The 72,089-nt window shown below is 40.0% G+C and overlaps 1 protein-coding gene across 1 annotated transcript; it reads left to right on the plus strand.

Moving 5' to 3' along the window:
• The first annotated feature begins 22,908 nt into the window (after nt 1–22,908).
• Nucleotides 22,909–47,982, plus strand: ITM2B (integral membrane protein 2B). The gene is made up of 6 exons (XM_019971268.2): nt 22,909–23,209; nt 42,944–43,072; nt 44,563–44,769; nt 45,633–45,743; nt 46,465–46,615; nt 47,726–47,982. The coding sequence occupies exons 1-6, from the start codon at nt 23,093–23,095 to the stop codon at nt 47,809–47,811; spliced, it is 801 nt and encodes a 266-aa protein (XP_019826827.2). The 5' UTR covers nt 22,909–23,092; the 3' UTR covers nt 47,812–47,982.
• The last annotated feature ends 24,107 nt before the right edge of the window (nt 47,983–72,089 follow it).

The raw sequence follows: 72,089 nt of genomic DNA on the forward strand, positions 1-72,089 counted from the left end.
CAAGAAAGCTTCATTCAATCTAATGTGTCGATGTTTTCCTTCATCATTTCAGGGTATTGTTTACACTTAGAGTTCCTCCTTCACTTCAATATTATTATTTAAATTCACCAATTTTTTTTCCACTTATTTTATGGGCTCATTTTTACATTTGAGTCTCTGATCCAAGTTAAAAGTTTTTGTTCTACACAAATCTGAACTCTTTGATTTTTTTTTTTTTACGATGAGTATATATAAGTATCACAGTTTTTAAAAATATAGTCACCAGTTAGTACAGTACAGCTATATCTTTCTATGAAAATCTTGACAAAAACAAAACCAATAACAGATGTAATTTTAAAAACAATATGGCAAATGAATGAAGCTAGGCTTCCCATATTTTGCTTTGAAAGATCACCATATGTGAGCCTCCCTCTGCTTCCCCGTGTGTACACACTGTTCTGCACATGAGGACGGCTGGCTTCGTATCAGTGGCCACCCGTCCTGAAGCTTGATATGAATCCACAGGAGAAAAGGAAGAAAAGATGTCAAGGGAAAGAGTAATCGAGTAAGATAAAAGCCTGTTGGAAGCAGAATCAGCATTTACTGCCAGGCATCAATAGCTCTGCTGAATAGTACGCTTCATTTCTCAACTCCCACCTCATTAAAACTCTTCAAAGCCCTCCACCCTTTCGGTCCACAGCCCCAAAGCGTCTCCCCAAAGCATAAAGTCAAGAGCGTGGGCTCTGGAGCCAAACTGCCCAGTTCACACTGGACTCTACTACCTAACTAGCTGTGAGTCCTTAGCAAGTTGCTCAAACATCTTTGGATGTCAGTTTTTTCTCTTAAAAAGTGGGAGTAATTGTAGTAATACTTACCTCATATAGATGTCCAGTGGATGGATTTGGTGAGGTAATACACAACAAACACTTATCATAGTATCTGGAATATAATAGTTCTCAGTAGGTATTAGCTCTTTTCATTATCTAAGTCTAATTAAGTCTATCTGAGCCTCAAGTCCCTTGTAGAAGTCTAAGGGAATATCAGAAAGTTAGGAATTATGAGATATTCCAATTGTATTGCTGTTTCACAGGTTTTGGAAAGTCATGCAAGTTCTGCCTTTCTACTTTGCTAAGCTGTAATATGTGGGCAATTAGTTTCTTATTACAATTAACTGCTCATTGTAAATTACTGTAAATATGCAGTTTGAAGGCTACTATTATTAAAGTGGTTCTTATTCACCTGACTTAAAATATGCTGTTTTTTTTTTCCCAACTGACTCAGGGTTCTACTCACTACCATTATCCAATAAAATTAGAGAAAGTTGTTGAATCATTTCAAACCTGCTTATTGATGCTAAGATCCCATTGTGAAATGGGGCAAAAAAAATCTTAGTCATGGTTAGGCAATAGCACCATATCAGAAGGGAAAGGAAAGGAAGCGTGTGGTAATTGATAAACTGTGCAACTGCGGTCTATTTTGTAATAATTCTTCTCCCACCAATCTTATGAAGTTAGCACTTTATAATGTTGGCCTATCAAGTTCCCTTCTTATAGAAAAGTAGATTAAAACTTTACAAGATCACATTACTGGCAGGGATCATTAAGATTCATTTTAGAAAACTGCTTACCACATTTATATGTAGATACAAGTTGCTTTCTTTTTTTCCCCCAGAAAAATACAGTAACGTGATTAAAATGCACTAATTTATTTTCTTTAAATTCCCTTTTATGTGTATTACACTTCATTTTTGGTACACTCTATTGTGGCTGAATTTTTTGGTTCATTTCTTAAAATTCACTAGTTTATATACTTTGATGTGTTTATGTTGCTATTTGGTTTATCTATTGTTGTTGTTTAGTCGCTGAGTTGTGTCTGACTCTTTTAGGACCCCATGGACTGTAGCCTGCCAGGCTCCTCTGTCCATGGGATACTCACTCCAGGCAAGAATCCTGGAGCGGGTTACCATTTCCTTTTCCAGGGCATCTTCCAACCCAAGGATCAAACCTGCATTGACAGGTGGATTCTTTACCACTGATCTACCTGGGAAGCCCTTATTTGGTTTACTTACTAGGACTTTTATTTCAATGATCATATTTTTGTTTGTTTGTTTGTTTTCAAGAGCAACAGGTGATTCTTTAATTAAAACTGCCTGCTCTTACAGGTGTAGTATCCTGTCATATCTCTGCAGTTATTGATCACAGTTAACTTGAAATATTGTTTGTTCTAGAAACTGTTTCCTTGGGCATTCACGCTTATACTTATTGCCTTTGGTGCCTGTCTTCCACGGTGTTGGTTTTCCTTAAAAGCCTGCTGATTCTTGGTGTACTGCTTGTCTTCGTGTTTGAGCAGCCCTGTCTGTAGGAGCTGCTTCTGCTCCTGGGAGCTGTCACGGTCACTGTGGATCTCTCCAGCCCTCTTCTTCTCCTTCCTCCTCCTAGACACTCCCCTCCCAATTTCACTACCCTCTGGAACATGCTTCTCAACCCCTTTTTCATTGTTGTTCTTCTCAGAAGCTGTTTTAGGACACTTTCCCCCAGTCACTGCCTAAGCTCAATGAATTTTAGTACCGCAGATGTGCTGTACATCTGTTTATTTATTGTTGTCCTTTGCTGTCGTTCAGTCTCTAAGCTGTGTCCAACTCTTGGCAGCCTCATGGACTGCAGCACACCAGGCTTCCTGTCCTTCACCATCTCCCAGAATTTGCTCAAACTCATGGCAACTGAGTCAGTGATGCCATCCAACTATCTCATCCTCTGTCGTCCCCTCCTCCTCCTGCCCTCAATTTTCCCCAGCATCAGGGTCTTTTCCAATGAGTCGGCTCCTCACATCAGGTGTTCTTTGGAGGGCCGCAAATTATTGCAATATTTAAGGTGTTTTTTGTTTTTCTTCTCTCCCCACCCCCAAATCGATTTTTGCCACACCAGGAGCAATAGTGTACACACCCCCAGCTGATGCCGTGTGCTCTGAAGAACATTCCTGCCTTTCTGCACCAAGTGTCCTGGAGGTAAATGCTCTTACTGCCTTCTGCTTAGAAAGTGAACATGAAACTGTTAGTTGCTCAGTCGTGTCCGACTCTTTGCGACCCCATGGACTGGGGCTTCCCAGGCCCCTATGTCATGGGATTCTCCAGGCAAGAATACTGGAGTGGGTTGCCATGCCCTTCTCCAAGAGATCTTCCCGACCCAGGGATCAAACCTGGGTCTCTCACATTGCAGGCAGATACTTTACCATCTGAGCCACCAGGGAAGCCTCTCTGCTTGGAAAATTGTAGCCCAAAAAACTCTCCATTCATTCAGTGCCTCTGAGCTTAGAACATCCCAACATTCCCCGAGTCATTCCTACCTCTAGAGTCTCTGATGTACTAGGATGTCTAGTTGCTGTTGTTCTTTTAAAAAACTTTATTCTTTAGAGCAGTTTTAGGTTCACAGCAAAATCAAGCAGGAAGTACAGGCTGTTCTCATACACTCCCTCCCCACCCCACACACAGCCTCCCCCACCATCAACATCCGCCTCAGTGTGGTGCATTGGTTACAACTGGCATTTGGTTTTCAGCTGATGTTTGCTCTGTTAATCCAATGATACAAGCTTTCAATATTTCTAGAATTCTTCAAACACAAGGACCTAATCATAGCATATTTTGTTATTTTCAAGCAATAGTATGAATTCTGCTTTGTCTTTATAATTTTTGTAATTTTGAGGGACTAGAGCAGGTGGGTAGGGACAGCTTTCCTTATAGTCCTCCATCTGAAATCAATCTTCTAGACGGACAGTTCTACCATAATTTTTAAAAAAGGAGGTTGAGGTGGTAATTAACTTCCATAGACTGTTATTTTAACTTGTATCAGCAATCCTCCAATTTACCAGGAATCTTCTAAATTCTAAAAGACTAAGTTATTCTTCACTAAATATTCTACATTCGTAACAAATCTTATGTGTTAGCTTACATATGATGAAGTAGTAGGGCTCTATTTTCATGGGTTCTTTCTTTAATGTTCTATACTTATCATTGTTGGAGTTTATGATATATTTAATTTATATAGTATATTAAAATGATATATCAATGCTATATGTTTAAGTAGATTTACAGAAGACCACAAAAGCCATTAAATTCTATTTCTATTGCTCCAGTTCACTTTTAATCTGTCAGTATATATGTACACATATTTCATGCTGCTGCTGCTGAGTCACTTCAGTCGTGTCCGACTCTGTGCGACCCCACAGACGGCAGCCCACCAGGCTCCCCCGTCCCTGGGATTCTCCAGGCAAGAACACTGGAGTGGGTTGCCATTTCCTTCTCCAATGCATGAAAGTGAAAAGTGAAAGTGAAGTCGCTCAGTCCTGTCCAACCCCCAGCGACCCCATGGAGTGCAGCCCACCAGGCTCCTCCATCCATGGGATTCCTCAGGCAAGGGTATAGTCCAAGGCAATGGCACCCCACTCCAGTACTCTTGCCTGAAAAATCCCATGGACAGAAGAGCCTGGTGGGCTGCAGTCCATGGGGTCTCGAAGAGTTGGACACGACTGAGTGACTTCACTTTCACTTTTCACTTTCATGCACTGGAGAAGGAAATGGCAACCCACTCCAGTGTCCTTGCCTGGAGAATCCCAGGGACGCGGGAGCCTGGTGGGCTGTTGTCTATGGGGTCACACAGAGTCGGACACGACTGAAGCAACTTAGCAGCAGCAGCAGCAGCAATACTTTATACATACTATTTTTGTGCTGTTATGTTAGTGTATGTGTTTACTTATACTTAGAGTTCTACAAAGTTGCCATTTTTACTACCCACCTAATTACTTTTAAAATAACTGTATTTAGGGCTGTGCTGGCTCTTCATTGAGGTGCTCAGGCTTTCTCCAGTTGCAGGGAGCAGGGGCTGTTCTCTAGCTGCAGTGCATGGGCTGCTCATTGCAGCGGCTTCTCCTTTTGTGGAGCACAGGCTCTAGGGCGCGTGGGCTCAGTAGTTGTGGTGCACAGGCTTGGCTGTCTCTCAGCATGTAAATTCTTAACCTCTGCACCACTAGAGAAGCCTTACTTATACAATTATCATACAGAATGTATGATGTACTGAGAAGATGTCCGTAAATATGGGCGATTTACATTCTGTATGATAATTGTGTAAGTAAGGGGACACGAGTTCAATCCAATATTTTTATATTGTGTCAAAGAGTATGAATACTGTCAGGTGGCTTTCCAAAAAACATGCCCCCATTTACAATTCACCTTCAGCCTTGCCAAACACAAAATCTTTTATTCTTTGGGAAGTTTGTAAATTGGCTTTTTTTTTTTTTTACATTTGTGACTATGTTTTCCCATTCAGTGACTTCCTATCTCTATTGTCCCAGGCATAAACGTGTTTGTGGCAGATTATGTTTCCCTAATCTGTCTATATCAACCTAATCATCCAATACATTTTTCTTCGACACTCTTCCCACTGAGAGATAAGCTCTATGCTCTTCGCCTTGATTTTGGGTGGGCTTGTGACTCTGGCAGAAGTGATACTATGTGACCTCCAAGGCTAAGTTAAAAAAAAAAAAATGCAATACAGTGTCTGCTTCAGTTCAAAATAAGTGCATCGCATTCTACGCTTGCTTTTAGGACTCAGCCACTCTGCTGTGAGAAAGCCCAAGTCACTGTGAGGAGGTCCAGGTGGAGCAGCAGTGCAGAGGGCTGCAACACGTGGCCCTGGCTGAGCTCAGGACAAAGCCAGCACCCACTTGCTAACCGCAGGCATGAGTCATCTTGACTCACTAGTGCTCAAACTAGTCGCTCCTGCTGATGCTGTGGGGTGAGGACAGAGGTAAGGGATCCTGCTGAGTTCTGCTTGAATTAAAGATTTAGGAGCAAAATACATAATTGTTTTTGTTTTAAAGCACAGAATTTGGGGCTGATTTGTAACCCAACAGTTGATAACGGATACAGTGTGCATATCTCCTTTAACCACTTTTCAAGTGCAGTTAGGAATATTGATACGTGGTTGTTTAACTCTTTATTTGGAAGAGCCACTTTAAAAGAGAGAGAGAAATATAGAGATATGAGAGATAATACAGCATAACATATGAGTATTCTAGAATTTGACTGCCTGGGGTCAAATTCTGGCTCTGCCAAGCACTTACAAATTGTCAAAGATAGCTTGTTATCGGTTAAGTGGGATGATAATGGTAATCACCTCATTAGAAGTATTATGAGGATAAAATGAGTTAACGTATATAAAGCACCTAGCCCAGTGCCCAGCCAACAGCAAACCTTATTTAAATGCTGGCCATTCCCAGCAGTTACATATTTTCACATATTCTCTATCCTGTTTTCTTTCTTTCTTTTTCAAAAAAGTTGCACTGATACACATTTACTTTACTTTTATACTTGGTATCAGTCAGGATTCTTTCCAGTACAGCTACAGAAAACACGGTAAAAACAAAGCAAAATAAAAACTGACTAAAGAAGGAAATAGCTTAACGAACCTAATCAGAGGTAAGGTGAGATCTGCAGTGGGTCAGTATACTATCTCGATCTTGACATCCGAGGACTTCCGTGGTGGTCCAGTGGTTGAGAATCAGCCTTCCATTGCAGGGGACATGGGTTCGATCCCTGGTTGGGGAGCTAAGATCTCACATGCCTCCAGGCAACTAAACCTGAGCACAGCAACTAGAGAAAACCCAAATGCTGCAATACAGACCCACTGCAGCCAAACTAAAAAAAATAAGAATAAACTAGTTCACTACCATATTTTTTTGTAACGCCATCAAAGACCCAGGTTCTATTTAGCTCTTAGATTTTCTATTCGTAACATAGTGGGGGGAATTCTGTGGTGGTTCAGTGGCTAGGACTCTGTTTTTACTGCAAGGGTCTAGGTTCAGTCTCTGGTCAGGAAATGAAGATCCCACAAGCTGTGTAGCAAGGCCAAAAAGGAAAAAAAAAAAAAAGTAACATAGTGTGTAAATAATTCTAACTCATGTCCAGATACAGCAAAATATAGAGGAACAAGAAAACTCATCTCTCTCTTGGTGCTCTCATAAAAGGAAAAAAGCTTTTCTTTGAAGACTTACATCCATTGGTAAAAATTGGGTATGTCCTCAATCTATAGCCAAATCTCTTAAATGTGATTAGAATGGAATAGGTGTTGGACTGTCAACTACAATGTTCATTGAACACTTTGAAGAGTATACAACTTGATTCTGATAATATACGCTGTTTCATCAATGTGTGTGTGCTAAGTTGCTTTAGTCATGGCCATCCTGTGCAACCCCATGGACTGTAGCCCACCAGGCTCCTCTGTCCATGGGATTCTCCAGGCAAGAATACTGGGTGGGTTGCCATGCCCTCCTTCAGGGGATCTTTCTGACCTGGGGATCAAATATGTATCTCTTACATCTGCCTTGGCAAGTGGGTTCTTTGCCACTAGCACCCCCTGGAAAGCCCCTGTTTAATCAATCAGCTCAGTTCAGTTCATTTGCTCAGTCATGGCCGACTCTTTGCCACCCCATGGACTGCAACACACCAGGCCTCCCTGTCCATCATCCACTTCTGGTGTTAACTCAAACTCATGTCCATTGAGTCAGTGATGCCATCCAACCACCCCATCCTCTGTCATCCCCTTCTCCTCCCACCTTCAATATTTCCCAGCACCAGGGTCTTTTCAAATGAGTCAGGTCTTCACATCAGGTGGCCAAGGTATTGGAGTTTCAGCTTCAGCATCAGTCCTTCCAATGAACACCCAGGACTGATCTCCTTTAGGATGGACTGGTTGGATCTCCTTGCAGTCCAAGGGACTCTCAAGAGTCTTCTCCAACACCACAGTTCAAAAGCATCAATTCTTCAGTGCTCAGCTTTATGGCCCAACTCTCACATCCATATGTGACCATAGCTTTGACAAGACAGACCTTTGTTGGCAAAGTAATGTCTCTGCTTTTCAATATGCTGTCCATGTTGGTCATAACTTTTCTTCCAAGGAGCAAGAGTCTTTTAATTTCATGGCTGCAGTCACCATCTGCAGTGATTTTGGAGCCCAAGAAAATAAAGTCGGACACTGTTTCCACTGTTTCCCCATCTATTTCCCATGAAGTGATGGGACCAGATGCCATGATCTTCGTTTTCTGAATATTGAGCTTTAAGCCAACTTTTTCACTCTCCTCTTTCACTTTCATCAAGAGACTCTTTGATTCCTCTTTGCTTTCTGCAATAAGAGTGGTGTCATCTGCACATCTGAGGTTATTGATATTTCTCCCTGCAATCTTGATTCCAGCTTGTGCTGGATGTGCTCTGCATATAAGTTAAATAAGTGGGGTGACAATATGCAGCCTTGACGTACTCCTTTCCCGATTTGGAACCAGTTTGTGGTTCCATGTCCAGTTCTAACTGTTGCTTCCTTACCTGCATACAGATTTCTCTGGAGGCAAGTCAGGTGGTCTGGTATTCCCGTCTCTTTCAGAATTTTCCACAGTTTATTGTGATCCACACAGTCAAAGGCTTTGGCATAGTCAATAAAGCAGAAGTAGATGTTTCTCTGGAACTCTCTTGTTTTTTTTTTGATGATTCAGCAGATGTTGGCAAGTTGATCTCTGGTTCCTCTGCCTTTTCTAAATCCAGCTTGAACATCTGAAAGTTCACGGTTCATGTACTGGCTTGGAGAATTTTGAGCATTACTTTCCTAGCATGTGAGATACGTGCAATTGTCCAGGTGGTTCATTACTTTTAAATTCTAGCTTTGTAGAGGATGGGCTTCCCAGGATGACTCAGTGGTTAAGAATCTGACTGCCAATGCAGGAGATGAAGGAGTCCCGGGTTCGATTCCTGGGTTGGGAAGATCCCTTGGAGAAGGAAATGGTTACCCACTCCAGTATTCTTGCCTGGGAAATCCCAGAGGTGCCAGAGCCTGGTGGACTACAGTCCATGGGGTCACAAAAGAACCCAGACAAAACTTAGTGACTAAACAAAGAGGAGAAAGCAGAGACGGATTTAAAGATGCTGTACTTGAAGATTTGATGATGAAGCCACAGGCCAAGGAATGTCAAGAACCAGCAAAAGCAAGAAGAGTCAATGGATGGATTCTCCCTTTGGAGGACATGTGGCTCCATCAACACCTTGATTTCAGTCTGGTGATATGAGTTCAGGACTTCTGACCTCCGGATCTGTGAGGGAATAAATTTCTATTGTTTGAAGCCATCACTTGTGAGATAATTTGTTAGAGCCGCCATAAGAAGTGAATATGATTCCCATCCAATAATACTTTTTCAGTTATGGGGAGATTTAAGAATCATACATCTGCGGGATCCTGAAACCCTTTTTATCTTCCAGTTCTGACCTAATGGCACCATGCAAGTCAATCACACTGTAGACTGTGCGAAAGAAGCCGCTTTATAGCACCCTTCCACGCTTACGTTATCAGCCAGCTTGAGTCATTTTTCAAGGCAGCTCAATAGTATGTAGATCAGCACTGCCTCTACCCACGGCCCCCACCAGTTCTGTGCAGGTTGATCTCCAAGGATCTGTCGCCTTTCAAATTCTCCCATCTCTCGGGAGACTCTAGCCTTTAGGACAGTGTTTGTAATGACAGCAGGATTCCTGGATTTAGAAGTAAGAACTACCTTTGATGTCTAATATGAAAACAAAAGATTGTATGGAACTGACACACTGGTAAAGCAGGTTCCTTCACATCTAGAAAAAAATTCTGCCAGTTTCCTGAATACAGTTGGCTATAATTATCTGGCTGAGAAGAATATGGAAACATTCTAGTTTCCATTAGACCAGAGTTGAGCAAAATGTCCCGCCTTATAAAATGCCAGTTGAATGAAACCTGAAAATGGAATGCAGCCGTTCAGGTACAGCGTGCCATTTCTCCGCTCACAGAAATTCCCACTTGACAGAGTGTCTTTGTGTTTAGGCTCCTTGAGAACCAGCCTGGGGCCCCATGGGCACTGGAGATAGATACAAGGTCTTCACTCTTTTTCAGCCACTTTATGTTTTGGGGTTTTTTTTGTTTGTTTGTTTTTTAAAGGTTTCTTTGTTTTATTTTGTTTTTAAAACCAGGAAAGCAGCTTGCATTTCCAAGGTCACCAGCTCCCTCTCAAATCTCTTCTTTTCACGACCATATTGTTTTGTTTTTCTTGACCCTAGGGAAAAATTCAACCACAAATGTAATGTTTATCCTTCAAAATAGCAGCTGAAAAAAGCACAGGATGTGTGAGACTAAAAACACTCTTTTCGCTTCCTTTTCTGTGTGTGTGTGTGTGAGTGTGTGTGTGTGTGTGAGTGTGTGTGTGTGTGTGAGTGTGTGTGTGTGTGTGAGTGTGTGTGTGTGTGGATGTGTGTGTTCTATCTTCCTCAAGTTTCTTCCAAAGGGAGCCTGCTCCAAGTAAGAATTCTCAGTTTGGCTGGGAAGGAGAAGCTCCCCAAATGAGAGTAGCATCGCCTTGGGAACAGAGCTTCGTGTGCTCTGCACCTTCGGGTTCGGGGTTAACTTCAGTTTAGCAATGATTCTCCTCCCTTGTCTTCTTTGTTAAGTCATGACTTCAAGCATGTTAGTCCTGCCTCCCTCCTCAGTTGTTTGAAAATACCGTTTAGATCATGGGTGCTAGAGATTCCAAAAGACTGGCTTTTCTTGGGAACTCTGTAAGAAAGTCTTCTGGAAACCTGACGAAAGCAGCCACTCAGCCATTTACTTTCCTTTTGGATGCACTGCATTTGACAATAAGATACTTTAGCTTAAATTCTTGCCTCGCAGAACCTGCTTGTCCTTAATGATACGTGTCCTCTCTTCCACTTCTCATACACCGCACCCTCTTTACTCACGTCTTCCTTTATCTTTGTGTCGTTGCACACTGTTCTGCAACCAACTTGCTATTAACAAGGAATCTACTTGTTTTTTAGCAAGGGCCTTTCCTCACCCTCATTATTTCAGTTATGTTTTTTTATAAAGTGTCTATAGGTCAAGGCTATGGTTTTTCCAGTGGTCATGTATGGATGTGAGAGTTGGACTGTGAAGAAGGCTGAGTGCCAAAGAATTGATGCTTTTGAACTGTGGTGTTGGAGTAGACTCTTGAGAGTCCCTTGGACTGCAAGGAAATCCAAGCAGTCCATTCTCAAGGAGATCAGTCCTCGGTGTTCTTTGGAAGGAATGATGCTAAAGCTGAAACTCCAGTACTTTGGCCATCTCATGAGAAGAGTTGACTCATTGGAAAAGACTCTGATGCTGGGAGGGATTGGGGGCAGGAGGAGAAGGGGACGACAGAGGATGAGATGGCTGGATGGCATCACCGACTCAATGGACATGAGTTTTGAGTGAACTCCAGGAGTTGGTGATGGACAGGGAGGCCTGGTGTGCTGCAATTCATGGGGTTGCAAAGAGTCGGACACGACTGAGCGACTGAACTGAACTGAACTGATAGGTACTGTGGCAAATGGTTTCTTAAAAAATTGAATTGAATTGCTTTGGTTAAATGTCATTAAGATTCCTCATCTGCAGCATACACATGTTTGTGTCTGTTATAAGCACTCTCATTTTCATTCAGTTAACTCTGGTGTCTTAGAATGATGGCCATGCTATTTCTTGGGATTGTCTATAACGCAATATACTTTATTATGCCTCCAAAGTATCATCTTTCTTTTTGCAAAAATGTAACTAGTTCACTTTCATAAAGAAATGAATTTTTTGAAAACTGAATAACCCAAAGGAAAGAAAAATTTGGTATGGTGTATCTAGAGCAGCAAGCTCCATAGGTGATGTTTTGACCCACAGCGCTGAGAGGCACTGAAAGAGTTAAGAACAAAAGGTCCTCGGACTTCCCTGGAGACCCAGTGGTTAAGACTTGGCCTCCTAGTGCAGAGGGTGCAGGTTCAGGGAGCCTCATGGCCAGAAAAACCAAAACATAAAACAGAATCAATACTGTAACAAATTCAATGAAGACTTTAAAAATGGTCCACATCAAAAAAAAAAAAATCTTAAAAAAAAGAACAAATAGTCCTCTTCTGAATAGTGCAAGCCACAGTGAAGTATTGCCCCCATGTCTCCCTTCTTTTAGTAACTTAAAGGATGATCATTGAGACTAGGCTACTTTAAATATGTGCCTAAGTGTATGGACATTTCTGAAACTACAAGGAATTTTTTTTTGTATGACTGGAAGTTTATTTGCAGTTCTGCACGATTTTGTTCTTTCAGGGAATGTCTTACTGTGTTTATTCCTTCAATTCTTCTACATCTAAAAAAAAAAAAAAATGGCCCAGAGTGAGCACTTTGAAAGAGGAAGAAGATACTATTCTTTATTCCTTTGCTGTTGTCTCTGATGAAACCAAAGGTGGGTCACTTCCTCAGTCTATCTTTTAGCATCTTATCTGATTTTCTTTTATAATATTTCTTTTCCTTTCATGTAATCTCTTAAAGCAAATGGCAGCTAAATGAGCAGTTTCTGGCTTAGGTCAGGTGATTTCTCAAGATGGATTTTTTAGGCCTATTATGTAGTGTAATCAACCAGCTCCAAGAACATCCTAAGGAGAAACGTGTGTGTTTAGTATACTTAACATGTCTGAATTTCCCTTGGCCTTCAAAATGTATATTCCAGCTCTGCTCCTATTTTATCTGCCTGAAACATCTTTTAAAGGAAATTATAAACATAAAAAAGAAGTTTCTAAATAAATACTTGGGTCTTGATTCTCTAGAGTTTTCATAAATCAAACTCCCCCCACCCCCTGCCTTTTCTTAAATTTAGCCAGAGGAAAACTAAATGAAAGATTATACAGAAATGATCCCTTTAGATGCTTTCTGACTCAAAGTATAATTTTTCTCTTGGGTATATGCCTTCCCTCTTATGCAATGATTCAAAGTAGAAGGAAGTTGATGATACCACATTCAAAGTAAAAATCCAAGTACATTTCTCCTGCTCTGGTGGACTTATTTGCATTTCTCATGTTCTTTTGCAGTTGGTTAAAGTGATTTGGGACCCATATTCCTTAGGTGGGGAATAAAATAATTCCTTTTGTATCCAAGTGTTTTTTAAGGTGCAATCTGTGATGGGGGTGCTCTTAAACATACTTCCCAAGACCTTTTTTTGTCCCTGGCATGGGTCACACAGCACAGTTCATTGTTATAAATCTTATCTTGAGCTCCTTTAGTTGTAGTCTGCTAATTTGTTTTACAGATAAGATATATATTTTTAATAGTCTCCTCTTGGGCATGGAACAACCTTAAAGTATTTTTAGAGAGTACTGGGGCAGAACTGAAGAGAAGAAAACAATTCAGTCACCATCCCAAAGATCTTACAATTATTACCAAGTTTAAGAAACACAGCTCTGAATATATGCCCCACCTCTGTTTGCCCTGGGAGTGTAGTAGCAAGGAGTCAGAACCGGGCAACACAGATTAACTGTGCCAGTAGGTGCTAAGGGTTTGTTAGTAACTCATTGTAAGGTCTTTCCCAGGTCTTTGTGTCTACTAAGGGTTAGAAATACAGGGAAAGTTTTAGTTAGGCATAGAGTGTCATGGTGATCTAAGAAATGATCTCTGAATAAACAGGAAATAGCCTCCTCATTGGGCTTCCCGGGTGGCTCAGCGGTACTGGATTCTTTTTACCGCTGGAAAAAGCAGATGCAGGAAACATGGGTTTGTTCCGTGGGTCAGGAAGATTCCTTGAAGAATGGCATGGGAACCCACTCTAGTATTCTTGCCTGGAGAATCCCATGGACAGAGGAGCCCGGCGGGCTACAGTCCATAGGGTTGCACAGAGTCAGACACGACCGAAGCAACTTAGCAGGAACACACACATAGCCTCCTTACCAGTATCTATGGCTGGGTTTGGGTTGTACTACCACCTAGAAGTCATGAAGATTCAATGTGGAATAAAGCCCTTACTCTTATTACCCCATTAATTATGCTGCTTTATGAATGTTTTCCTTGCTTAATAACCATTGCTGGATGCAATGTATCTTGAGGTCCCAAGTTGGAAATGTCATTTTAGTGGTCATAGCTCAGTTGACAACAGTTGTGCAGGAGACCAAACAAATTCAAGTTTTTTGTTGATTTTTGAATTTTTTTTTTTTTTAACGATCGGAAGGAAAGTTATTTTGCGTTGTGTCTGAGGAAGCATGGCCTTCGCATTAGATTATACTGCAGTCTGTTCTTGGACAAAGCAGTAAAAGAACTATCAGAAGACTTCTTGAAGGCTTTTCTAGGACTATGATTGTAGTAGATAGAACACTGAACACAAGGCAAAATCTTCCGGCTATTTAGTTTGAGAACATGAGATTTTACATTTACGGTTTTCAGAAATTTGACTACTCCCAAACAGCCAAGTTAACTCTTAAATTCCCTGCCCAACCTTAATTTTTCTATTTTTGACCTAGATTTAACATTGTATATATACCTTAGATGTAATTAATGAGTATATATTAAATACAAGATATAATATACAAAAATATTTAGAGATGTGGTATCTCAAACCATGATTAGACTATCTTAGCCATTCTCATAAAGCTTCTAGGCAAATTAATTTTACAAGTTATTTGGCAATTAAATTTATGAAAATATTTCCAGGAGAGAATATATGTTGCCATATGTTCCAATAATGAATGCACCTACACTTCAAATAATATTTTTGGAGTTAGGTTTAAGTGATAGTCTTTCCTTCATGTCACTAAAGTGTCGGAATGGTAAATAACTCAGCAGAATTCATGTAGTGGGCATTGTTTTTGTTTCAGCTGTAAAGAAAAAGTCAAAAAGTAAGGAAGAGAAAAGTATTTAGGAATCACATGGGGACTGTTAATCCTAGGGTAATGAATACATCAAAAAAAAAAAAAAAAAAAATCAGTGTTAGATGAAGTCTGCCTTCAGGAGTTTGTATGGGCTTCCCTGGTGGCTCAGAGGTTAAAGCGTCTGCCCGCAATGCGGGAGACCTGGGTTTGATCCCTGGGTTGGGAAGATCCCCTGGAGAAGGAAATGGCAACCCACTCCAGTATTCTTGCCTGGAGAATCCCATGGACAGAGGAGTCTGGTGGGCTACAGTCCACCGGGTCCCAAAAAGTTGGACACGACTGAGTGACTTCACTTTCACTTTACTCTATCATTGACCAAGCCTGTTAATAATTCCTGGGAAACCAAAATAGAAAATAAAATCCAACCTTTTTTCTTCTTCTGTGCTTGGTCTAGTTTCACGTGCTCATAGAGGGCCATGTGCAGAGGGCTTGAACTTGGCACTTCACACCAGAGTTCCTGGTTCAAAATGGCTCCCTCCACACCTCAGCTGGGAGGGCCATCTGCAGATCTCGCGCACGCGCGCGCGCGCGCGCACACACACACACACACACACACACACACACACACACACACGGGATACCTCAATTCAAAATGGCAGCGGCGGGCTGTGTGCGGACAGGCCGTTTTGCTCAGGGGCAGCTTCCTGGGAGAACCCTGCCCCCTCCCTGCTGAACAGGTCCCTGTAAAGCAGCTTCGCCCACAGCCTGTGGAGTTAGGTGCTCGGGAGCCCAAGCTCACAGCTGGCTCTCCATTCTTTGATAAAAGAAATGTTTCCAGGACTTCCCAGGTGGTCCAGTGGCTAAGACTTCACCCTCCCACTGCAGGAGGCCTAGTTTCAAGCCCTGCTTAGGGAACTAGATCCCATATCCTCTAACTAGAGATCCTGCATGCTGCAACTAAAACCTGGTGAAGCCAAATAAAACTGTAAATAAAAAAATTTTTTTAATTTCCTTTGCTTCTGAACTGAACTTGGTCTTGTTCTATTGGTTCAAGCAACATCGGGCATGAGAACCTTTGTTGGGGCTCAAAAGTGTCAGTAACACTACATACAGTGTCTAATTTTTTAAAAAGTGAACAAAAAAAAAATGGAACTATCTGGAAATTTCATCAAACATCTAAGAAACTCATGAAAATAAATGTATGAGTACTGATTTCATATTCATTCCTCTTTTGTTGTAACAAAATGGCAAACTACCTGCTTTCTCTGTATTAATGAGAAAAAAGATTCTGATAAAGGTACAAGTCAGACAAACTCCTGCACTGAAGACTGCCCAGAATAGACTGAAGAGAGTTCACTGGGGACATTAGATTGATTCGATGATAGAGGACCTTACAAAGTTTAGGCTACACACATGCACATGCACTCTCACAAACACACACTGCCTGTGTGTGGGGGCTCTGTACGCATGCACTCACAATAGAGAAATATTAGCGCCTTCCCCCACAATCTGTGTTGCCAAAATAATAGTTACGACAACAGCAGCACCTCTGCACCATTTGCCTGAAAGTTCTTAGGCTTCCTGGATGAAGGAAGGCCTATGATGCTTGGTAAAATTTAACTAGAGCAGGGCAGAGTTTCTATAGTCTTCGGCTAGTCTTTGCGCGCCTGACTTTTATAATAACTTATTTGACCTAGAAACACACACACTCTCTCTCTCTATCATATGTTATTATTAGCTATGCTGGTTTATATGGTATCCTTTATTCTAACATAAATAAAAGCATTAAGGAACACATTTATCCTCATGTTTTTTTTTTAAAGAGGGAAGTTGATTCAATGGTCTGGAAAGCTGTTTTAATGGTTTCTGGTGTTTCCTTCTTTCTTATTTGCTCAGAATGCCAGATTAATCTTTATAGAGAAAACTTTTTTTTTTTTTTTTTTCAAACAGGTTATTTGCAGAAATGTTCAGCAATCCCCTCAGGAAAAATTCCACACTAGTTATTCTAAAAGGACATGCAGATTTGCAGCTCCATCCACCTTCTGCAGCTGTTGATGCCCGCCTTGCTGAGCATACACCCTCTCCCAGAGGCTGCTCTTTGCCTGGTTCAGTCCTTTCTAGTGGTCTTGGTGTTTTTCTCACTGTTTCCTCCACTCAGGTGCTCTTCCCTTTGGTTTCCCTGTATCCGAATCCTTCCCATTCCTCCAACTAAAATCTTGTCTTGGTGAAAACTTACCAGGCCCCTCCAGGCATTGCAGCTTCCAACCTCTTACTCTGAACAGATGGTTTATTTGTTGAGTATTGCTGATAAGATCTGAGGCAAGATGAAGTTTAAGCCAGAGTAGGGTTCAGGTCTGAGTGGATTCTGTCCGTTGGACTATCTTTGTGCCTTCTTGCCATATCTCTCAGTTCCTCTCTGTCATTTATTTTTTTTAACTTGATTTCTTATGGTTTCTCCCCCAGCCCTCTCTTTTAAATGTGAAGACTCGTAGCGTATCCTTAGCATGAATGGACTTGATAGCCAGGCTTTGGAGAAGGACAACAGACAGATGGCAACTAGAAAACTAAAGCACTCAGAGTGGAACATACCTACTCTTCCCACAATCAAACTGAAATACTGTAAAAATGTCAATGCCACAGTCAATCGAATCAAAAGAGAACTGCATTTATAAATAAGACAATTCCCAAAGGGTTGGCATATTACAGGTTGACTTCCCTAGTGGCTCAGATGGTAAAGAATCCGCCTGCAATGCAGGAGACCAAGGTTCCATCCCTGGGTGGGGAAGATCCCCTGGAGAAGGAAACGGCAACCCACTCCAGTATTCTTTCCTGGAGAATTCCTTGGGCAGAGCAGCCTGACAGGCTACAGTTCATGGGGTTGCAAAGAGTCAGATATGACTGAGTGACTAATACTGGCATATTACAACACCCTTAAAAACTAATTTAGTTCATCAGGGAAAGCAGTTACATGGTATAAAATAAAATAATTGGAAAACATATATAGGACTGAGGACAGGAGGAGAAGGAGGCAACAGAGAATGAGATGGTTGGATGGCATTGGACATGAGTTTGAGCCAACTCTGGGAGACAGTGAAAGACAGGGAAGCCTGGCATGCTGCAGTCCATGGGGTCACCGGGTCAGGTACAACTTAGTGCGTCTGAACAACAAACAACAATTGAGGTGGGGAGGCAATAAAATATATTAACTTGGGAGGTAAGAAATTTAGAAACAATAAAGGCTATCTGAAGTACTGCTGGGGGAAATAGCAATAACCTCAGATATGCAGATGACACCACCCTTATGGCAGAAAGCAAACAGGAACTAAACAGCCTCTTGATGAAAGTGAAAGAGGAGAGTGAAAAAGCAGGCTTAAAACTCAACATTCAAAAAAACTAAGATCATGACATCCGGTCCCATCACTTCATGGCAAACAGATGGTAAAACAATGGAAACAGTGACAGACTTTATTTTCTTGGGCTCCAAAATCACTGCAGATGGTGACTGCAGCCATGAAATTAAAGGATGATTGCTCCTTGGAATAAAAGCTATGACCAACCTAGACAGCATATTAAAAAGCAGAGACATTACCAACAAAGGTCCATTTAGTCAAAGCTATAGTTTTTCCAGTAGCTGTACAGACGTGTCAGTTAGACCATAAAGATGGCTGAGCGACAAAAACTGATGCTTTTGAACTATGGTGTTGGAAAAGACTCTCGAGAATCCCTTGGACTGCAAGGAGATCCAACCAGTCCATCCTAAAGGAAATCAACCCTGAATATTCATTGGAAGGACTGATGCTGAAGCTGAAACTCCAATACTTTGGCCACCTGATGCAAAGAACCAACTCATTAGAAAAGACCCTAATGCTGGGACAGATTGAAGGCAGGAGAGGAAGGGGACCACAGAGAATGAGATGTTGCATGGCATCACTCACTCAATGGACATGAGTTTGAGCAAGGTCCAGGAGATGGTGAAGGACAAGAAAGCCTGGTACGCTGCAGTCCATGGGGTCACAAAGAATTGGATATGACTGAGTAACTGAACAACAACAACAATTTTGAAATTAGGAAGGAGTGAGGAAAACAGTGCTTGCTTAAGTCTCAGTTCATTTCAGTTCAGTTGCTCAGTTTGCAACCCCATGAACCACAGCACGTCAGGCCTCCCTGTCCATCACCAACTCCCCGAGTCCACCCAAACCCATGTCCATCGAGTTGGTGATGCCATCCAGCCATCTCATCCTCTGTTGTCCCCTTCTCCTCCTGCCCTCAATCTTGCCCAGCATCAGGGTCTTTTCCAATGAGTCAGGTCTTCGCATGAGGTTGCCAAAGTATTGGAGTTTCAGCTTCAACATCAGTCCTTCCAATGAACACCCAGGACTGATCTCCTTTAGGATGGACTGGTTGGATCTCCTTGCAGTCCAAGGGACTCTCAAGAGTCTTCTTCAACACCACAGTTCAAAAGCATCAATTCTTCAGCACTCAGCTTTCTTCACAGTCCAACTCTCACATCCATACATGACCACTGGAAAAACCATAGCCTTGACTAGACAGACCTTTGTTGACAAAGTAATGTCTCTGCTTTTGAATATGCTATCTAGGTTGGTCATAACTTTCCTTCCAAGGAGTAAGCGTCTTTTAATTTCATGGCTGCAATCACCATCTGCAGTGATTTTGGAGCCCCCAAAAATAAAGTCTGACACTGTTTCTACTGGTTCCCCATCTATTTGCCATGAAATGATGGGACCAGATGCCATGATCTTTGTTTTCTGAATGTTGAGCTTTAAGCCAACTTTTTCACTCTCCTCTTTCACTTTCATCAAGAGGCTCTTTAGTTCCTCTTCGCTTTCTGCCATAAGGGTGGTGTCATCTGCATATCTGAAGTTATTCATATTTCTCCCAGCAATCTTGATTCCAGCTTGTGCTTCTTCCAGCCCAGCATTTCTCATGATGTACTCTGCATATAAATTAAATAAGCAGGGTAACCATATAATGCCTTGACATACTCCTTTCCCAGTTTGGAACCAGTCTGTTGTTCTATGTCCAGTTCTAACTGTTGCTTCCTGACCTGCAGACAGATTTCTCAAGAGGCAGGTCAGGTGGTCTGGTATGCCCATCTCTTTCAGAATTTTCCACAGTTTATTGTGATCCACACAGTCAAAGGCTTTGGCATAGTCAATAAAGCAGAAGTAGATGTTTTTCTGGATCTCTCTTGCTTTTTCGATGATACATTGGATCTTGGCAATTTGATCTCTGGTTCCTCTGCCTTTTCTAAAACCAGCTTGAACATCTGGAAGTTCATGGTTCATGTATTGCTGAAACCTTGCTTGGAGAATTTTAAGCATTACTTTACTAACGTGTGAGATGAGTGCAATTGTGCGGTAATTTGAACATTCTTTGGCATTGCCTTTCTCTGGGATTGGAATGAAAACTGACCTTTTCCAGTCCTGGTGGCCACTGCTGAGTTTTCCAAATTTGCCTGCATATTGAGTGCAGCACTTTCACAGAGTCATCTTTCAGGATTTGAAATAGCTCAGCTGGAATTCCATCATCTCCACTAGCTTTGTTTGTAGTGATGCTTCCTAAGTCTAGAGAGAAGCAAGTAGATGCCTTCACCTTTTGCCTAGAAGAAACACCTTTAAATAAATAAATAAATAAAAGCTAAGACAAAGCCACAAGTTGTTCAGCTATAGTCACACATTGGGTTAAGAGGGACATTGTCAAGAAGACATTTTAAAGGACATATTCAGGGATGTTATTTCACTAAGGGTCCTATATTTGCAAAAATGTTTTCCTAATCAAACTGCTAAATCTGAAGGAGAGTGCACAGAAAGTATGAAGATGTAAAAGAACCCTGGGGCAGGCAGGGACAGGGGGTGGGGCAGGGAGGGTGTTGGCCCCTCAGATTCCCTTTCCAGCACATCACACAAATCTAAATGATCTAAGATCCTTGAATTTATTTTGCTGACTCGTTTGTCCTCCCATCACTCTCTCAAAATCAACATGAAAAGGGAAAACAGAGGTCTTCCAAGACTCTCTTTACATTCAGTAGTTAGTGGTAACTTATGACTATGTTTTCAACTTTGTTCTGTGGAGTCATTGACTCCTCCTCCCCTCTCAGTTTCCAGGGTCATTGGGCAACCCTTTATAAATCATGGGACTGGATTTGCTTTGTTTGGTCTTGTTCCAGCTTCTTCATTATCTCTTCTGTTGTGTACAACACAGTTTTATAGACACACCAGATAAAGTGGAGAAACAAAACCAGATTATTCCCAGACTGCTTGCCAGCTGATTTTAAATTAGTGCTTGCTGCTGGTACACAAAACAAGGAACAGTGTTTTATTCCTGAGTTTTTAGACTAGAAATGGGAGGGGCTAGTTAATTTTCGGTTCCGTCAAACATCTTTGTTCTTTCTTTGCCTCAGTTTCTTAATTTGTTTAACAGTGCTGTTTATAATTTTGTTTTCTTCCCCAATTCTCTATAGTGCAAAATGCCTTGGGTATTTTCCCACCATTCTAGTATCATTAAAAGGGAAGCAGGAAGGATGTATGTACAACCATTTATAATTATCTAGATCTTGCTTCCAGAATTTATTGGTCTTCAATTGTAGAGTTTCAAGAAATCTCTGAAACTATGTCAGTTCACAGAGTCAACCCCACAGACTTGATCCCTGGGCCAGGGAAACCCAGTGAGTTTAAATAAGTCACTGCAAGTCATATGGCTAGCTAGGTCATATGTGCCAGGACTTGAACCTATCTCTTAGTATTTTCAACTGAACACATAACTCATTTGTACTCGAATTTCAGAATGCTTAAGCAGACTCAAGTTTTGAGCTGGATTTCTACCTCAGTCCAGGATGACTCTTGGAAATATATGATCTGGAAGATTCTGAGATCTTGGTATGATTGCAGGGAATTATGGTCTGATTATGGGCTTCCCAGGTGGCCCTAGTGGTAAAGAACCCACCTGCCAATGCAGAGATGTAAGAGACCACAACTCCCATCCCTGGATGGGGAAGATCCCCTGGAGGAGAACATGGCAACCCACTCCAGTATTCTTGCCTGAAGAATCTCATGGACAGAGGAGCCTGGTGGGCTACAGTCCATAGCGTTGCAAAGAGATACGTCTGAAGGGACTTAGCACTCAGGCATGGTCTGATTCTGTGGAGAGTCTAAGAGACCTAACCCCCTCCTTGAACAGAACCAAATTCCCCAGAACCTCACACTCAACCCACTTTCTTCACGGTTGACTCAGAGCAGAGTTGACACAACTGAAACATTCTAGAGTACACCCACATCTCTGGCTTAATGCGGACAGAGTGGAGTGGAACAAGGATTCAAGATCAACCATTAGTCCAAAGGGTCATCTGTTGACCGTCATTAACTCGGTTATCACTGCAGGCCCTTATCCTCTCTTGAATTAGTTGTAAGTGAAATCTCTTCAAAACAACATTTGCTTTATCCATATTTTTTTTTTACTTTTGCAGAAAGCCGCTAAAGACTCATCAGAGAATATGAATCACAAATCAGCCCCGTGTGCATGTGGGTTCTGTCCAAGTCTACACAAGAGGGGAACATTTTGTTTTAGAAATGTGAGACGTATGAAATGCAAATCTGCCAAGAACCTTCCTCCGTATTGCTCTGGGACTAGGCAGGGCAGCCTGGGACCTTGCGAGGGCGGCGCGGGGTGGGGGGGGCGGGGGGAGAAAACAAGGCAAGTGTGAGCCAGGTAACGCCCTTGGGTGGGCCCGGGAAAGATAAGTGAGATCACAAGGGTAGAGAGCACTGAACATTTGTGTTCCACTGAGTCGGATCCATAATAAAGTTAGACAGTGGAGGTATGGAGGCCCCCAGAGTCCACAGCCTTTAGGTTCTCGGTGGGGGGCAGCAGGCAGGGAAGGGTCGACCTGGTTCTGCCAGAGGTTAACGCACGGTCCGGGCGGATCCAGGAAAGTTCACCTGATTTTGCTAAAAAGCTGCAAATCCTGTGCGCAGAGGTAAACAGGGTTGGAAAGCGAAATCGGAACTGCAAAATCCAGGCCCTCGCGCAGGAGCACCCCTCTTTCCTTCCCTGCCCGATCCCCTCCTCCGACCCGGGATGAGAGCAAGGCTCGCCGCCCCCAGCAATCGGTTGGTCACTTGGGGGTCAGACTGCGGGACCCCGCCCATATGGCCTCCGGCCCCGCCCCTGACCCCGCCCACATCGATCGGCCCGCCCCCGGCGGGGAGCGAGCCGTCTCCGCCCTCGCCCCCGAGCTGCGAGGCTGTAGGACTGGTGCCGCAGTCGCCGCCTCGGCCACCGCGCAGCTGCCGGTCCACCTCCGCCACCGCTTAGCCGCGCTCGGAGCCCTGCCGAGGAGGCTGCCGCCGCCGCCAGGAGCCCGCAGCCCGTGCCCCGAGCCCGCCGCCACCGCCCTCCGAGGGCGCCCCAGGCCGCGCCATGGTGAAGGTGACGTTCAACTCGGCTCTGGCCCAGAAGGAGGCCAAGAAGGACGAGTCCAAGAGCGGCGAGGAGGCGCTCATCATTCCTCCGGACGCCGTTGCCGTGGACTGCAAGGTCCGAGGGCCGGGGCTCTGGGAAGTGGGCCCGCTGGGGCCCCGGGAGAGCTGCGCGGGGCCAGGGCGGCTGTGCGCCCCGGGACAGCGCGGGGCGCGCGCGGGACGGGGGTCCCGGAGAGGGCCGAGCGCTCCCTTTTCTCGGGTTGCTCTCCGTTCTTGTCCGGCGCAGCTTCTTTGTAAGAAAGTGCGTGTGCAGAAAGCGGTGCCCGGCGCGCGATCGAGGGCTTGGGGGCCTCCAGGGCGGGAGGATTGGAGAACCGGGCCGAGTGCACGGTGCTTGGTGCAGTCGAGGAATGTGCGTGGGTCCGGGCCGGGGTTCGTTCCGCCTGGAGACCAGCGGCGACATGCAAAACGACAAAACAACAACAAGAGTTTGGCACGTCCTCCCAGTATAAATAATGTCCCTAAGATGGCTGACATCATTACAAGCCTAAACCGCAGTTGCTTCCTTACTTTCGTTTCCAGGCTGAACTGCACTGGGACTAAGTCCGGCTCCTGTAAGCCTCTTAATTTTAAAAGCGTTTCTTTTTTTTTTTTCGTTTAACCTCTTTTTCCACGGCCTTTTGGTAGCGGCAGGTGAACTTCGCCTTGGGGTCTGGAGAGGGAGGAAGCGGGCGAGGGGAGAAGGCAAGGTGATGGTCTGCTCAGAATAGGTTCTGGCTGTTCACTTTGTAACTGAAATATTCCCAGTAAAGGTTACTGATAGCTATCTGAATGTTAGTGTAAAACCGACAGTTCACTTTTAAATTATATCAGCAACTTTACGAGAACCCCTTAAGCTAAGTGAAACTAAACAAACTTGTTCTGCGTCTCTTTCAAAATTGTCCTTCATCCCTTTTAAAATTGTCCTCCGTCCCTTCAACAACTTTTCTTTATTTTACAAAATCCCCCCTTTAGCCCTAAGCAAAAATCCGGAGAGGAACTGTTATCGTGCTACAGTAATACTCATTTAGGATGTGATTGTAATTGTCTCAGAAGTTGAATAAACAGGAAAGGTTCACAACCTTTCTACCAGATCTTCTTCAGGCTGCAAAAATTTAATCCTATACAAATTAGTTGTAGAATTATTTATGATCGTAACTTTTTATTTTTTTGTTAGCATTTTTCAAGACCTGCTATAAGTAGGGTAAACTTAGTTTTAACTTTAAAAAACCCAGTAACTTGGGCAGATATAAGGACTGTTTTTTAATATATTACTACTACTGGGAAACGCAGTGTGAAAAATGTTTGAAAATACAGTGTTAATCTGCACGTGCCTGTACTGGGTTTTTGAAAATGTTCTAGTTAAAAACACAAATGTCAGGAGTTGATTTTTAAATGACTGTCTTGCCTTGAAATAGGAAGTGAACAGATTCCCTAAAAGGATTAAGCGTTTTGGTATTGGTATTGTTTGCCTGAATCCATTGCAAAGAGTCTACGTTTTAGAGAAAATGTTTGGAATCCACAGAGGATAATTCCAGCAGCAAATTATTATCAGAGCTCTGTATTTGTCTAACATTCATTGTACCTAAATTTGATATTCAAGAACCCCATCATAACAGACTGAAATACATATATAGAGATTAGGTAGATTTTAATCCTATTACATATCTTTTTAAAAATCCTATGAACAAATACAATTCCTCTCATTAAAAAAGAGAGGAAGAAAGGATCCAATGATGTCACTTCAGATAGCTTTTCCGTGTTCCTGTTGTGAAGGAGATTTGAAAAAATCAGAAATAATTTGCTGGGTAGCTGTAAATCTGATTTTGGCCATTTATTGTCATTTCTGAAACGGTGACTGTGTTTTCAGATTCTCACAATTTCACCATATTCAAATATTGTGGTCATAGCAGCAGTTAAAAAAAAAAAAAGTAACCATTCCTAGCTCTGTTTTCTCAGATCCCCATATCCAAAGAAAAATACTGGAACTAAGCTGTGAGGGCCTGTCTTCCTTTATAACCACACAGCAGTCATGGATGAACTGGCAGATATAAAATGACTAATACTTTTTCGAGCTGTGAACTCAAAGACCTCTTAAGTGAGTGACAGAATATTGCTGTACATTAGAAGGAGAATCATTATAACTCGTCAGTCACTTAACAGTAAAAGCAAACCTTACTTAGTAACAGGCATTTGCAGACGGTCTCTTAGAGCTGGGACAGTGATTACATAATGTTCTCTGACTCCTTCGGGTGACGGTATCTTGACCACTGAGTTTGACTCTCCGAATTTTGCACAGAATCAGCCTTCCTGTGTTTGCCTGGGGCATTTCCTTGCCTGGTTGGTCTAGAGGATCCGGTTTAGCTAGTTATGAGCAAGAACTCCTAAACAAGAATTTTGAGTATCTTTAACTCTCCCAGACCACAGTGTCCTGAAGACCATTGTTTCTCCAGATGTCCCCTTAAGGATCACCTGGTATCACCTGGGATTCTGGTTTAAAAATGCAGATTCTTCAGACCTTCTGCAGTAAAGAATTCTGATCCCTCCAGTCGGCTGGCTTATGTAACTCACATTCCAGTACTTTTACACTGCTCCTGTCTTTGGCCATTTCTTTAGCTCTTTTCTCTGGAAGCTGTTGCATTGTCCTATCTTTTAGATTTGTCTTTTCAGTAGCTATTAATCCCAGCAGCCACATCTGTGGGTTATATTGTCTCAACTAGCTTGCTGTTTATTATTCTTTCTCTACATTTCCCCCTAGGTTTTATGTAATAGAGGTGAGTTTGAAATTATGAATGTTTTATGTGAGAGGCAGCAATTCATTCATGAACTTTTGTGTTTTTACTTTGAACTTTGACACATTGTTATATACGTGTAAATATCAAAGAAAATACTTAATGTCCTGAGTCAGAAGTCCCAGTTTTGTCAGTACACAACTGCTTGATCTTGGGTTTAAGGTTTTTTTTTTTTGAAGAGTTCTTTATGTATAAGATGACAGGGTGGGACCAGATGGTCTGTAGAGGACTCTTCCAGTTTTAAAATTCTATGAAAATGGCAAGAATTACATAATTATATTTGGCAGGAGTCGGATTGTTTTAACTGTGAAAAATAATAGTTCCCCTCTCACCCTAACTAGACTGTTCCTTTTTTTCCTCCCCTTGTTCAGCTTGTTACATGCCTTCCTCTTATTAAGTAGCTGTGGGTCACGGAGAAAGGAGATGGCTAGAGGTATTATGTAATAAGCTAAATTTTCATTTTGGGTTACCTCACTGTAGAACAGTAGCTGTCAATAACTCGTGTTGTCATGCCTGATTATGAAATGCCTTTTCCAGTATCAGGCCTTGAAGAAGCTCAAGTTTTCTTCCTAGGTATCCCTGTAAATTGTTTTGCTGATAATGTTGCCCCTTCTCTGCAGTGCATCGTAGTTGTAGACATCCTTAAAAGGAAAAGTGAAATGCTTGTGGAGGGGAAAGAAAGGGCAGGATGGGAAGCCTAAGTGAAGGACTACTAACCCAGTAAGTTCTGAGTCACCCATCACAAAACGGCTATCTCCCTCCTAATTCTTTTCACTTTCTGGCATTTCTCTCTGCATAAAACAGGACTGGTCATTTAGCTTTTTGGTGATGTTGGTGTTCATTTTATTTTTTGTTTGGGGGGGAGATAGAGGGGAGGAGGAACATAAAATCTGACGCCATATACTGAAATGTTTTGGTCTTTAGAGAAGGGATGGGGAGCTTGCTTCCCTTCAACAAAAGTGCATATCATTACCCCGTTGTATAATTTAGTGTCGGTAAACCATTGACCAGCAAAAACTTTACAGTCGCTGCATTTTAGTTCTTTATGAGGGTATTGATATCTGAAGTGAGGATTTAGTGCTGGGAGATAAATTAATTGCCCCTGTGCATACCAAGTGACCTTGGTAGAATCTCTTGTGTCCACATGCCTCATGGGCAGCTGCTGCTCCAGAGGGTGGAAAAATTGTATGTTGTGCAGCTGAAAACTGCCCCAAGACCCTGCTTGGGGTCTTCCCAGTGTCACCTTAAACATAATCTTCTTCGGACTAGATAGAACCGAATATATTATCCTTGGCAAAATCATCAACCTGTAAGACATTTTGGAATTCATCTCAGCCATATTAGAGATTTAGGTGCATAGAAGTATTACTTTAACCAGAAATATCTCTCGGAACACATGGTACAGGCCTATTTAAATTCACTTAGAATTTAACTTAAAAATTTTCAATGTGTTTTGCTAGAGCTTGATGTAAGGTGGGACATTTTATTTCTTATTTGTTCTTTCATACTCTAACCTAAATACCTGGAATGTCTGTTTAAAAGGCATTTTCCGCTCCCCCCCCCCCCACCCCCAAAGGAAAATGCTTTCTGAATTCATGGCACAACTAGAACTTCAGGAACTCTTTCGTTTATCACAGTGTCAGCAGAGGAAGAGCCAGAAAAAAATTTGTCTTTTCAAAATGACATCAGTGAATCCATCCTCTTAAACTTTTTGGTAAACTTGTCACTTTTTATTAGAGCTTCAACTAAAGGAGTTAAGGACTTTGCCGTCAAAGGACTTTTTCAGGCCATAGCTGCTGCCTGTTAAAAATAAAGGATTTGACAGTGCTGAATTTCTGAATGTGGTGGTTTTTGTCAAAATGCTGTAGAAAGCAATAACACTGGAGTTATGTTTTCAAGAAGCTTATGTGTAGTTATTTCCTGTCTTTCCTATTTACTTTGCACAGCTTAATAATGAAAATTTTACAGGGTAGATAACTGAAAGTTGAAAATTAGAAATTTTTTTACAGATACACCCTAAGAATATCATTAAAAATCATTCAGTTGTGATTTTCCCTTTTAATCAGTGTTTATGATACATATACTTAATAGCTTTAAATAATCCTATTTTATGTTACCAACAATTGAGCAAAATTGTAAACAATTGAAGTTTTTTTGAATTCTTGAATTGATCAAAGGGAAAAAAAGAACTTAATAACTTAATGAAGTATTTCTATAATTCTGTCATTTGGGGGAAAATCAAGTAAAATGAACATAAACTTATACAGAAGAATTCTTTAAAAGTGACAAAATTACTCTTGTATTTATGATAGATATTCTAATCTTTCATTTAATTATCAATATTTATTGATAAATGATAATATTAACATTGATAAGTTTCTAGCAGTAATTATATGAGCTAGAGCTAAGATATATTTGTCAAAAGATAAATTAATGTTGAAATTAAATTTGCACAGTTTATAAATCCTAAACATTTTCAATTTAAAAATGTAGGGAGTTTATTTGAAAAATTCATGCTAAGTGGGTGTGAGGTGTTTAGTACTTTCATATTCTGAAATACTTGCATAAACCTTTTTTGGCATAGTTGAATTTCATATTTTAAAAAAGAAGGTTTAACGAAGTTTTGTATGCTTGGATGTTTTTAACTTTTAATGCCAAAATTAATCTTGGATTGTTTTCTCTGCTTTAACTATGATTATGATGTTTAAAATTTTGTAATATAAAAACCTAAAAGGTAAGTTGCATTATTCAGTCACGTACTGCAACATCCAGAAGAAGAATCATCTTTATGCTTGGAAAAATGACTTTTCAAGGTCAGTCCATCTAGGTCTGCAGTTTTTTGGGGGGTGGGAGGACACTGTGTGGGTTTTGTGGGATCTTGCTTTCCCAACCAGGATTTGAACCCTGGCCACGCAAGAAAGCCTGGAATCCTCACCACTAGGCCACCCGGGAACCTAGGTCTGCATTTCTTAAAATTCATTTTTTTTTCCAGCCAGCCTCTCTAGTATCTCATTTCTGCTGTATATACCATGGCAGTTTTTTCATTTTTCATTTTCTAGCTTTCTCTTCAATTTATTTTACCTTGCTTTCATTTTAATGCTAGGAAGAGTTTCCCAATTCCATCAGTTTTAGCTCGAGCAAAAACTAGGCATGTTAAGCAGAGTTGGCAAATTCAATACTCTTGGGCCCAAGTAGATGTTTTAGTGAAGCCAAGCTTTTTTCTTTTTTCATTTTTTTGCATATTAAGCAACTTAGACTAGTCTTCATTTTCATTTAAAAAGTGAAGGATCCAATGTTGCTTGATCCTCCAGGTTTTAAAGGCAAGCTGGAATCAGTTTCATTTAAAACTTGATTTTTAAATATTAACAACTAATTCATACAAGAATTTCATGCAGAGACACAGATGACGGACACAGGCCACTGTTTTACAGTCTCCTTTACAGTGGAGAGCAGAACTGGCAGATTATGGCCTACTGCCTGTTTTTGTATAACCCATGAGCTAAGAATGATTTTTTTAAAATACATTTTTAGATGTTTGGGGAGAAATAGTCAATTTCTTCCATTTGCCCCAGTTCCCTCACAGTCGAAAAAGGGGTATCGCTTGGGAAGCCACACCGTCTGCTTATTGAGAACTCAGACTATGCAGTTTATACTTGAAGGGTTTAGATTCTGTCTCTACCATCTCCTGCAATACTTTGGGGAAGTTACTATAACTCTCTGTGTCTTCCTCCATCAGCTAACTGGGGAATAAGATAACTTATAAAAAGTGTATCACAGTACCTGGAACAGTGTATGACTCAGTAGATGCTGTTATTACTACTACAGTTTTTTTTTTTAATGATTCAAACTTTTATTTGGCACCACTGCAAGATTTCTGGAAGTAGACTTCAGGGTGGATGTCCCTGAGTGCTCAGTCATGTCCAGCTCTTTGCGACCCCATGTACTGTAGCCCGCCAGGCTCCTCTGTCTATGGCGTTTTCCAGGCAAGGGTACTGGAGTGGGTTGCCCTTTCCTCCTTCCTCCAGGGGATCGAACCTGAGGCTCCTGTGTCTCCTGCATTGCAGGCGGACTCTTTACCCTCTCAGCCATAGGGGAAGCCAGGTAGAAGAAAATTAATGAAGCAGGGCAGTTACTCATTTTATACTGTTTTTTATAGACTAATACCTCAAATTCAACACTGTTTTCAGATAGTGTTAGAGCCTACTGGCAAAGATTAATATTACTACCTGGATCTGATAACTTGGGCAAGTCCCAGAACCTCCCAAGCCCCAGTTCCCTCACTGGTAAAATAATATAATGGCACTGACCTTAAACAGTGTTCTTGTGGTAGAATTAACAGTCCCTGGTACATAGAAACTCATTAAATGTTAGCACTTTCCCCCAAATCCCCATCTGTTAAAAGTCCCATTTTTACCCCCCTCCTCATTCTTCTGTTGGAATGTTACTTCTTGTGTTACTGTTATTGCTCATCCCTACTTCACATGTCAGTTAAATTGCAGTATTGTTACATAACACCCTGCTCCCCTGAGATACTCTACCAGAGAGTCATTCCTGCAACATAAAAATCCTTAGCGTTCAGTAGCTATGTCCATTTTTGTATAGAAGTATTTCTTATTACAGAATAGAACGTTATATAATTTTATAAATTTAATTTGGGGTTTAACCAAAGTAATACTTAGTTTTAAAATGCAAATAACTGTCCTGCCCTATCTCTGAAGAACGCACATTTTTTGGGGAACCCACTTTGTACGTTAATGGTTCTCAAACTTTTTGGTCTCAGGACCCCTTTGTATTCTTAAGAATTGTTGAGGGTCCCAAGGAGCTTTTGATTTATGTTGGTTATATTTATTAACGGTATTCAAAATTAAAACAATATTTATAGATTTAAAATAATACAAAACCTATAACATGTTAGCAAAAATAACATTTATAAATAAAAATTTCCATATAACCAACAGACTTTAAGAACAGTAAGAGCAATGTTGTTTTAAATTTTTACCCTTTATGGACTGGCTTAATAGAAGACAGCTGAATTCTCCAGTTAGCTTCTGTGCTGTGTCACACATTCAGCTTCTGGGAAACTCCACTGTACACTGTCCAGAGAATGAGAATTGGGGGGGAGTCTTATTTTTATTACGAAATTAGTTTTGACATTGTGGACCCCCCTCACATTGTGGTGTCTGTCCCTAGAGCGCATTTGGAGAACTTCTAAATACTTGCTATTTCATGGTTTTTGTTTTCATTTTTGTTTTTTGCAATTTTTGTATTACCTACTGGTAATACCTTTCTAAAGGTAGGTATTTACCTTCCTAAATACGAAGTGACTATTTAGCCTTTTTTATTTGTTTATATAGTATATACATAGTCTCTTCTCCTGGTATAGTTATAGTAATGTCTGGTTAAATTGCTGATCCATGCTTTTATTGTAATTGACGTGAAACTTAGATCGGAGTAATGTAGTATAACTTTTTCTACTTCCTTTCTTGTACAAAGCCATTATTTTCCCTGAATTTGATAATTGGCTTCTTGAGTCGAAAGAGGGTTACTTAATTTTCTGTGTATTGTTAGTTCATCCTCAATGTCTCTGACAAACTTTCAGATAACAAACTTTCATATCTACAAACTTATCAGATAATTTACTGAGTTTTCTATTTTTCTTGGTGATATTTCACTTGTCATTCTTCAATCTTTCCACCCAGAGGGTTGTACTCTAGGTATGTGGCTGCACAGATGTCCTGAGAGTAATTATTATCCTCGAATTATTCTGCCTTTGCCTCCATCCTCTGTTGGATCTTCAGTTTTATAAATCCAAGAAACAGCATTTAGATGAATTTTTTTTTTAAGCCTGTCTGAGAATCTTTATTCTGTCTTTACATTCAATTGATAATTTATCTGGGCATAAAATTCTAGGTTAGCTGTAATTTTCTTTCAGCTTTTAATGGTGTTGCTCCATCTTCTAGTCTGATGCCATTCTGGTTCCTGGTTCTTTGAATATGACCACTTTGGTTTTACTTTTCCTCAGGAAGCTTGAGGTTTTTTTCCCTTATGTTTTCAGCTTTTAAAATTTCTATTGACATACTTTATCTTCTGTCATTTCCATTTTCTGGCTTATGGTTTATTTGTTTATCCCTTTACCATCACTCTGTTGAGCTTTCAGGAGGAAGTAAAGATGACTGTTTAACTGGAAATCAATAACAGGACTTTCAACTCAGCTGTCTTTGTAGCTTTAAGACTTACTAGATCGTTTTATTTAACATTGAAAATGGAATTTTAATGATAATAATAGAAAACAATAGGAATAGTAGATAATAATGGGAAACCATGTTCATTTTTATTAGCATCAATTTAAGGTCTGACAGGATAACCTATAGAGAGGCATCTGTTTGTCTCCTTTTTTAATATTCCAAAATTGTCTTTTCATGAGTAATTTTAGACACAACTCCCTCACTGCCAACTTCATGATTTTTGCTTTGTGGCTTTATTTCTGTAACTTTACTGGCTTCATTTTTGTAATAACATCTTGCCTTTTTCATCTCTGAAATGTTTATATCCTAGTGAGCCTGAGTTATTTTCCTTCATTGTTCTTCCTTCATGTGCATATGCTTTAAATACTTTTTCTTACTATCCTTTGTGAATTTGATGAGTAATAGAGAAAAATTCTGTTAACTTCGTCAGCACGTTAATGACAACAACACTGCTGTTGTAACGGTTAACACGTGGTGCTTCCTGTGAGTGTGACTCAACTGAGTAAACCTCTTATGATAGGGGAAAGCTGGAGAAACTCCGGTCATTTCTGGTTGGATATTTATCTGTAAAATGACGTATTGGACTAAAGGACCTCTCATGGCTCTTGTAGAGAGGATCGTTTCTTTCTAAGAAGTATACTGATCACACAGTCAGAGGCCACTGTTGCATGACCAGACCTTATACTAAGAAGTTAAAATTTACTGAACGCCCAACCTTCAAAAAACCCCCGAGTGTAACTCAGAGAGACCGACCAACTATGTAAACCAAATTAATCACAACCTACTTAAATATCTGTATCTGTTTTCACAAGAAAACAACCCTCCTGGATCCAAGAGTGAGGCGAGTAGGGGGATAAGGGAGCGAGATCACATGACTGCTGGCTGATTACTGTACGTGTATTTGGTGCTAGGCGTAGGTGAAAAGCACGTTTTACAGTGTATTCACTATATAGATACAAATATCTGTGACCTCAGGACTGGAATTATTTTTTTCTAATAGTCATTTTGTATAACTTCTGAATTTCTGAACTTGGATGGAAGATATAGCTTTCCACCTTTGAATTATTTTATGCTTTTAAAAGACTATACGTGGAATTTTCTTGTCAAAAATTCTGCATTTTAGATGGAATGACTCATATTTGAATACAAATGTATAATTATCTTGTTGAATGACATTAAAATCAAAGATGTATACAAAAATGAGGCCAGAACAGGTTTCCTTTCCCCCTCCTCTAATCTTGACACGTAATTCTATGATGAATTATAGAGTAGAGCATTCCTATCATATTTGAAAATCTTTGGAAGATGGTTGATACTCTCATTAAGAACAGTATGAACTCATGATTCAACCAGTAGCAGAAGAAATCTGTCTTGACCAATTTGTCTATCCCTAGTAAAGACTGTTACTAACAGTAAATGTCATTTGTATATAATAGTGTTGTTTACAAACATCTGTCTATTACTGCTAGTCTAGGTTTTTCTTTTGACTACCCACTACCTTTATATCTCACTAATATGAATTTGAAAACCTGATGAAATATTACACTTCTCTTCAGTGTAAATGGAATAAATGCTGTGTAGAAATGGTCATCTTTTAAAATAAGTAGAAAAAAGAATAGAAGATTTTAAGGTATTCATATATTAATATTCTGCTATGTACCAGGTACTCTGCTTGCTCCTAATCATGTAAAAAGTGATCAAGTGACAATCCATCACTAAAAGCATTTACAGCCTGATCTTTTTCTTTTTTATAGCTCTGGCCTATTTTTTTGTTTAACCTCGGCCTGTGCTAATTTTACATATGCCAATAATTTGGTTCAGATTTTCGTATTTCTCACGTAAATTGTTATGCAGTGGATTTAAATTATTAATTTTTTAATTCCTGTTTTGCTCTTTGTGTCATAGGATTTGTTAACAAATAAAGGACATTAAAGAGAAATTGGTTTTGTAGACATTATAATTTTAGATTAGTTTCTGTTTTGAAAAATCTCTCCCTACTCAAGTGTAAAATAATGCAATAACCTTATTATCCATATAATGCCAATCACTTTGAAAGCTGCTCCCTTTTTGCATCTCGTACATAAGATTTCTCATGTGGACTTTCTCACATGGTTGAGATAGTAGCAGTCTTACTTACTTGAAAAATCAAATGAGGAGATAAAATTCAGTTTTACTTATTTAAATAAGCAACAGAAACTGCAAACAGATGTTTGGTGGCTTTATAGATTTTTTAGCTTCTTAGCCGTAGATTTTTGTGTTTTACATATAGCAGAATATAGTTGGTAACCAGTTAATGCTGTTAATGGTGAACAGGTTGCTGGATCATGTCTTTTTGATGCTTCCATGAGGGGAAAGAAAGCTAATGTAGAAGCCAGGTGACTTTAGAACAAGTGCTATGGTAAATGAATGACACTGCTGTTCCACATGATAGGAATCAGATGGAGCAATTGCCTATGTTACTTCAGTGGTTTGAAGGGTCTAGTTAGGAAATTATTTTGGAAATATTTAAAAATAGATCTTCAGTGATGACCAAGGTTTTTATTTTTAATTCTTATTGGAATAGGAAGTCACTTTCTTTTCCTCTCTAGTAATGTCTTTTTCAGTTGGCTTTTTCAGTACTTTGCTGTTCAGTTCTGTCGCTCAGTTGTGTCCGACTCTTGGCAACCCCGTGGACTGCAGCACGCCAGGCTTCTCTGTCCATCACCAACTCCTGGAGCTTGTTCAAACTCATGTCCATCGAGTCAGTGATGCCATCCAACCATCTCATCCTCTGCCATCCCCTTCTCCTACTGCCTTCAATCTTTCATTTATGGGGTCTTAGGAAAAAATCCTCTCCTTGCTCCTCATAAGCTGGGAAAGGAGAGGAATTCAGATTTATTGGAGTATTAGTTACATACTGAAAATTTCAGCCTGTCGAGCTTTATACAGTTCTGTTAATTTTGACCAAGATATGCAGTTGTGTGATCATATCACTTCGTAGTCTGTTCCAGTTTTCTGTTTCTATAATTTACCTTTTCCAGAACCTCATACTGATGGTATTATACCGGGAGTGGCTGTCCTTCATTCTCATTGTTCCTGTCCTGAGAACTGGGCGTCATCTTGAACATCTTTGATGCCCACAGTTCTTGGACCATAGCTTTCTCTGAGCTTATCCAATACCCGGCTCGTCTCTGTCACCATTTTTGCTTATGCCATTCATGCTTGGATTTATTCTTTGCCAAAGAATACCTGTTCTGTCATTTAAAGGATTAAGATGCTTTATTCACCATATTAATCTAGTCTCTACAACCCAGAACTCTAAATCCTTTTATGTGGAGAACTGGTTTAAAATTAGATACTCAGAGGGAATCATACATACCTAGTCATAGGTATGGAAGTGAAGATTGAAGTTCAAAACTAAGTGACTGTGGAAAAGAACTTAGTGTGTTTGGTCTTGACTATGCCAAAGCCTTTGACTGTGTGGATCACAATAAACTGTGGAAAATTCTGAACGAGATGGGAATACCAGACCACCTGACCTGCCTCTTGAGAAATCTGTCTGCAGGTCAGGAAGCAACAGTTAGAACTGGACATAGAACAACAGACTGGTTCCAAATAGGAAAAGGAGTACGTCAAGGCTGTATATTGTCACCCTGTTTATTTAACTTCTATGCAGAGTACATCATGAGAAACGCTGGGCTGGAAGAAGCACAAGCTGGAATCAGGATTGCCAGGAGAAATATCAATAACCTCAGATATGCAGATGATACCACCCTTATGCAGAAAGTGAAGAGGAACTCAAAAGCCTCTTGATGAAAGTGAAAGTGGAGAGTGAAAAAACTGGCTTAAAGCTCAACATTCAGAAAACAAAGATCATGGCATCTGGTCCCATCACTTCATGGGAAATAGATGGGGAAACAGTGGAAACAGTGTCAGACTTGATTTTTCTGGTTTCCAAAATCACTGCAGATGGTGCTTGCAGCCATAAAATTAAAAGACGCTTACTCCTTGGAAGGAAAGTTATGACCAACCTAGATAGCATATTCAAAAGTAGAGACATTACTTTGCCAACAAAGGTCCGTCTAGTCAAGGCTGTGGTTTTTCCAGTGGTCATGTATGGATGTGAGAGTTGGACTGTGAAGAAAGCTGAGCACCAAAGAATTGATGCTTTTGAACTGTGGTGTTGGAGAAGACTCTTGAGAGTCCCTTGGACTGCAATGAGATCCAACCAGTCCATTCTGAAGGAGATCAGCCCTGGAATATCTTTGGAAGGAATGATGCTAAAGCTGAAACTCCAGTACTTTGGCCACCTCATGCGAAGAGTTGACTCATTGGAAAAGACTCTGATGCTGGGAGGGATTGGGGGCAGGAGGAGAAGGGGACGACAGAGGATGAGATGGCTGGATGGCATCACTGACTCGATGGACATGAGTCTGAGTGAACTCTGGGAGTTGGTGATGGACAGGGAGGCCTGGCGTGCTGTGATTCATGGGGTCACAAAGAGTCGGACACGACTGAGCGACTGAACTGAGGAAGAAAAATGATGAAGGAGGAGTTGAGAAAAGTAGAACATAGATGAGAAGTTTATTTATGAAAATTTGAATTATTAGATTTTTTAAAATGTTGGCAGCTAATTCTATATTTTGTAAAAAAGTGTACAGGCTAAACAGCACACCCCCGGGCAGCCAGACTGTGCATCCCCATGTTTATCCATATTACTGAATGTGTTTTAAAAAGTACATATTTTGAAATAAACTAAATCTACTTCTGATGCTATTCTGAGTTGAATAAATTGTATTTTTTTCCCCTGAATGTCAGTATTTATATTAAAGTGTTTTTACACCATCACGTTCTTTTTCTTTTTTGTAATATGATTTTTTAACTCTGAGAGATAGTTTCCTCTTTGGTAATTCTGGTTCTTACAGCATTGTTGTTGCATTTGCTCTAATAATGCAAAGTAATATTTCTGGGAGCTTTGAAAAAATGTCTCCTCATTCATTCTGCAAAGAAGGCTCATGAAGTGAGTTGTTAGTGTGGAACAGAATAAAAAGTATATGAAAACCCTTGCATCTTGTCTGAGATCAGTTTATAATTGAAGCACATTTACTAAAGCCTCTTAGGGAACTCATTGAGGTGACCTAATTCTTAACTAATTGAAGTACCAGAACTGAATTTATCCTTCATTTTGCTTAAGATATAACTGGTTAAATAATTGGACTTTATAATACGGTGGTAAGATTCATTTGAACCAGAGATTAGTAGTGTCAGAGTGCTAATGCGTTTGAAGCAGTTTCTTTCTGCTCCTACTGTGGAGGGTGACGAGGGTGATTCTGGGCCAGCGTGTGCTTCAGCATCTTCATTTATAAACTGGGATAAAACTTGAGGTTTTAGGAAGATTAATGAGATGATAATTGTATAGCACCTGTGGGAGTTCTTTTACCTTATCAGCATAATTTAAGGTGCACCAGTTTTATTGCAGTACCAGGGGAGGAAATGTCTGTTACTTATTTAAATTAGGCCAAGTGAAGTTACAGATCTCAGTGAAGATGTTCTTGTTCATGAGTGGTTTTCCTTTTTCTTACTGTTGTGGTTAATTATGAAATAATCCAAGCATACCAGAAAAAAAAGAAGAGTTTAGAGTACCATTTATGTTTTTTTAAATGTTTTTTAAGTGTTGAATATGTGGTGTCATTTTTTAATCCAACTTGACTTTTTTGGGTTCAGAATTCTGTTTCTAAGATTAATCTCAAAGTCAGCAGTGCTAGTTGGCTTCATTTAGACTTTAATTGTATGAACCTGTAATACTTTATTTTTTACTTGATGGACATTTATTTCCAGTTTTTTTCTTAATGACCATTCTGCAGTTATCATTATTGAGCCTCTTTCTGTGTACAAAAGTGTTTAGGGTTATAGTGCTAGGAATGGAATTACTGGCTTGTAAGATATATACATACCTTTAATTGTAGTAGATCCTGCCAGATTGTCATTCAAAACATTTGTACCAGCTCCTGTCTTTGTGCGAAAGTTCTCAATTCCCATTGTTCCACACTTCTCCAGCGCTGGTGTTGTTAGACTTTCTTTTATTTCTGACAGTATGGGAACTCAGTTGATATTTTTTTCTGTCACTCCCCATATTGAAATAAACTTTACAGGCAGTAGGACTTCCTTGGTGAACTAGTGAGTCTACCAGCCAGTGTGGTGGACACAGATTCAATCCCTGGTCTGGGAAGATTGCTTATGCCAAGGGGCAGCTAAGGCCGTGCACCTCAACTGCTAAGCCTGTGCACCCTAGAGCCCATGCTCTGCAACAGGAGAAGCCACTGCAGCGAGAAGCCCGTCCCCCAAAAGTAGAGAAAACCCATGCACAGCAACGAAGACCCAGAGCAGCCAAAAAGAAAAAGAAACAACTTTACAGACAGTAAAATGCACTTGTTTTATGTATATAACTTGATTGAAATTATGGTCATTGTGTAAAGTCATATATCCACCACCACTCATGATATGAAACATTTCCATCACCCTAAAAAATTTCCCCAGGGCTCTTCTATCTTCCTTTCACCCTGACAGCCACTAAGCTGCTTTCTGTCATTGTAGTTTTTCCTTTTCATAGCTAGTCTTTTGTGTTGGAATTTTTTCACACTAATGTTTTTGAGATTCAGTGTGATTAAACCACACTTTATTTATCCATGCGTCAGTTAGTGGATAGTTCTGTTGTTTCTGCTTTGGGGCTATTACGAATAGTGATGCTCTGACTATTTATGTATAAATCTTTGACCTGTTGATTTTTAATTACTGATCTAAAGCAATTTTGCTGAACTCTAATTAGTTTGAATAATGTGGCTGTCTCAGGTTTTCTGCAGAGACAGTTATATCACTTAACGTAATGACAGCTTTGTATTCTTTTTCCTAATCCTCTTTTCTGTCCACGTTCTGTCATTTTTGTGCTACGAAGGATCTCTAGTACAGCGTTGGAACAAAAAGAATCATTTCTAGTGAGCGTCCTCATATTCCTGACTTGAAAGGTTATGGTTTAACTCTGAAGCTTAACTGTTACATATGAGGTTTGGGACAGATTTTTGATCATTAACCTTTTTCATGTTAATGAATTTCAACTGTTCTAGTTTGAAAAGATTTTATTATGAATGGGAGTCAGAGTTTATCAAATGCATTTCCTACGTATTTTGAGATGGTCATGGGGCTTTTCTTTAATCTTATATGTGGCTTTTTTTTCCCTCTGAGCTTACTCTTTCAAGTTTTAAAATTTAGTTATTTAAAATACATTTTTAAGTCACTTAGGTTAAAAACTCTTCTATCTTGAGTATATTTTCATCTCTTCTCCATGACTAAGACTGTAATAAAGGAACATCATTTAACTGTCATGCATACTGTTAATTTTAACTGTAAATTGCTTAAGGTCTCAGCCATGTCTTAATCACATTTGAATTTCCCACAGGACGTAGCACAGCACGTTGCAAATAACAGGCCCTTAATGTTGAGCTGGGCTAAGTACTTAGGGCTACTGCTGCTGCTACTGCTAAGTCGCTTCAGTCGTGTCCAACTCTGTGCGACCCAATAGACGGCAGCCCACCAGGCTCCGCCGTCCCTGGGATTCTCCAGGCAAGAACACTGGAGTGGGTTGCCATTGCCTTCTCCCACTTAGGGCTACTATTCTTCGCTAAAGAGCCACAGTCTCTTGTGGGTTAATAAATTCTTACGTTGCCCCCACCTTTCATTACCATGCTGGCTGTTGATGTAACTTTGGGGGTCATTAAAAAATAACCAAGTTTTAAAGCTTTTAAATTTTATCCACTCATCAATTACTTACTGAGTGCCAACTAAATGCCAAGGTTGGGTTGGTGCTACCATACTAACCTTACAGGAATTTAGAGAAAACAAGAGATTAGTTAGACTTTGAAGACCTGGTACCTCTTTGAAGAAATAAATGATTGTAGAAGTTAGATTCTTAGGGGAAATTTAAATTTTTATTGCCGTAGTCCTGAAATGTGATTTTTGAATGAACAAGAGATAGCATGTTACATAAAGTATGTGATTTTTGAATGAACAAGAGATAGCATGTTACATAAAGTACCTTTGTGAGCTGCCCCAGCAACTTGTCCATTCTCATCTCTGCATCAGTTGCCACCACGTTGGGCACTCTAGCCATACCCCAGGTGGCTCTGGAGAAGTAGCGCGTTCTGGTTATTCATTCTTTGCCCTACATATGATGCCCTTTAACTCCACCTTCTGCGTTAATGAGTATTTGTCCTTCATTCCACTCCAGTATTTTCTCCCCTGAGAAGTCTTTCCCAAATCAGTCCTCCTGTGTTCTCTACCTTCACCTGTTAGAGCTTGTATCATATTTATGTTCTTTTTTGTAGATTGATTTTCCAGGCTGACCTGAATGCTCTCTTTCTTGGCCGTGGCTATATACCCATAGCACTTGGCCCATAGTGGACATTTATAATTTAGTCTTGAAAATATTGCTTGTTGACTCGTTAGAAATGATAGAGCAAAAGGCCTGGAAACTTGTCATCAGATTAACAGTTGGGACTGCGTATTCCTTTACGAGGGTCTGCGCATGCTCTCTGGCTGCTCCTTGAAGTGCTGCTACTGAAGAGGGCCTGCCAAAACAGGGGGCTGTTACACACACATCTGACGGTCTCAGCAGCTGATACCAAATATGTAGAATTCTCTGTTGTCCATCTGTCATTTGCATCTCCCCACCCTGCCTCCACCCTAAAATTAATTATCCTTGGAACTGTTTCCTGTCTTCTTAGATATTGGTGTCAGACAAGGGCTCAAGCAAAACACTGTATGTTCTTTGGTATTCGGGTTTCATAATGCCTGATGACTCCATGGAATTCTGTTCACAGATGGGATGTCTTACCTGACCTGATACATTCCTTAGGTGTATTCTCTGGTACACACTACTTCTTGCAATGCACTTGTCGTCCTCTCTAAGTATACGTACAGTCTGTTGACAGGTACACCTACCACAGCAAAGTGTGATGATCTCACAGCATCTGAGTTAATCCCTAGAATTAGAGACATTTTTTCTACAGTGTTTAAACTTCAACCAACCCAGGTGCCTTAAAATTGTCCTTGGTTGGCTGGGTTACATGGGCTTGGGCTTTTCCCGAGTGATAGCAAGTTAAGATTCCTCATCTTAGAATTGAAAACGTAGCTTTAGCTTTCATTCTTTCCTCTCTGAGCTCTTGCTTCAACTATATCCAGTGTTGTTTTTTTTGTTGTGTTGTTTTGTTTTGGCTGTGCCACGTGACTTGCAGGATCCCTGTTCCCCAACCAGGGATTGATCCCGGACCAAGGCATTGAAAGTTCGGAGTCACAGTCACTGGACCACCAGAGAATTCCCTCCAGCATCGTTCATACAGTTTTCATTCCTAACTTACAAGTTATATCCTATTTATCTATGTAATTGTGGGGTCAAGTCTACTTTGTCCTTTAACCCATCCAATAGTGAGTTTTCCAAGTAAAGGTCAGAGTTATGTACAGTACTTGAGAGGCTGCACACACATCCTACTTACTAGGTCATCTTTTATTATGTTGGTTCCAAGTCCATTGGAGCCTCTCTTTTGCTGTCTGTACTGTTTTTTGAGCCACTTGTTATATAACACCAGCAGCTAATCTCATTTTTTTGTTAGCTCTTTGCACATAAACCTGGGTACAGATAAGTTAGCTGCAACTTTGACGTGGCAGGGTGGAAGGACTGAGTTAGAAGGCAAGTGTATCTAAGGACTGTTCATATCCTGATCCTTGGTGATGTGATGTTTCAGGGCTAAATTACCTCCTTGAATGGGTCGGAATCAGAATTCTAACAATTGCATACTAGTTGTATGTCTCTTAATCATTAAGTTTTTCCTACTGAGTCTTTCCTCAATTTTCTACTGCTTCTATCTTTAAAGTGAAAAACTTTGTTAAACTGGGATTCTTTAGGGTAGAGCAATGCATTAATGGAATTATTTCTGAATATATTTGTCCTACTTCTTTGAGATTCGGATTATTTAAAGAATCTGTTTAATATTATTTGGTCTGTCCCAGTTTTCCGGTTAATTTTTCTTGTGTTTGGTTAGGAATGGCTTTGTACCTAGTGTGAAATATTAACTACCGCAGCAGGCTGACATATAATTTTATGAATAACCTCACATACCCTGAAGTTGTAATACACAAGACGTGCATGCGTGCTCGGTCACGTATGACTCTTTGTGGCCCCATGGACTATAGCCTGCCAGGCTCCTCTGTCCATGACATTTTCCAGGCAAGGATACTGGAGTGGGTTGCCATCTCCTTCTCCAGGGGACCTTCTCGACCCAAGGACCTACCTGAATCTCCTGCATTGGCAGGCAGATTCTTTACCACTGAGCCATAGGAGAAGCCCGATACACATGACTCAGCACCATAATTTTGCATGACAAAGTTGTAGCCTTTTCTGAATTTTTAAATATTAGAAGATATTTTAACCACAAAAATTATGCACAGAAAGTAGAAATTGTTGAGTATGTTACTGATTGCTCTAGAGGTATGGGTGGCAGGTGGGATGCTGAACGTCAGAAGAAAACTCTCCCAAGGGCCTGGTGTCTCAGCTCAGGAGGCATCGTGCTGGGGCCCGGTGCCACCACTGAATCATTCCTGGTGAATTGTGAGTAGCGATCTGACTTCTTTGGTCTTTTGTATTTTTGTTTACAAAGTGTTAATTCTTAAGGTTTCTTTCAGGCCTGACATTTCTGTGGTTCTGACTGGAGATAAGATACTGACCCTCAGTCTTTCACGTTTCAGGACCCAGATGAAGTGGTTCCGGTTGGCCAAAGAAGAGCTTGGTGTTGGTGCATGTGCTTTGGACTGGCGTTTATGCTCGCAGGTGTCATTCTGGGGGGAGCATACCTGTACAAATACTTTGCATTTCAAGTAAGTGGGAGAATGCTAAGGACACTTCTGCCTTTCTGTCACCTGTACTAGAAGATTGGCCCAAACTTACTCTAAGGCTGTGCTTTTTGTCCGTGGCCTTTTAGCCAGAGTGGTGGTTCTGTTTTTGGTTATGTTCAAAAATTCCCTGAGCATAAGTTCGCTGAACCTAGTAGACAGTCATTAAAAGCAGAATAACATTGTTTTGAAATGCTGCTGACTGAAAGATATAGATTGCTGGATGATTTTTCAAAACTGACTAACCCTCAGTTTTCCTACCATAATTAATAGCTAAGTTATAGGATTTTTCAGTTGCCAATTGAATAAATATACCAGCCTCAGATGTCATGTTGATAAACTATAGTTTATTGCATCGACATTTTGGGCTTCCCTACAGTAGCTTTTTGCTTCTGGGCCCAGAGTACACTTGTTGCATTTCTCTCTGCCTCTTTCTTAGCCATTGGGTTATCGTAAGAATTGGGACTTTGGCAATAATGCTGATGTAATTTAGGATGAAAGTTGTTTGTAATTTATTATAGAATAGGAATCCCAGTGGATTGAGACATAGTTTTTTTTCTTCTGATTATTAAGATTTATGATTTCTCTTTTGTGACTTATTTCTCTGGATTTAATCCAGTAGGTTTATTTCATTTAATATACCAGAATTTGGAGAAACTGTTGACAAATAGATTTTATTAAAATAATGAAACATTCTATAGTGCATGTATAAGTTTTGTGCTCATTTTCTGTATGTTTGAGATAATAGCATGGTGATAGACATTAGTGAAATACAAGTCATCTTTCTTAATGTAGTTTTTTATAAGAAATGTATTTTCGACATAAAAAGTCATTGCACTTCCACTGTCAAGAGATATTTGTTGATCTATCTTTTTGTTATATACTCATAATCTTTATTATATATGCCTAATTTAAAAAAATCTTTATAATGATTTGCTGTAATATGATATTTTCCATTTAATTGTGGTATATTTTAAGGAAAAATGAGAGCTACCTGTATGCCTATAGAAGTGACAGAAAAACCATCCCTTTTTTGGCTAATAAGAGAAAAATCATGTAATCAGTGAATCACAGCAAAATTAAAAGTATATTCTTTAAGAAAAATATTCCTGGTTTCTGAATATATTCCTTTTATAAAATTAAGGTCTGCAGGTAGAAAGAGGTGTGTGTTTCTTCAAATTTACTTGTCACCAGATGGATAATTGCTTTTATAGTCTATTTTTAATCAAATACAAAAAGTAAAGGAGAAATCAACTGCTTTTTTCCTTCTGAAACTGGTTTTTTTTTTACAATACTTCAACACCTGATCTTAAAGAATGTGTTCACTTTGTAATTAAACTGTCTGACTTGTCATCTAAAAGTAGGAGTTTGCAAGCAAAATGCTATTTAGATAAAGGTGGCAGCTTAAGTAATACTTACCATTTAAAAACCTGTCTCCCACTGCATTGCTGAAATAGTGTTTAAACTCTCTATAGCCAGATGACGTCTACTACTGTGGAATAAAGTACATCAAAGATGATGTCATCTTAAATGAGCCTTCTGCAGACGCCCCAGCCTCTCGCTACCAGACCATTGAGGAAAATATCAAGATCTTTGAGGAAGACGAGGTTGAATTCATCAGCGTGCCTGTCCCAGAGTTTGCAGATAGTGACCCTGCCAATATCGTTCATGACTTCAACAAGGTGAGCCAGGTGCCCTGAACTGTAAAAAGAATGCAGGTCCCTTGATGGATGCTTTTGTAGTTTTAATTTTAATATTGGCTAATTTATTCTATTTACGGTTTACTGTTTGAAAAGAAAGTTTTTAAAAAGGCCTTGGGTTTTTTCTGCCCTACAAGAAAAACTCCAACATTTGATGGGCTCTTTGTCTGAGGCCAACCCTCAGGGAACCTACTTTTTCTTCCCCTTTCCTTGTCTGTCTTAATGCACACCAGATGCTGTTCCTTCTCTGCTGTTAAATTGCTTTTAGAAATCTAAATATTTACATGTTTTGGTTTAACTCATTTAAATCCTTAGAACCATCCTGTTGAGTTAGTCTTTCTCAATCATGGTTTCTCATTTGAACCACAAGAACAGAGTCATTTAATTGACTTCTTTCAGTCAGTTTCATCCCGTTCTCTGGTGGATGGTAGTAACTAGCCAATAGTTTCTAGATGCATCAGAGAGAAGTTAATTTTTATGTACAATAGATGGATGCCTTGGAGGGCATGATGGTTTATAAGTGCAGGGACTAAGTCTCTTAATCAGATGATAGGGTATTGGAGCTAGTTTTAATAGTTTGTTATTACCTAATCAGTATGTAAATACTGACTAGTAGCAGAATTTCCTCTCCCCTTACTACTTCCATTCCTATCCTACCAAATTCTTGATTTGTTGAAATGCAAGTGATTGACACATTGTAAAGCCAACCCATTTTAATGGTACAAATTGTTCTTAAAAATCCAGTTGCTAAAAAAAAAAAAAAAAAAAAATCCAGTTGCTGCCTATTTGTATATTTGTAATATTTATACATGAATCTAACAAAAATATCGTCTTTTTCTTCCCAGAAACTTACCGCCTATTTGGATCTTAACCTGGATAAGTGCTATGTGATTCCTCTGAACACTTCCATTGTCATGCCACCCAAAAACCTATTAGAGCTACTTATTAACATAAAGGTATAAAACTTTCAGACACTTCTTCTTATTGATGCTGTTATAGGATCTTGGAATTCCTTATTGAGAAATTAGCCCTATAGGAGCCCATCTTACTGACAGTATAGCTAATAAGCATCTTATGACAGGTAACTGAGACTGGTGGTTTGGGGTTTTTTCCCCTTGTCTCTTTTAATATTTTATTTATTGAAATTAAAATGTGATTTCTTAAATTACATCATAGGGCCAGAGAATAAGTAGTAGGCTTTAAAGAAATAAGGTCAGTGTTGCAGCTATCCAATTTTGATACCATAGACAATATGTAAACAGATGGGCACAACTATACTCCAATAAAACTTTTAAAAAGTTATTGATTTATGTATTTTTGGCTGCACTTGGGTCTTTGTTGCAGTGTGCGGGCTCTCTCTTGTTGCAGAGCATGGGCTCTAGGGTACATGGGCTTCAGTAGTTATGGCTCTTGGGCCTCGTTTTCCTATGGCATATGGAATCTTCCCAGAGCAGGGATCGAACTGTGTCCCCAGAGCAGGGATCGAACTGGCAGGCAGATTCTTAACCACTGGCTCATCGGAGAAGTCCCCAGTTAAACTTTATAGAAACAGATGGTGGATAATAGTTTGCCAACCTCTGTTTTGTATTACAATCTCTAAAAATTTTGTTTGTTTTCCTTGTCTGTTCAATGTATGTTTTGAGATATCCATGTAATATAATTCTTTTCCAAATGTAGGCTGGGACCTACTTGCCTCAGTCATATCTGATTCATGAACACATGGTCATCACTGATCGCATTGAAAACATTGATCACCTGGGTTTCTATATTTATCGACTGTGCCATGATAAGGAAACTTATAAACTGCAACGCAGAGAAACCATTAAAGGTAATACTTTTGAATGTTAAGAGTGTTGGCAGAAAAGTTTGTTTCACTTCATTGTGTTAAGTTAGATTTAGTTGTAAGCTTGTCATTGTTACCAATACATTGGCCATGAGTAAGAAATAAAACTATATTGTACACTGTATATTTCTAGATTGCTGAAGAATCATCTTAATTCTAAATCTCGTCTTTTCAGATGTAGAGCATAGGTGAATGTGAAATTCATTTCCTAGATGTGCTATTAGTTCACTTTCCATATGGTCCCCCTGTCTGCCTTTCCACTCTCCCACTTTGGTTCAGCCACACTATGCAAGCTCTGCTTACCCAAAGAGTCTCTAAAGTAGCTCTCAGGTGTGCACTCAGGTTCTAAGCAGTGTGTGCCTTTTGGATCACATTGAAGATAACCAGTCAGGTGGTTTAGAAAGGAACTGGACTGAAGAATTAAAAGCATTGACACAACTACGGTAGCTTTGCCAAATCACTTAACCTTTGTTTTCTCATGTGATGATGTTATCTCCTCATTTCTTTTCAAGATCATTCAAAAAATACAATGAAAGTACAGGTGAGGGAGCTTTAGAAAGTAAGACATGCCACGCAGATACACTATGATGTGATTTCTTTGAAATTGTGGCACCTGGTTAAATGCATTCCTGGCTTTTTGTTGGCACTTTTGATGATTCTGATCTGCTGTTTGATGATAACTTTGATGATGAGTTACCTGAAACCTGAGGCTTGATGTCTTACATTGTGAAATGAACTTCATGGTTCATAATTTTTTTAAAGCCATAATTTTACGTATAATAAAATTCACCCTTTTTTAGTGTGTAGTTCTGAATTTCAACAGATCACCACCATATCAAGATATAGAATGTTTCTGTTACCTTCAAGGTCACAAATTTGTACGTATGGCATTGTTACTGTTATCAACCTCTGTAAAGATACTTAGTTTAGAAAAGAGCGGAAATTATTTTCTGCCATATTAAATCAAACTACAGAAGTTAATGGACTACAGATAGAGTAAAATATTTGTATATGTCTGAATAATAGTTGTGAAGATTAATATGAATATTTATTACCAAAGAACCAGAAATTTTAAAAACTTTTCTTTTCAAACAGGTATTCAGAAACGTTCAGCTGACGTCTGTGTTACGATTCGGCATTTTGAGAACAGATTTGCCGTGGAAACTTTAATTTGCCCTTGAACAGTCAAGAAAAACATAATGGAGAGAAATTTAATACCACAGCATAACCCCACCCTTTGTATTTTGTGCAGTGATTATTTTTTAAAAAATCTTCTTTCATGTAAGTAGAACATAGGGCTTCACGATTTTTTCATCTCATTAACTCAATTAAAACCATTATCTTTAAAAATCTTTTTTTTTTTCCAAGTGTGGTGTCTTTTCTCTTGAATTAGTTATATGAAGTCATAGGTAATAGTACACTTCATCATAGAGCTTAGGTATTAGGAAATGTTTAAATTTCATTAATCCATGTATCCAGATTTTTTTTGTTTTAATTATGCATTTTCAAGAAGAGAGGTTCTCTAATAATCACATATATGCATACGTAAAAATGGACCACGGGGACTTACTTGTAGCTGTTGCCCTGCTACTTAGTTTGTTAGAGCATTTTAGCACACATTTTAATTTTCTCCTCTAATTAAAATGTGTAATATTTTCAGTGTCATATTTAACTACTTAGAATATGATTTCCACCTCGATGTTTTAATATTCTAGGCATCTGGTGTAATGATATTTTAGAAACTGTTTGGAATTTAAGGAAATAACTTGTATTACTAATTTGTATAATCTCTACCTGTGCAATGGAATATAAATATCACAAAGTTGTTTGACTAAAGGACTGTGTGTTGTTTTTCCCATATAATAAAACCAAAGAGTAATTTGGTTCTTCATATCTTGAGGTAATCCATATTAAAGAAGAAACTATTTCTTAAAATTCCAGTTCTCTATATACAGTGGGTAAAGTCATAGGTTTTATAAGTGTATTCTTCATGGATACTGTTCAGGTAACATCTAAGACTCAAGATGTTGTTTAAACATTTTGAAGGAATGTTTTTGTATTTAATGAAAGGGCTGTCATTAAACCTAAACTTTCCAAGGAGCATAAACTAAAGTGCTTTCCTGGGAATATCTCCTCACAAATGGAGCATTTTGAGTTACAGTGGTGATTCTTATATTTCTAAGTTTGTTTCCTATCTGAAATAATTTAGAATCCACCTCTATTTAAAATATCTAAGAGTAATTTCACTGTAAATTCTTGAGACAAATTCCAGTTCTGAATTTAAGAAGTCAGACTTTTTAAAGCTTTACAAACCCATAAAGGATTTAGTCTAGGAACCAGTACTAGGCTAACCAGGATATTATTTTGAGTCCTGGCTCTTGGTTTCCTTTCAGTAATACTGTAAAAGCTTTAGGCTGGTAGACAGATACTTGGGGATTGAAATTTGTTTTAGAAGAGAATATATTCTGATGAAATGAGAATTGCTTTTCCGTGCCTCCAAGACACTAAAATTTCATGGTTTTTAGGGGCTATGAACACTTAGGAACACATTATTAATTCATTGAGCAGATACGTCGCATCCTTTATATGCCCAGCACATGGCATTAAGTGTTAAAGTTATACCTGTGAAAAACAAAGACAACTGCGCCTTAGTAGAGACTGTCAGTCTCATGAAAGGAACTGATTAATAACCAACTAATTGTAACACAGTTGTGATTGGTGCTGGAATAGGGGAAGATTGGGTCCAGACGTTTTAGAAGCCTTGGCACCCCACTCCAGTACTTTTGCCTGGAAAATCCCATGGATGGAAGAGCCTGGTGGGCTGCAGTCCATGGGGTCGCTAAGAGTCGGACATGACTGAGCGACTTCACTTTCACTTCTCACTTTCATGCATTGGAGAAGGAAATGGCAACCCACTCCAGTGTTCTTGCTTGGAGAATCCCATGGACTGGAGAATCCCAGGGATGGGGGAGCCTGGTGGGCTGCCGTCTGTGGGGTCAACACAGAGTCGGACACGACTGAAGTGACTTAGCATAGAAGGGTCAGTGAGATTTTTGGGATGTGAAGTGCATGAGACCAGGTTATGGTGGCCGTTTCTGCCATCCTGAGGACTTCTTTCTAACAGATCATGGACTGATAGTGAAGGTTTGTGTTCTGGATGGAGCATCTTAGTTTTTAGGATAATAGGATAGATGAACTGCTGTAACAATTCCAGCATCTCAGTGGTTTCGGACAGCAGGACTTTGGTCTGTTTTCATCATTACTTCAATGTGGCAAAAAGGTTCCCAGGGACCCAGACTTGCCCATCTTGTGACAGTGCCAGCTTTGAATCCTCAGACTTGCCCTGGAAGAAGAGTTGGGGAGTGGTAGATCCTGCAGGGGTTTATGGGTGGGCCTGCTAGGGTACGCATCACTTTTCCCCATTTCCATTGGCCAGAACCCAGCCCTATGACCTCAGGCCAGTGGTAAGGGAGGTGGGGAATGTAGTCATCAGGTGTGTCCAGGAAGAGGACCAAAATGATGTGCTGAACACAAAGCGTTGTCTTTTTTTTTTTTTTTTTACCACGAGTGGACAGTTCAAATGAATGAAAGAAAAAAAAAAAAAACTCATAAGAAAATAAAGATCCTCTGTAATTCCATTACCCAGCAATAATCATAATAAGGAATCGAGTGTATATTGAAAACTGTATCATCTTACTGTAATAGCAGCATGCTCTTTGTAGATTTGGAAAATACATAGAAACACAAGGAAAAGGGGAAATTATTCCCTACCAAGAACTGACTGTGTTTTTTGTTGTTATTTTGGTGTATGCACTTCTGTGTCTTCACTGTTTGATAGTCTTTTCCTCCACTTAACGTAAGCACTTTGCCAGGTCATTGAACATTGTGCATCTTAAAGGGTGCATTGTATTTATTGTGGGTGTGGTGTAACTTTCTAGTAAGTGCTCTCTTGTTGGACATTTCGGTATGACATTTTTGCCATTAAAAATGCTGAGTTGTGTATCCCTTTTTTAGAGTCAGTTGACCAGAGGTGTCCCTCTCGCCCAAGCTTGGTCAGTCAGATGTGGCCCAGGAATTTTGGAGCTCCAGCTGAGATTCAGGGTTGTACCCTTTGAATGCCATACATGCCATACGCCATACACGGCATATGTACCCTCATATGCCATGCCTGAGACTACAGTCGTGGTGTGGTCGTGAGCCTGGGGAAAGCAGAAGGCAGAGGAAGTGAGTGAGAAGATGACCGAACCAGCCAGGCAGAGAGGACTGCCCAGTTTCCTGGGGGGGCGGGGGAGACTCATACATGCTTCCCTCCCCTTGACTTCCCTGAGGCTCTCCGTCTTGTATATGTGCCTGTTTATCTACGATTGCTCTAATCCAGCTCCCTTCCAGAAACATCCTATTGCATGGCTGAATAAAGAGCACACGTCAGAAGATTAAAATCTCTGCACGTCGTTAGGTCTCTGGTCCGATCACTGTGGCAGAAGATGGAACAAAATAATAAATGTGAAAGCTTTGTACAGGGCCGTCTAGTTGTTGGCAACCCCTATCTAGGTTTTTGGGAACCCCTGTCACTGGTACGTGTTAGCAAGTAAACACTGATCCTGTTTTTCAGTGCATGTTTTTAAATTTTCTGCTTTTGCTGTGTCCATTTTAGATTCTCCACATCCATGTTAAAATAAGTAGGATGCAAAAACAAAGCAAAACAAAACAGTGTTCTCAGGGGTATTCATCTCAAACAGCAGAAGTGGGGTGTAGACTATAAAGAAACTCAAAGGCAGTTTAATAATAAAACAAGAAGCAAATGGATTATTGGAAGGAAAAAGTCCAGATTCCACATTTGAATGCGGTTATGAGTTAATGCTGGCTGAATGGCTAACATCCTGCTAAGTGCACATTTAATAGTTCATTGGACACCTCCTTTCCACCTAGAGAGGAGTTTGTTGGCTGGAATTATATGAATCCTGCTCTGAATGATGGGCACCAGTCCTTGCATGTTTAACTCTTTGGGGTTCAGCTTCCCAGGTGAGGACTTCATGTGTATGTGTGTATAAAAAGGACATCGTTTCAGCTCCACAAAACTACAGAGCTGTCAGTTGGTTAAATGTCTTGTCCAAAGTCAGGGTTAGCTTTCTTCTCTCTGGGTCTTTCTCATTCAAGTATTACATGAGGGAAAAGCAGAGTCTAGTCTGCTCTCTCACTATTGATCATTGTTAGGCTTTTATCTTACTGACAAAATATTAGTCACAATTTAAGATTTAAAAAATACGTATGTGTACTCAGTTGTGTCTGACTCTGCGACCCCATGGACTATAGCCCACCAGGCTCCTCTGTCCATGGGATTCTCCAGGCATGAATACAGGAGTGGGTTGCCATTTCCTTCTCCAGGGGATGTTCCTGACCCAGGGATTGAACTCGCGTACCTTGCATCTCCTGCACATACTGTAGCCTTTATTTGGTGTGGACTCTTAATCCCTCCAGTCTTCTATTGCAGATGAGTCCCAAGAAGCAGATGGGTGGGAGTGGGCTTTTGAGAGCTCAAAATCCATTTCTAAGTGGCATAAAACAAGGTAATCCTAGCTTTCTTGCTTATATTTGTAAATAATTTGATGGCGTTTCTATATTCAATTTTCAGCTTACATTTGTATTCCCATTTTTATTGTAAAAGTCATGTAATATAGAAATGTTGATGGTAAAAAGCGAATGCCCCCCTCTTTCTACCATCCTTTTTAGTCCCATTCCCACCATTGTTGACAGTTGAAAGTGTAATGTAGCATGTAATTTTTAGATGACCAGGGAAAGATGTAATTCTTGCCCTAGTGAGTAAGAAGGTGAGAACAGGGACTTCCCTGGTGGTCCAGTGGCTGAGACTCCACATTCCCAGTGCAGGGGGCCCGGGTTCCATCCCTGGTCAGGGAACTAGATCCCACATGTTGCAACAAATGATTCAGCAAAGACTGAAGATCCTGCATGCCACAGCTAAGACATAGTCAGCCAAATAAATATTAAAAAAAAAAAAAAAAAAAATTCTAGTCAGATGATGTGCTCTTACTTGTCATGAACTGGGAGCGTGTTTTTAGAAGCCCAACCCAGAAACCCCATCCTTTCCCCAGTCACCAAGTCCTTCACCTCCCAGCATCTTCATGGTTTTTGCAGAGATGGCTTAATATCCACTTCACCCCCGCAATCTATTCTTCATACTGCAGCCACAACAATCTCTTCAAGACGCAAATTTGATGTGTGTGTATGTGTGTTTTAATAATAATACACGCAGCTTTAAAACATGTTCAAGGCTTTCCCTAGCTCTTAGAATAAAGGACAGATTCCTTACTGCTGCATAATACAGTGCTATCCCACCTCTGCAACCTCATCTTCATCAAACTCCCCTTTTGCTCTTTGGAGTCTCTCACACTGGCTTCCTTACAGTGTAAATGCTGTTTTTCCTCCCTTGAAAATTATTCCTATTCATTCTTCACCATGCCCTGTAGTTGACTTCTAGTCAATCTGGAGAATCTAGTTCCCTTTCTCAAAAGAGACCTGAAACGTTAGGAAAAGTTTCACGACTTCATAGTATCACGTATTTCTCCTTTATGGTACTATGATTGAAAGTTTGTTTTGTTCTTGCTTATTTCCCCCACTGGACTCGTCAGTATCTTAACAGGCCGCTGGCATATAGTTGGAGCTCTTAATTACTTACTCAGTGAATCAGTCATTCCTCCCTGTTCCACCTTCATTCCCTTGTCTCGCCCACCATCACCTTGACTACGTAATAACGTTGCCCACCCAGTTGTCTAGCTGTCACTTCCAAAATCTAAGTTGGCTTTCTCCAATCTATCCATTCTGGATCTGAATGAGTTGGGTTAAACGTAAGTCTGATCGTGTCTCTTTTTTTGTTAAATTTTATGATGGTGTTTTGCTACACTTAGGAGAAAGGTCGAAATCTTCCAAGCCCTAACATTCTGCACTCACTAGATTTGTCTGCACCACTTTTCTGTGTTCATGCTAACCTGTTCTGGCTTTTGTATAATCTGGTGCCCCTGCCTAAAACAATTTTCTCTCTCCCTAAACCCCTCCTGATCCCCACAAACAAAACATTTAATTTCTATTCATCCTTTATATCTCAATTTTAAAATTTCCTCAGGAAAAGTCACTATAACTCTTTAATTCTAATATTAATAACTTCTGTATTTATCATCTATTTCCCTGAAACCTTCTAGTAGACTATCAGCAAAGCTTACCACTGTGTCCTCTCTGCTTGGCAGGTAATAGGTCTTAACACTGAATGAAGGAATAAAGTAACTTCCTGATCAGTTGTATCTAGAAAACAAAAAGTTTTAACATCAATTTTATTATAACCAAAGTATTTGGGGCAGATAATCTTCATTCGAATGGACAGTTCAATTAATATTTATTGAATGAATGAGCAACATTTTGTGGGTTCAACTAATTCAGCTGCTGAGGATTTTACTTGCTGTTTCATCCTGGTAGGCTCATCATGTAAAGACATAGCCTTGTTCTAAGTAAAATGCTCTGTGAGAACCGTATTCAAGTTTTTGTATGACAGACGTGGATAACTGATATTATATGTCCCCCAAATGTTTCCCCTAAACCAAGCTTATATCTTTTTCTGTGTCATGTGATTCCACTGAATTTGGGATCAGACGCTCTTCCACATTCAAAAGGATACCAACTTTGTTTTAAGCCCCAGTGTTTACTGAAAGGGGTGATGCTAAGTTTAAAAACAGAGCAGGACTATTTGGTTGTCTTAAGGCTATGGATGCTACTTGTACTTCCTGAGTGGAGCCAAGGATGCTAAATGTGTTAAAAGCTGGGAGTCCTGAACAAAGTACTGTGTGTGTGTGCGTGCTCAGTCATGTCCGACTCTGTGACGCCACGGACTGTCGCCCGCCAGACTCCTCTGTCTGTGGGATTCCCCAGGCAAGAATACTAGAGTGGGTTGCCATTTCCTCCTCTAGTCGGTCTTCCCAATTTAGGGACTGAACCTGGATCTCTTACTGTCTCCTGCATTGGCAGGCAGATTCTTTACCAGCTGAGCCACCATGAAAGCCCTAACAAAGTACTTCCTGCCTAATTTTGTCAATTACAGCGCTGCTGGGAAGCACAGGAAGGAGTTGCAGAAGAGGTACCTAAATGCCAGAGATGAAGTTATCGATTAAGTCCCAACTAAGCAGACCCAGGCATGGTTTTCTATGTGGGTGTGAATATGGCAGCTTCTTAGAACTTTTTTTCTTTTAAGGCTTTTTTTTTTTTTTTTAATGGACCATTTTTAAAGCCTTTATTGTATTTGTTACAATACTGTTTCCATGTTTTGGTTCTTTGGCTGAGAGGCATGTGGGATCTAAGCTCCTCTGACCAGGGATCCAGCCTGTACCCCTGCATTGAAAGTCAAAGTCTTAACCACTGGACCACGAGGGACGTCCCAGAAAGGTTCTTAAACATATAATTAACCAAATACAAGTTCAGTAGCTGAACTCCACATATATGGTTTTAACCAACTCCAGAGAACATTCCACTTTAGTTAACCCCTAATTATCTGATATCCAACTCCTGTCACAAACCCAGCTGAGGCATGCAGAAAAGTGAGCTTATGAAATCTGAGAATCCTTTATTTCTCAAGAATGAGTCCCTAGATTCTATCCTTGCAGCTAGGTGGCAGTCTAGAAAGCTACCTTGAATGCCTCCTTCAGGTTTCCCATAGAAATTCCTTCATAGTGAAAGTTGCTCAGTGTCCGACTTTTTGCAACCCTATGCACTGTAGTCTGCCAGGCTCTCTTTGCCCGTGGAATCCTCCAGGCAAGAATACTGGAGTGGGTAGCCGTTCCCTTCTCTGGGGGATCTTCCTGACCCAAAAATCGAACCCGTGTCACCCGCATTGCAGGCAGATTCTTTACCACTGAGCCACCAGGGAGGCCCTCCTTCATGGACCCATAACTTAATATTCTCTTCCTTCTGTTGAGGACTCACAGAAATAAAAATGAGCCTGGAATGTTTCTTCAACTTTTATGAAGGTTTTATTGCAAAAAAATTGTAATATATTTTTATCTAAATAGTCTTTTTTGTTTTTTGACTGCACTTTGGCATGCTGGATCTCAGTTCCCGGAGTAGGAATGGAGCTCATACCCTCTGCATTGAAAGTGCTGAGTCTTAACCACTGGACTGCCAGGGAATGCCCCTGGATATTCTTTAAAATGTAGTGATAGGAAAATTTTTTTATTTTATACATGCTGATACTAGATAATAGAGCTAAATAATGCTTCCCTTTTGCTTTGATTGCTGGAAAACTCAGAGCTCCCAGTTTGTGCTCAGTTAGATTAATTGCTTTCTGCCCAGGTTTTTCAGTAGTATATAACCCTTTCAGTAGTTGGCTTATGTCCTGTTGTGTATTCTAGATAGAATTTACATTTAATAAAATGTACATGTATTCAATACAGTGAATTATGACAATTTTCTATGTCTGGGTTAACAATCATCAGAACAACTTCATTACCCCAGAGAGTTTCCTCGTACTCCTTTCCAATCAATTTTTCCTCCATCTGATGCAACTACTTGCTGAATTCTATGACCCTAGATTAGTTTTTGGTTGTTCTTGAAATTTACTTGAGTCATAGAACTTGTAATCATTTAGTCTGGCTTTTTTCACTCGATATTTTTGACATCCACGTTGTTGCATGAATCAGTGTTTCTTTTTAGTTGCTGAGTAGTTTCTTTTTAATTGCTAGGGGCTTCCCAGGCTGTGCAGTGGTAAAGAATTCACCTGCCAAAGCAGGAGACACGGGTTCAATCCCTGGCTTGGGAAGATCCCCTGGAGGAGGAAGTGGCAACCCACTTCAGTGTTCTTGCCTGGAGAATTCTATGGACAGAGGAGCCTGGCAGGCTACAATCCATGAGGTTGCCAAAGAGTTGGACATGACTTAGCGACTGAACAACAATTCTACTTTTTAATAAATACTATAATTTATCATTTGTCCTGCATATGGAGTTATTTCCAATGCTTGGCTATTACGGATAAAGTTGGAACGAGCATTCATGCATAGTTCTTTGTGGATAGCTCATGTTTTAAAATCTTTGTTTAATGTTTTCATTGTGAAAGTATCTTTATTGTAAACCTCACATCTGGATGGGGAGGGGGAGTGAAAATATAGCAGTCCCAGTATTAGATTTATATCATAAACACTAAAAACAACTTATAAATTTTAGTTTCCGATTGTTTTGAAACTGAAGGCCAAGGCAAGTACATAACTTATCCCTTCAAATAAACATCTGTCATTTGGGAAATTTCTCATTTAAATCCCCCCTAAGCTAAAGGTTGGATAGCATCACCGATTCATGAACTTGGCCCATAGTGAGGGATGGGGAGGCCAGGTGTGCTGCAGTCCATGGGCTTACAAAGAGTCGGACATGATGTAGCAACTAAACAGCACCAAAGCTATAGTCGCTATCTTTTCACATCCTCATTTTATGTGTCCAGTAGGCATACCAGATTCAGCATATTCAAAGGAAAATTTTATCCACCCCACCCACCTCTGCAAAAAAAAATAATCTAGCCCTTCCATATTCTCGTGTCAACTCTTTTCTCAATTGCTCAAGCTAAAAATGTGTCTTCATCCTTGATACCTCTCTTTTTCAGAAACCTCACACCTAATCAAGGAGCAAATCTGGCGTGCTCTATCCTCAAAATACAGACTGTCAGGAAGCCAGCCCCTTCTCACTCCCTACTGCTAACATGCTGGTCAGAGCCACTGTCAGCTCTTGCTTGGATCAGTGAAGCAGCCTCCTAAGCAGTCTTGCTGCTTCTGTCTTTGGTCCCTAGAGCCTAGTCCCTTTGGTCCCTAGAGCCTTTGTCCCTGCCAAACAGGGCAGCTAGAGTGGGCCTTCCCCAGTCTCGCTTAACGTCAGTCACCGCAATCCATTTTCATTCAGAATAAAAGTCAAAGTTCTCACATGTTCTGCAAGGCCAGAAGTAATCCCCTGACCTCCCCTTCACTGGCTCTCTTTCCCCTTTCTCGTTCCTCTCGTCACGAGGCTGCCTCGCCTTTCTTTAAACTACCTGGAGCAATCCTGCCTCAGAACTTTAACACTTGCTATTTCTGGGTCAGGAATTCCACTCTTCCTACCTCCAGCCCCTACATACAGCCCAAGGCTCACTGCCTTACTTTATCCATGTCTTTCCTCAGCGTCACTTCATTGGATAGGTCTGGTCTGAGCACCTTTTCTAAAGTGAATCCCACCTCCACCCTCAACACCAGCAATGTCAATTTGTACTGTGTTCTTAGCCCAACCCAGGCCAGACCACGAAGACTGCTTCCAGTTAAAGGAAGGGCAAAAATGATGACGAGAACTTGACTCAACGCTCTTAAAACAGCCAATAAGTAATGTAAAGAAGAAAGCAGTAAGAAAGTGACTGGGGGGACTTCCCTGGAGCTCCCAGTGCAGGGAGACTGGGTCAGGGAACTAAATCCCTCATGCCATGGCTAAGACCTGGAGCAGCCAAATATAAATAAATATTAAAAAGGAAAATTTATTTTTTAAAAAGTGGTTGGGAACACTCTCTACAGCCTCCCCTGTTTTCTCATGGAAGCTCCTCTGGGATTCTGTGGTCCGCTCAGGCCACCTGGAGTGTTGACTCGGGTCGAGGAGCACAGAACTGCGGGCTTTGCCTTCCCCGCCTCCCCTCACCCCCCGGCATCCAGCAGCTGGAAACCACCTGTCTTATCATGCTGCTGCACAGTGAGACCAATCATCAGGGCCTTGTGCGTGGGTGACTTTGTGGCTTTGATAATCTCCTTTTATCTCTGCCTGCACTCCACAGGGTCTAAGAGTTTTCTGGTCTGTCCTCTTAGAAGCCATGAGTTACCATAATGCCTTACTTTTTCCATGATTCTTATTATCACCCGACCTATTATATCTTTATTTTTGTGCATATTTGTTGCTTGTTTCCCCAAGTGAAATGTTACATTCCCTGACAACAGAGACTCGACTCTTTTTGTTCATGCTATATCCCCTCCCCAGTACCTAGAATGGCAGCTGGCACATCGTAAATAATAAAGATTTACTGAATGAATTTTGTTCAGTGCATTTAACATCGTTCTATGTAGTCTCCCCCCAAATTTGGTATCATTGTAAAGACTTTAGCAGCTATTATTGTCAAACCAAACCTCTCTTTTGGCTTTTTTCTTCCCTTTGAGTTTCAGAGTGTCATTTAGGGGTTGGAATGGGCTTCCTTGGTGGTTCAGACGATAAAGAATCTGTCTGCAATGCAGGATACCCAGGTTTGATTCCTGGGTCCTGGAGAAGGGCATGGCAACCCACTCCAGTATTCTTGCCTGGGGAATCCCTTGGACTGAGGAGCCTGGCGGGCTACAGTCCATGGGGTCGCAAGGAGTCGGACATGACTGAGCGACTAACACTTTCTTTTCATGACCATGGGAATGCAAGCCACGTACACCTCAGACTTGGCCCTGGTTTTGTTGCCATGTTAGGACAGTGAGCTGGATGTGTGTCTTCAGCAGCCAGAGTATAAGAAAATTTATTTTCTTATTTAATGTCTAAAGTTCAAATTGCCTCTAATCTAGGGATCCCTTGAATGTGATAAGGCTGAATCACATTGGACAATAAAAGGCTGAAGTTCAGTCCAATTGACAAGTGAAAGGCCTCTTGGAAGCAACATTCTGAGAAAGGTCCTGCTTATTCAACGCTGAATATTCTGGGGTCTGAATGAGTGTGAGTGGTATGGAGACTCAAAACAGAAACCGTAACTGCTCATCGATTCAGTCCAACATATAATTTTATCAAGGGTCTAGTATAACAGAGACTCCCTTCAAATATGTAATCCTACTTGTGATCTATTTTTTTAAGTCAACAGTGCCTCTATAGTAAACTATTTTTGCTAGATGACCCAGAAAATCCAAATCCCTGGTGGAAAATAAGTACATTCGTGAGCACTCTTGTGTGCAGATTACAGCACTAAGCTCTGACCTAAAGGAGTCTGCAATTTCTGTCTGCCTGGAGGTACTGGTTGAAAGGAGCATGATAAGCTTCCCTCTCTTTCCCTATAAGTCTCATTGTTTCCAGCAGAAGAAAAGATGTTGACTAATAAAACTGTTTTATAGATCATCTCTTTTTGTATTTCAGAAACAGCTAAAATTTGTTTTGCAGATTTTGATAGGATTTATGAGAGTGATTGGAGAAGGAAATGGCAACCCACTCCAGTGTTCTTGCCTGGAGAATCCCAGGGACAGGGGAGCCTGGTGGGCTGCCGTCTATGGGGTCGCACAGAGTCGGACACGACTGAAGCGACTTAGCAGCAGCAGCAGCATGAGAGTGATATAATATCACTTCGATGGTGTATCAGCTCAGTTTGGAGCCAAGGGTGGATCTCGTGGCTGGGAGGGTAGTGAATCTTGTATACCTGACTCATCTTCCCCAGATACTCGGAGACCATGGTCAGGAAGATGGTTACTATGGCTTTTGTAAGAAAAGGGCATTCCACACCAAATTCTGGTCAGAAATAATAAATATGGAAAACAGAGTAATCGGCTTTTTAAGAAGCCATGTACATATAAAAACTGAAAGTGCAAAGTCAAATATTTATGTGGTTTCTGTGAAGGACTTTGCTAAATTAAACAAGTCTGGAATAGATTAACTCTAGGCAGAGGGGTCTGGCCAAGGATTAAGAGTGCTGGCTCTATTTGGTCACAGAGCCACACAAACAAGGCATTGCAGGTGGGGAGAACTTAAACCAGAGCAGAAAAATCACAGGGTGAAAGAGTTCAGACCAGAAAAAAACCCTAAACAAAACATACAATTAAACAAAAACCCACGAGGAAAACACAAGCTAATTGGTAGAAACTTCTTTGTTTCAAAGTTGATGACTGTCAATGCAGTTCACTTAGAAAGATGAGCTTGAGACCAGGTATGACTTGTTGACCAGTTATTTCACAAAGAATCAATCTTTAGAAAATGGAAGCTCCTTTTCTCTGTAAGTCATACCTTTACCCAGAAGTCACAGGCTTCCTGGAATGACTTTAAAAATCTAAGATCTCTTGGAAATGACTTTGAAACTCAGTTTTCAATATTATTGACCCAGCCAGCCCTTCTTAGACATACAGATTGTATGGCCACATGCTATGTGACTGGACCAGAAGACCAAGCCGAGAGAACAGCAAGGAAAGAGCAGGAACAGAAGAGACATTTTGCTGTTGACCACTACTTTTTTGTCTTTTAAATATCACATACATCTTTGACTTTTTTGGCTGTGCTTGGTCTTAGTTGCAGCACGCAGGATCTTTAATTTTCATTGAGGCATGCGGGATCTTCAGTTGTAGCATGTGGGAATCTAGCGCCGTGACCAGGGATTGAACCCGGACCCCCTACATTGGGAATTTGGAGTCTCAGCCACTGGACCACCAGGGAAGTCTTCATCTTTGACTTTTAATTATGAAAAATTTCCAGTACAGATACAAAGATAGAAACAAAAGTATAATAAATTCTCATGAGCTCATCACTGAGCTTTCAGTTCAGTTCAGTTGCTCAGTCGTGTCCGACTCTTTGCAACCCCATGAATCACAGCACGCCAGGCCTCCCTGTCCAGCATCAACTCCCGGAGTTCACCCAAACTCACGTCCATCAAGTCGGTGATGCCATCCAGCCATCTCATCCTCTATTGTCCCCTTCTCCTCCTGCCCCCAATCCCTCCCAGCATCAAAGTCTTTTCCAATGAGTCAACTCTTCGCATAAGGTGGCCAAAGTATTGGTTTAAGCCTCAGCATCAGTCCTCCCAATGAACACCCAGGACTGATCTTTAGGATGGACTGGTTGGATCTCCTTGCAGTTCAAGGGACTTGAAAGAGTCTTCTCCAGCACCACCTGTTAGCAATATTTTCTTTATCATTTCATCTATCTCTCCCTTGTTTTACTTTTATTTCTGTTGGAGTATTTTAGTAAATCTCAAACAAGTATCATTTTACCCATCAATACTATCTTTTTTCTTTTTTTAGCAAAAATCAACATCCTCAACAAAATTAATGTTATTTTTTAATCAACTAATGTATATTTAAATCTATGGCTTTTGATAGTTGGTTTGTTTGAACTGGGATTTAAGCAAGGTCCATATTTTGCATTTAATTGGTATATCCTTTTTAAAACTTTTTAATTGGAGGATAATTGCTTTATAATGTTGTGCTGGTTTCTGCTGTGCAATAACTGTTATATCCTTTACATCTCTTTTAATATATGATTTCATCTTCCCTTCTCCACTCTCCTAACATTCATTGATTGAAAAGTTGGGTCAAGTGTCCTGTAGTATTTCTTAAATTTTGGACTTTTCTGATTGCATTTCCATGAAATCATTTAAAATTCTCCTGTATCTCTTGTATTTTTTGTAAACTGAGTTAGATTTGGATGAGGAATTAAATTCAGGTTACTTATTTTGGCAAGAGCATTTCATTGGCTGTGCTGTAATCTTCCTATAACATCATGTCAATAGGAAGTGATGATCAGCTTGACTGATGGGTTCAGGTAGATTTTTAATTAAAATCTTGTTTTATTTAAAATTCTTTATTTTAAATAAAACTCTTTTAAAATTCTTAATTATGATATAATACATTCCCTGTGGAACAATTAGAAAATACAGATGGCAATAAATATGAAAATAAAGAGTAAGTGCATTCCCTCAATCTAAAGAAGACTACCATTTACATTTGGCATATGTCTTTCTAAGTTTTTTCTGTTTGATCAGTCTTGAAAGTTTTTCCCTTCTTTCCCTATTAGTCTTATGCTGCCTTTTAAAATATCATCCAATAAATTCTTCAGTTAACAAATATTTTGGGATACCTATTATTATTATTGTGAATGATATTAGAAAGAAGAAAGGAAGGCAGGAAGAGTGTAGTCTGAGCACCTGCTATGTAGCAGTGCTTTTACATTATTTTTTTATTGAAGGATAACTGCTTTACAGAATTTTGTTGTTTTCTGTCAAACCCCAGCATGAATCAGCTGCAGGTATACATATATCCCCTCCCTTTTGAACCTCCCTCCCATCTCCTGCCCCATCCCACCCCTCTAGATTGATACAGAGCCCCTGTTTGAGTTTCCTGAGCCATACAGCAAATTCCCGTTGGCTATCTATTTTACATATGGTAATATAAGTTTCCATGTTATTCTTTCCATACATCTCACCATCTCCTCCCCTCTCCCCATGTCCGTAAGTCTATTCTCTATGTCTGTTTCTCCATTGCTGCCCTGTAAATAAATTCTTCAGTACCATTTTTCTAGATTCCATATATATGCATTAGAATATGATATTTATCCTTCTCTTTCTGATTCACTTCACTCTGTGTAATAGGTTCTAGGTTCATCCACCTCATCAGAACTGACTAAAATGTGTTCCTTTTTATGACTGAGTAATATTCCATTGTGTATATGTACCACAGCTTCTTTCAGAGAAGGAAATGGCAACCCACTCCAGTACTCTTGCCTGGAAAATCCCATGGACAGAGGAGCCTGGTAGGCTACAGTCCGTGGGGTCGCAAAGAGTTGGACACGACTGAGCAACTTCAATTCACTAACTTCACTCACTTCATACTTTCTCACTGGAGAAGGAAATGGCAGCCCACTCCAGTATTCTTGCCTGGAGAATCCTATGGACAGAGGAACCTGGTAGGCCATGGTCCATGGGGTCACAGAGAGTCGGACACGACTAGAGTGACTAAGCAAGCACCACAGCTTCTTTATCCATTCATCTGTTGGTGAGCATATAAGTTGCTTCCATATTCTAGCTATTGTAAATAGTGCTGCAATGAACAATGGGATACATGTGTCTTTTTCAATTTTGGTTTCCTCAGGGTATATGCCTAGGAGTAGGGCTGCTGGGTCATATGGTGGTTTTATTCCTAGTTTTTTTAAGGAATCTCCATACCATCTTCCATAGTGGCTGTATCAATTTACATTCCCATCAACAGTGCAAGAGTGTTCCCTTTTCTCCACACCCTCTCCAGCATTTATTGTTTGTAGACTTTTTGATGCTGGCCATTCTGACTGGAGTGAGGTGATATCTCATTGCAGTTTTGATGGGCATTTCTCTAATAACGAGCAATGTTGAGAATCTTTTCATGTGTTTGTTAGTCATCTGTAAGTCTTCTTTGGAGAAATGTCTGTTTAGGTCTTTTCCCCACTTTTCGATTGGGTTGTTTGTTTTTCTGACATTGAGTTGTATGAGCTGCTTGTATATTTTGGAAATTAATCCTTTGTCAGTTGTTTCATTTGCTATTATTTTCTCCCATTCTGAGGGTTGTCTTTTCACCTTACTTATGGTTTCCTTTGCTATGCAAAAGCTTTTAAGTTGAATCAGGTCCCACTTGTTTACTTTTGTGTTCATTTCCATTATTCTAGGAGGTGGGTCATAGAGGATCTTGCTTTGATTTATGTTATTGAGTGTTCTGCCTATGTTTTCCTCTAAGAGTTTTATAGTTTCTGGTCTTACATTTAGGTCTTTAATCATTTTGAATTTATCTTTGTGTATGGTGTTAGGAAGTGTTCTAATTTCATTCTTTTACATGTAGCTGTCCAGTTTTCCCAGCACCTTTTATTGAAGAGGCTGTCTTTGCCCCATTGTGTATTCTTGCCTCCTTTGTCAAATATAAGGTACCCATAGGTGCATGGGTTTATTTATGGGCTTTCTATCTTGTTCCATTGGTCTATATTTCTGTTTTTGTCCCGGTACCATACTGTCCTGATGACTGTAGCTTTGTAGTATAATCTGAAGTCAGGAAGGTTGATTCCTCCAGCTCCATTCTTCTTCCTCAAGACTGCTTTGTCTATCCAGGGTCTTCTGTGTTTCCATATGAATTGTGAAATTTTTTGTTCTAGTTCTGTGAAAAATGCCATTGGTAATTTGATAGGGATCACATTGAATCTGTAGATTACATTTGGTAGTATAGTCATTTTCACAATATTGATTCTTCCTACCCAGGAACATGGAATATCCCTCCATCTGTTTATGTCATCTTTGATTTCTTTCATTAGTGTCTTATAATTTTCTGTGTACAGTTCTTTTGTCTCCTTAGGTAAGTTTATTCCGAGATATTTGATTCTTTTTGTTGCAATGGTGAATGGGATTGATTCCTTAATTTTTCTGATTTTTTATTGTTAGTATATAGAAATGCAAGTGATTTCTGTGTATTGATTTTGTATCCTACAACTTCGCTGAATTCACTGATTAGCTCTAGTAATTTTCTGATACTATCTTTAGGGTTTTCTACGTACAGTATTGTACGGTATCATGTCATCTGCAAACAGTGAGAGCTTTACTTCTTCTTTTTCGATCTGGATTCCTTTTATTTCCTTTTCTTTTCTGATTGCTGTAGCTAGGACTTCCAGAACTATGTTGAATAATAGTGGTGAAGGTGGGCACCCTTGTCTTGTTCCTGATATTAGAGGGAATGCTTTCATTATTCTCAAACCATTGAGAATAATGTTTGCTGTAGGCTTATTATATATGGTCTTTACTATGTTCAGGTAGGTTCCTTCTATGCCCATTTTTTGAAGAGTTTTAATCATAAATGGGTGCTGAATTTTGTCAAAGGCTTTTTCTGCATCTATGGAGATGATCATATGGTTTTTATTTTTCAATTTGTTGATATGGTGTATCACATTGATTTATTTGCATATACTGAACAATCCTTGCATTACTGGAATAAACCCAACTTGATCATGGTGTATGAGCTTTTTGATGTGTTACTGAATTCTGTTTGCTAAAATTTTGTTGAAGATTTTTGTGTCTATGTTCATCAGTGATACTGGGCTGTAGTTTTCTTTTTTGTGTGTTGTCTTTGGTTTTGGTATCAGGGTGATGGTGGCCTCATAGAATGAGTTTAGAAGTGTTCCTTCCTCTGCAGTTTTTTTGAAAGAGTTTTAGAAGGATAGGCATTAGCTCTTCTCTAAATGTTTGATAGAATTCTCCTGTGAAGTCGTCTGGTCCTGGGCTTTTGTTTTTGGGAGATTTTTGATCATAGCTTCAATTTCAGTGCTTGTAACTGGGTTGTCATAATTTCTGTTTCTTCCTGGTTCAGTCTTGGAAGATTGAACTTTTCTAAGAATCTGTCCAATTCTTCCAGGTTATCCATTTTATTGCCATATGGTTGTTCATAATAGTCTCTAATAATCCTTTATATTTCTGCATTGTCTGTTGTAACCTCTCCTTTTTCATTTCTAATTTTGGTGATTTCATTCTTCTCTCTTTTTTTCCTGATGAGTCTGGCCAAAGGTTTGTCAATTTTGTTTATCTTCTCAAAGAACCACTTTTTTAGTATTATTAATCTTTACTATTGTTTCTTTCATTTCTTTTTCATTTAATTCTGCTCAGATCTTTATGATTTCCTTCCTTCTATCAGTTTTGGGGTTTTTTTTTTTTTTCCTTTTTCCAGTTGTTTTAGGTATAAAGTTGGGTTGTCTATTCGATGTTTTTCTTAGGACTGCTTTGTCTATTTAGGTATAAAGTTGGGTTGTCTATTCGATGTCCTCTTAGGACTGCTTTGGTTGCAGCCCATAGATTTTTTTCTTTTTTTTTTGAGTTGTCGTGTTCTCAATGTCACTTGTTTCTAGAAATTTTTTTATTTCCCTTTTGATTTCTTCAGTAACCTGTTGGTTATTTAGAAACGTGTTGTTTAATCTCCATGTGTTTGTGATTCTTACAGATTTTTTCTTGTAATTGATATCTAGTCTCATAGTGTTGTGGTTGGAGAAGATGCTTGATATGATTTCAATTTTCTTAAATTTACTGAGGTTTGATCTATGACCCAAGATACGGTCTATCCTGGAGAATGTTTCATGTGCATTTGAGAAGAAGATGTATTCTTCTGCATTTGGATGGAATGCCCTGAAGAAAACAATGAGATCCATCTCATCTAATGTATCATTTAAGACTTGTGTTTTCTTATTAATTTTCTGTTTTGATGATCTGTCCATTGGTGTGAGTGGGGTGTTAAAGTCTCCTACTGTTATTGTGTTACTCTCAATTTTTCCTTTTATGTGTAAGTGTTTGTTTTATGTATTGAGGTGCTCCTGAGTTGGGTGCATAGATATTTACAATTGTCATGTCTTCTTCTTGGATTGATCCCTTGATCATTATGTAGGGTCCTTCCTTATCTCTTGTAATCTTCTTTATTTTAAGGTCTATTTTGTCTGATCTGAGGGTTGCTACTCCAGCTTTCTTTTGCTTCCCATTTTCATGGAATATGTTTTTCCATCCTCTCACTTTCAGTCTATATGTGTCTTGAGGTCTGAAGTGGGTTTCTTGTAGACAGCATATATATGGGTCTTGTTTTTGTACCCATTCAGCCAGTCTGTGTCTTTTGGTTGGAGCATTTAATCCACTTACATTTAAAATAATTATTGATATATCTGTTCCTATTGCCATTTTCTTAATTGTTTGGGGTTGATTATATAGATCTTTTTTCTTCTGTTGTATTTCTTGACTATATAAGTCCTTTTAACATTTGTTGTAAAGCTGGTTTGTGGTACTGAATTCTCTTAACTTTTGCTTGTCTGAAAAGCTTTTAATTTCTCCATCAATTTTGAATGAGATCCTTGCTGGGTACTGTAACCTTGGTTGTAGATTTTTCCCATGCAGTACTTTAAATATATCCTGCCATTCTCTCTGGCCAGCAGAGTTTCTGCTGAAAGATCAGCTGTTAAGCACATGGGGTTTCCCTCGTATGCTACTTGCTGCTTCTCCCTTGCTGCTTTTTTCTTTCTTTGTGTTTAGTCTTCGTTAGTTTGATTAGTATGTGTCTTGGTATGTTTCTCCTTGGGTTTATCCTGTATGGGAGTCTTTGCACCTCTTGGACTTGATCAACTATTTCCTTTTTCATGTTGGGGAAATTTTCAACTATAATCTCTTCAAAAATTTTCAGATATGCTTTCTTTCTCTCCTCTTGTTCTGGGACCCCAGTAATTCGAATGTTGGTGCATCTGATTTTGTCCCAGTGGTCTCTGAGACTATCTTCAGTTCTTTTCATTCTTTTTACTTTATTCTGCTCTTCAGAAGTTATTTACACTATTTTATCTTCCAGCTCACTGATTCATTCTTCTGCTTCAGATATTCTGCTATTGATTCCTTCTAGAGTATTTTTAATTTCAGTAATTGTGTTGTCTCTGTATGTTTATTCTTTAATTCTTATAGGTCTTTGTTAATTGATTTTTCATTTTCTGCATTTTGTTTTCAAGGTTTTTGATCATCTTTAGTATCATTATTCTGAATTCTTTTTCAGGTAGTTTCCCTATTTCCTCTTCATTTATTTGGACTTCTCTGTTTCTAGTTTGTTCCTTCATTTGTGTAGTATTTCTCTGCCTTTATTTTTTTTTTAACTTATGTTTGAGGTTTCTTTTTACCAGGCTTCAAGGTTGAATTCTTTCTTCCTTTTGACTTTTGCCCTCCTAAGGTTGGTCCAGTGGTTTCTGTAAGCTTCGTATAGGGTGAGATTTGTGCTGAGTTTTTCTTTGTTTGTTTTTTCTCTGATGGACAAGATTGAGTGAGGTGGTAATCCTGTATGCTGGTGATTTGGTTTGTATTTTTGTTTTGTTTGTTGTTTAGATGAGGCGTCCTGCATGGGGTGCTACTGGTGGTTGGGTGATGCCAGGTGTTGTATTACAGTGGTTTCCTTTGTGTGAGTTCTCACTATTCGATACTCCCTAGGGTTAGTTCTGGAGAAGGCAATGGCACCCCACTCCAGTACTCTTGCCTGGAAAATCCCATGGACGGAGGATCCTGGTGGGCTACAGTCCATGGGGTCGCACAGAGTCGGACACGACTGAAGCGACTTAGCAGCAGCAGCAGCAGATTGGTCATAACTTTCCTTCCAAGGAGCAAGCGTCTTTTAATTTCATGGCTGCAATCACCATCTGCAGTGATATTGGAGCCCAGAAAAATAAAGTCAGCCACTGTGTCCACTGTTTCCCCATCTCTTTGCCATGAAGTGATGGGACCGGATGCCATGATCTTCGTTTTCTGAATGTTGAGCTTTAAGCCAACTTTTTCACTCTCCTCTTTCACTTTCATCAAGAGGTTCTTTAGTTCTTCTTCACTTTCTGCCATAAGGGTGGTGTCATGTGCATATCTGAGGTTATTGATATTTATCCCGGCAATCTTGATTCCAGCTTGTGCTTCTTCCAGCCCAGCGTTTCTCATGATGTACTCTGCATAGAAGTTAAATAAGCAGGGTGACAATATACAGCCTTGATGCACTCCTTTTCCTATTTGGAACCAGTCTGTTGTTCCATGTCCAGTTCTAACTGTTGCTTCCTGACCTGCATATAGGTTTCTCAAGAGGCAGGTCAGGTGGTCTGGTATTCCCATCTCTTTCAGAATTTTCCACAGTTTTTGGTGATCCACACAGTCAAAGGCTTTGGCATAGTCAATAAAGCAGAAATAGATGTTTTTCTGGAACTCTCTTGCTTTTTCGATGATCCAGTGGATGTTGGCAATTTGATCTCTGGTTCCTCTGCCTTTTCTAAAACCAGCTTGAACATCTGGAAGTTCACAGTTCACGTATTTCTGAAGCCTGGCTTGGCATTAAGTGAGATTAAAACAAATATCCAAAAACGAGAAGCCAAAGATGAACCTAAGACAAATGGCATTTACAAAATCAGGCAAGATTAAAATAATGGAAAATACACTACATATACATATGTAATGTATATACATATACACCCATGAGCAAAGTAAAAACAGTGCAACAAAAATAAAGTACAGTAGATTGATTCAGCCAACAAAGTAAATAAAAAATTATATTTACCAGTTATGAACAAAACTAAAGCACAAAGTGGAAAACAAAACTAAAGCAAGGTGCCAAGTGGAGAATAAAGCAATGAAAACAAAACTAACAAATATGTTGAGAGGAAAGAAAAGAAAGAATAGATATGCAAAGTTAAACAGAGGTAGATGAAGAAGATTTACATACATTAAAGGTTAACTGCAAGGGGAAAATAACAATAGGAAAGGCAAACAAAGGAATAAATGTAGAAAAAGTATACTAGGTTTAAAAAATTTTTTAATTTAAATATCAAAAAGAGGAAAAAAAAAGATGGAAGAAGAAAGAAAAAAGGAAAGAAAAGGAAAACTCCACAGAACTGCGAAAGCCCAATGTAGAGGCAGAGGTTTATAGCAACAATAAAAAGTGTGACTGAACATACACATATACATATACACCCATAAGCAAAATCAAAACAGTCCAACAAAAATAAAGTACTATAGATTGACCCGGCAAACAAAGGAAACCAAAAATTATATCTACTAGAACAAAACTAACTAAGCACAAACTGGAAAACAAAACGAAAGCAAGGTGCCAAGTGGGGAATAAAGCAATGAAAATAAAACTGACTAATACGTTGAGAGGAAAGGAAAGAAAGAAAGCATAGATATGCAAAGTTACATAGAGGTAGATAAAGAAGATTTATATATATTAGATTAACTGCAAGGGGAAAAGAACAGTAGGAAAAACAAACAAAGGGATAAATGTAGAAAAAATAATAATAGGTTTAAAAAATTAAAACTAAAAGAAAGAAAAAAAAACCTCCACAGAGCTGCAAAAGCTCAACGTAGAGGCAGAGGTTTATAACAACAATAAAAAAGGTGACTGAAATAAAAAAGCTCAAAAGCTTAATTAGATTTCATAGTTCCAATAAAATCAACAACTACAACAGAGGGGGTAAAAAAAGAAAAAAAAGGAAAAAAAATCCAAAAGAATCTACAGAACAAGTCAAAACATAAGAATAATAAGTGTTTTTCTGGAGTCACTGCTGTCAGAATCTCCCTCACCGGGAGTCACAGTCCACCTCCCTTCCCTAGGATGACCGCCAACACTGCGCCCATCTCTGGACCTTCTGGGGGCAGCTCAGATTCTCATCTGTTCCTACTCCTATGTGTTCTTGCCTCCAATGTCCACAGCTATCAGAACTAGTGCATTTTCTTTTGTGGGAGCTTTCAATGACATTTTATATATTCTATAGACACAGAGTCTGCCTAGTTGATCATGTGGATTTAATCTGCAGCTTGTACAGCTGGTGGGAAGGTTTTGGGTCTTCTTCCTTAGCCACACTGCTCCTGGGTTTCAATTGTGGTTTTATTTCCACCTCTGGATATGGGCTGTCCACTGGGGTTTGCCCCTGTGAGGGCCAGGTGTGGAGGTGGTGCAGCTGCTTAGGTCGCAGGGGTTCTGGCAGCACCAGATACTCACGGGAGTTGGTGGCCAGGGCAGCAGAAGAAGGGTGCTCTAGAAGGGTATGGCAACCCGTATTGGCCAATACGCTTCAGTATTCTTGCCTGGAGAACCCCTCCCTGACAGAGAAGCCCGGCAGGCCACAGTCTACAGGGTTGCAAAGAGTCAGACACTACCGAAGTGACCCTGTGTGCATAGATCCAAGACTGTTTTTGCCTGTGGCAGCTCTGCCCCAGTGAGAATTGAGCATGAAGGTGGGGCATCTGCTTGACTTGTGTGGACCCTGGTGGCGCCAAGTGTGCAGGGACATGGACTGCCTCCGCCGCAGGAGTTATGGCCCTATCAGAGTCTTTTTTCAAGCCTCTTGTAGTTGGCAATCAGAAGGCTTCTTTCCTCAGTCTTTTTCTGTGCTCCACCTGTTCAGGTACTTAGGGGGCTCCCTTGCCTGGGGTCCTTCTCTATTGTTCAGCAAGTCAGGCACACAAAGGGCACCCCCTGGCTGGGGTCCTACTTTGTAGTTCAGTGCATCAGGCGTTTGATGGGCCAGCCTTTCTTGTTCAGCTGCTGATACTGGCTGTGGGGAGAGAGAGGCTATGGTGATGGCTCCACCCCTTACGCGTGACTCAGCAGTATCGCTTTGCTTCCATGGCTGCACAGCTTTCCTCCACAGGCATTTCCCACCACAGTCTCCTCCCTCACTTCCTTTTGATCCGTCTCTCCACAGTCAACAGCAGGCCTCGCCCTGGGATGGCTCCACAATCCCCAAACTCTGCGTCCCTGTCCGGGGTAGGTATGGCTGTGGCAAGGACTGCCTGATTCTCATTCTATTTAGGCTGCCACAGATCAGCTATTTCACTCAGCCTTAAATGTTTCTCCTCTGACTCAAGTAATTGCCCCAATGTGGGAATCCGACCCCTGCTTCAGTTCTCTGACCCACTGAGAGCAGGTCAAGTCCTATTAACACTCCTATTTCTCCCCCGAGTTCCTTCGTGCTACTGAGTTTTGCGTGGTTCAATATATTCTTTTCCTCTGATCAGGTACTCCTGTCCGCTCTCAGCTGGTGTTCTCTACATTATTTTTTACTTATTGTCACAATGACCTTGTGAAGAGAGGTGTTAATGTTATACTCCCATTTAACTAAAGAGGAGATTGACACTCAGGCTTCCTGTAGTCTTTAACTCTGAGCCCAGACTCTTGAAGTCTTCTGATTCAAATCCAAAGTCCAAACA

Source organism: Bos indicus, chromosome 12 (genome assembly GCF_029378745.1).
Source record: "Bos indicus isolate NIAB-ARS_2022 breed Sahiwal x Tharparkar chromosome 12, NIAB-ARS_B.indTharparkar_mat_pri_1.0, whole genome shotgun sequence".
Taxonomy (NCBI): domain Eukaryota; kingdom Metazoa; phylum Chordata; class Mammalia; order Artiodactyla; family Bovidae; genus Bos; species Bos indicus.

Coding starts and splice junctions, on each gene's coding strand:
- ITM2B (XM_019971268.2), top strand. CDS start 23,093: ATGGTGAAGGTGACGTTCAACTCGGCTCTGGCCCAGAAGGAGGCCAAG. Junction 23,210..42,943: donor CCGTTGCCGTGGACTGCAAG/GTCCGAGGGCCG, acceptor TTCACGTTTCAG/GACCCAGATGAAGTGGTTCC. Junction 45,744..46,464: donor AGCTACTTATTAACATAAAG/GTATAAAACTTT, acceptor TTCCAAATGTAG/GCTGGGACCTACTTGCCTCA.